We start from the raw sequence: 72,089 nt of genomic DNA on the forward strand, positions 1-72,089 counted from the left end.
CTAATGAAGACAAAAAAAAATAGCAAAGTACTTGATTTTTTTACTCTTATTCAATATTACATTTAAAATATTAAGTTGTAAATGCACTCAAAAGCACCATCATAAGTCCAAGTTTGAATAGAAAATACATTGAAGTATGTTTTAGTTTAGCATAAATGCTTGTCAGTACACTTCAGCTATTTCAAAGATCACAGAATTAAGAAACTGCATATAAAAATGTACTTAAGTCCTAATATAGTGGGTCAAAAAAAAAACCCCCACTAAAGTGCAGCTGATTGCATACTATAATTCATTAATTATAAATAACATGCAATAAATTGTCCAACAACATCAGATTTAGTTCACTCTTAAGTACTACTGTAAATGCATTTAAGTTGATCATACAATAACACGTACCTTATGGAAGTAGATGTACCCTTGTGTCAGTTCATCCGAACCTTCACCTGAGAAAATCACAACGCTGTCGGTCTTCTCACGGATGTACTTTGATATCAGGTGCATTACTGCAGACAAACACAAAAAGACCACATCCTTTTATTTTTTTGTTAAAAACACTGCTGCCATCTATTGGCTATGAGTTCAGACTCTATAGTGACACTGCAGCATGGCTGTTGTTGCTCATTCTCATTTCAGTTCAAATCAAATCAAATAACCCAAATAATCAATTTTTACATTTTGCGCATTATGTGCTACAAATATGAATGATACCACAAATCAAGGTGAAGTTATATAAATGAAAAATATATAAAATTATATAAATGAAGTTGCTTTTTCCCAGCAGTTAAAAGCAGCATTTCTAATAGCAATGAAGGGAAAGGACACCAAGAGAAAGTGAGCAGTGAAAACCGATGGAAGATTGCCTTGTGCTGAACTTTTTGTCCTACTAACTGTCTAAGCCGTGTAATGCTGATGATGCAGTTTTCAAGTTTCAGACCACCATCACCTCTAATCCAGAGAAGTCATGTGGTCACATGAGCAGAGCAGAGCAATGGTGGTGAACTAAACCCTAAAGCCGACCAGCTGAGGTCTATGGGCACAGTGACAAAAGGAAAGTTTCACCATCGACACTTACCACATGTTGAAGAGAAATTAATTCGTTATTAAAAATTCTACCACAGTGGGTCGCCCTTGTTACGCGGACAAGCAAAGGAGAAATAAATTTCACATTTTGTGTTCCAAAGAAGAAATTCATTAAATGAAGGAACTGATCGCCACTTTTTCCCCCCCCCATTTAGTCTGATGACCTTGTGTACTCACCAACAGGGGCACGCACAGTGGTGATGTCAAAACTCTCCAAGTGAGCGATGACTACCTCCAGTGCACGGATCCCCTCCTCAGGTGTGAAGTTCTCTTCATGGTGTTCACTGCCAATGTGTGCCGCCACCTGCCACACAACACACAACACTAGGCATAACACATCTGCTACCGTTCCCATGAACAGGGTACAATACAGGTATGACATTTTTTAAATCTTTCTCTAATGGTCAACCTTTAGATTGGAAAAAATTGTCAATCTCAGAAGGTAACAAATATTATTTGAGCCATTTCAATTTTCTAAGCATTTTATAACGGATAAAGATATATCCTATAAATTAAAGTTACTTGATCTTTTTTTTTTTTTTTAACAACTTTCGTTCGAAGGTTAAGCTTGATTAATCCAGTTTATGTATATAAAAAAAAAAATTACAAAATGAAATGGGATTAAACATCTTCCTTGCATGCTGAAATCATCAAAATAAATAACCATCAAATAAATCTCACATATTTAATGTCACAATTGTGAGGAACGTCGTAATGGAGGTTGCATACAAAACGTGGGACACAATGTTTCTGATAAATAAAATAGTTAATTAAAACATATTTTTACTTAACTGGATTGCAAATTATTTCTAAACATTATGAAACTGTTTTTCATTGTTATTGGTGATACAACATTTAATGAGTTTAAAATGATCTACTTTCATGGTAGGTTAATATTTTAGATAACACTTTAAAGGTGGGGTAAGTGATTTCTGGTAGCCAATGTTGACATTTGAAATCACCAAAACAAACAGTTTTGCCCCTATTTTGATAGCTCTGCCCCACACATACGTACGGCAATGATTAGTTCTGTGAAACAAAGCAAAACCAATGTTACTCACCTATCGAGAAGAAACAAAGCAACCTCGGCGTGCGATCGCAGGCCTTCCTGCTTCTTCATTTCTCTCCAGCGCTGGAAAGCTGATCTGATATTTACACGGGTCCTATTTCTTGCCTGATCGTAACACTGTGTTTACACCGGACACGAGCGACACAACAAATCCCCGACAGTAAACTGCTGCCGCATTGTATTTACGACATATTGACACAAATTTCAAATGATTTTTAAAGGTTGCTTTGTCGCATCCAGTGTAGACAGACCGCGATGGTCTGGCATAGAGACGGTGTAAGCCTTCTTTTGATCCGCAGACATTTTCCGCTTTTGTTTTTTACTCGCCATATCTATCTTGGCTAATGTCCGTTATGTGCACTGATGAGCGCTCTCTCCTCTGCATCATGAGTAGACACGCCCCTTACTGCTGATTGGCTACAAGTTTGTTTTGGTACTCAGCCCCCGACTCGCTTTCTAAAGCGTTTTTGAAAAAATGCATACCCCACTTCAAATCAAACATCTAATCTCACACGAAAATAACTTCGATTGTGTCTCTATTGGTTTAACATTTCCTATACTCACAAAACAAGCTTCCAGTGTTCAGGCTATGGAGCTGTAAAGTGCAATTTAAATGCTACATGTTAAGTGTGACTGACCTTGCGAGCAGCAGCAACATCTGGGCTGTCTTCTGCACCGATGGAAAACGTCTGAATGGGATAAAGGACCTGCTCTTCTTTGGCCAGTTTCACAAGTGTAGCAGCAACCAGACTTGAATCAAGCCCACCTGGAAAAAAAACCCATCACGGTCAGGCTGAATGTGAGAAAATAATCCAGAGTAACTAAACCAGTAAATCACAGCAAATAACTGAATGAGCACAGGCACCTGAGAGCAGGATTCTTCTGTGAGCCATCAAGCGTTTCTTTACTGCATTTTCAAACAGGATCCTAATGTTGCTCTTGACCGTCTCCAGTTCAAAGCCTGATGAAAAGTAAGAAATTAATTTCTCTTTAGTTTAGACTGACAGTACAGTAAATGGTGGTGTAGGCAGATGCATGCTAAAGAGATTGGGAGCTCCCAGAAGCAACTTCCTCATTTATCTACTCCACAGACAAAAAAAAAATAAAACTGAAAAACTTGTGTTTTTTCATGCCTTATCTGTATTTAGTAGATTACGACTGACAATAACAGTTTACATGTTGTTTATATATATATATATATAAACTTATAGAATTTTGCGACGATACAATAAAGAATTAGAGATTTGCTATATAGTATAAACGACCTATTTGAGTATACTGTATGTATGCAGAATCTCAGACATTCTCATATGTGACTTTATTTAAAGAGCTGGGCAAAAATATAGTTACATTTTGCAACAAAATAAAATCAGGCAGTTGAGGTCCGCTATACACACACAAGCATCTGATATATATAATTTTTTTTTAATTATTTTATTCATTTAAATGCTTGTCAATTGATTTGATTGTTGAAATAAGTAGTAGAGTATTGAGTATTTATTCACTTAAAATCATTCCCCAATTATCTGAATGTCATAGCTTTTCTCAAAACAAAATATCAAACAAAAGTTCTTGCAGCAGATATTTAATTTTGATATTTTGTTATCTAATGCAATGACATTGACACGTTTAAGTGTCACAGGAGTGTCTAAATACTTGGGTTGCTGTATCGTTTAACAGCTCTTGTAATTATTGCAGAGTGGCAGGCTGTAATATTGGCACAGATCAACAGACTTATAACCGACAGTCAGGTTTAGATCAGTGAAAGGAGACATTCATGCCTTCGAAGCTTTCATTTTATACCCTCTTTCTCAAGCTGTCAAGATGCTGGAGCTCTTAAGAGGAGCTTTAAGCTTGTCACAAGGATTGCGGTTATTGGACTGAATCTTTCAGACAAACTGTTTGCTGTCTTAAAGCGCTCGAGTCAACAGATGCCAAGGTCAGGCGCAAAGTGTCATTAATGTATAGATTTCATTGTGCATCTGTGCCTGTTAGGCTGGTTTGGTTTAGATTCTTGTGTCATTTGTTTGTCATTTTAGTAGTATTGTCCTTTTGTTAATTATGATTGCTTCTATCGTCCTCATTTGTAAGTCGCTTTGAATAAAGCATCTGCTAAATGACTAAATATAAATGTATGCGTTTAGTAAATAAACACAGCAATTTTACTTTTGGTATACTATACTGGTATACTTAAAGTCTGCTAAATTGGAACAACTAATTTTGTGCTTAATGCACTTTAATGGTGCGGATGTAGTGCAACTAGAGGTACACTTTAAGGGCCAGATTTACTAAACTTAGATTATAGCATTAGAGCGCAAACCATAAAAGCTCCGATGATAGGGGGAAATTCTGCGTGTGATTTACTGACAATGCGCACATTAAAGAACAGACGCAGCCAGATCATTTAGGAGTATATATTGCTTTATGTGAGTGTATTATTCAGATAAAGTAGGATATACTTTAAATCCAGGAGTTAATATATCACTGGCCAATAATTTACATTTTTCAACAATGTAATCATGTATGTAGAAACTGTAGATGGCTGTCTTAGTTATGGTTTTGAACTTGAGTTCAACAGTTTTGAAATTAACATTTAAATGTGTAAATTGGCCTGTAGTTTTGGTGGTTTTTGTGACCAAGTAAGACAATAATTCAAGTCATTTGAAAGATGTAGACATTGAATGTATTTTGGACCAAAGCAATGTTGCATTTCACACACCATATGACGCTTTTAAAATCTGACTCAAGTATATTGAGAAACTGGTCCTAGTAGTGAAACAGCCCATTTCCTTACACATGAAAAATGCATTCGGTGTGACCATGTGGAGTTACTGGAATCATTTCTTTCAACCAATATAATATGAATGAACGCTTAAATGATTTCTTGTATCTTTAGAGATGCATTAATGTTAAGTGGTTAAACTTTTCTGTCAGACTTTCTACAAAGATGTTCAGTTGACCAATGACAACTTTTGATCAGTAATGTAGTCACTTTATGATAGGCTACATTTGGAAATTTATTACAAATAGACAATCATTAGTCACAATTATGTAACAATTGGCATAACGCAACTGGCCATGGACATTTAAATATAAAAGTAAATGGTCCATTACAAACAATGTTTATTGTGGCGATTGTTTGGCTGAGGAGTGCGGCATTGAATGCTACATAATAACCCATAATAAGTCGTTTACACTGGTTATGTGAATTCATTACAGGTTCATTGTCAACATGTGCCAGACACCTTAATAAGATAGATCAGTGATAAATAGCAACAGTGAAAGTAGTGCAAATAGATCTCAAGCACTGGAAGAAAAGACTCAGGGCAAAAAAATTATAAAGCTGTAAAATTATGTACAAGTAGGAGTAAAAATCATAGAAACATTTCAACTAATGTTCTGACATTTTTCAAACATGCTTTCCCATTTATAAGAAAGAGTGTCAGACTTCCTGGAGAGGCACTTCAGGAAAAAAATTAGTTATTTAAAACCAAAGCTTCTGTTTGTTATAAAACTAGCTGCCATTAGACTGCCTACTAAAATAACAGTTGGCTTCGATCAGGATTCATTGAATAAGTTGCAGATAAAGTGACCGAGATATGTTTGTGTTAGCAATCCCAGGTGTTTGCATCGGAAAGCAGGCAGCACTGCTGATGTTGGAGAAGCCTGGTATTGATTGGTACTTCATGAAGTCAATACGTCTCTTTTACTGCTCAGACTGAGGTTTAAAGTATTCTTCTGTCCTAAATACACTGGGAAGCTCTTGATGTTTTTGTGATTGCCTTCTTGGGCTAGCAGGTTTCTGTAGAGAAACAAAAAGAGTAAGTAAACATTTCTTACCATTGTACAATTTTCAAGTATGCCAAATAATATGGCAGGCATGTATGTGTATATATAACGAGCTCACATTTAAAAAACCTGGTACTGCCATTGTGCGGAAGAACTTTTTGAAGGTGCCTGGTAGGGTCCCGACTTCACCTTCGACTTGAGTTACTTGTTCCTCCATTGCACTGACATTGGCTCCAACCATTTTGACAAAGGCCTGAGAATTAGACCGTACTCTTGAAACAACAACAAACATGTCCATTCATCACCATGGTTTAATGATAGCATTTAAGTTATTATTACCTCCAACTTGTCAATTTTTCGGTAAATCTCTCTCATCTCTTCAGATTTTCTTTGTATCTGCGGTAAGTTCTCATTGACCACCTGTGAGGTGTCGTTGCGTATCTATTAAAAAAAACCCTGTTAATGTCTTTGCAGGTTTGTCAGTTCAACACCTTTGGTCACAGTGGTTATTAAAGCAGGGGTTTAATGGGGGGTAGTTATTTATGGCAGTCAAAGTTAACTAACACTGCTGTGGAACAAAGTTTATAGTGGAATCAAATTTGAATTGTGTTTATTTATGTTTGTTTATATATCTGCCATTATTCTACTAATGGATTTGGATACTTCATATAAAAGGCCAGTATTTCCTAGAATCTAGATAGTGTTTTAAGAATTTGCTTAGAATCGTTATTAACTTAAATTAACTCGTTATTAATTTAATGCATTAAATTTTACATCTCATTTTCCTAAACTGGGCTTCGTGAAGCGACTGCAGGGAGTTTGAGAGTTTAGAAGAATTAGGCAGATTCAATAAATAATTAATAATTCCTTGATATGTGAATAATATGTAGTCACGTAAATAAAAAAGTAACTTAAAGCATTTTAAAATGTAATATAATCTAATTAGCCTACAAGTATTACATTTTTGGAATCTGATGTAATGTAATCAGTTGCTACCAAACTCTGAACATAACTTTGCTGCATATGTATTTCATTTTAGTTTTTGTTAATTTTGCAATGTGCTTTTTTTCTAAATAGTTTTTCCTACCTTACTGTAATTTTCTTTAGTTTTAGTAAGCGTGTTGCTTCAGCTTACACCCATTTTATTTCAGTTAGTTGCCAAAGCAACATTTACAGCTGATTTAAGCTTTATTTCAAATGATGAAAAATGATTTTAAAAAGTTTGAGTTAACAAAATTGCTTAGTGGTTACATGCTGAATTTAAACATTTTCATGTCGTAAGTGTGGCTTTGCATTGAGCACGGTCTTCAGTAATTAGTTAAAACAACTTCAAAGAATGGCAGAAACTATCGATCTTACCATATCAAGCATACCAACAAACTCATCGACTCTTGTCAGCATTTCCTCCAGGCTTTTCTCGAAGCACAGGACCTACAGAGCAAATACATGACAAGCGTCAAGACAAATATACTGTAAATATAATGCTATTTAAACATTTAGAAGGACAAACACTTGCTTCACATACTAATTTGTAAAATAACAAGAGCATAAAGAATTCAAAAAGCAGTCGTGTGTCAGGAATTCAACATGATTCAGAAGTCTTTCTTTATCCCATATCACACTTAGCAAATTATGCCGGAAACAGTAACTACACTGTGCTCCAACAAGACGAGCATACAGACTTTTAGTTGGTCATCAAAAAGTTCTCTCATTCTGACGGCACCCATTCACTGCAGAAAATCCACTGGTGAACAAAATAATGTAATGCTAAGTTTCTCCAAATTTTCTGTATTCTCCATCAGTGAAGGAGCATATACCCTCCTCAGCCAGAGTTTCTTTGTGATATGACCTGTTTTTAAGCGAGTTTTGTTAGAAAACCACTCCCATGCAACGTAACAGTGGTTTTAAATGTCTTAATATTGTTCTCCATTCAATTCTTTAAAAAAAAAGAAAAGTTTTGCAATCATTTCCAGCCTAGTTAACAACCTTTTTAGACCGAGTAATGGCCAAACCCAGGCTCATGTTCTTCAACAGAGCAGAAGTGCTAAAATCACATGAACTGAAACAACTGACTTCAATTATCTCTTCATACATTGTTCAGGTTCACATACTTTCTCAAACAACCATGGTTTAAAAAATACAGAGATGTGGTATCATTTAACTTGATTCTCTTTATCTACATGCAGGACTTTGATCAGGATTGTGCTTATACAATTAGCATTATAAACAAAGTGTTTTGTGAGGAATCTGATATTATACTTATAGGAGTAACTATATACTGAAAGCCAACATGTCTAACGCACTTTAAATAAATATGGCTTATCCAAAGCTACTTACATGGCATTCAAGATATATAATTTATCAGTTTATAATTAACATAGACAAGCAGAATGAGACAAATACTGAAACACTACCAACTCACTGTATGTTTACATTTTCAGACATGCTGATGCTTCAAGAAACCTACTGCAAAGCTACAGTACTGTTAAAAGTTTTAGGAACTTGTGTACAAATGCTGTCAAAATTAATGTCATAACTAGATTTTCTTGATCAATTAACTTCTATTAACTAAGATTTGGTGCGAGCATGTTTAAAGCAGCTTGTGCAGAGTTTTCCAGGGAGTTTTCTTGAAGCATCTTGGAGATGTTGTTCTCCACTGATCTTCTGGATTTAGTCTGTCTCAGTTTCTTCATGTCATTCAGACAGACTGGATGATGATCAGATCAGATCTCTGTGTGCAGCACTGGCTGCTGTCAGACAAAAATCTCACTGGATTATTACAATTAATGGCAAAATTAATGTTTGGAAATGAAAACTGATATTTTCTATTGACTCACTTAAGCAAAAGATAGAAATAACTCTATATGTGCTTTGAAAATACTATATATAGTGTATATATATTATTCTTGTTTAAATACCTGTTGGATAGCAATAGCACATTTATGTTGTAGTATGTCCAAAACACAGCTGTGCTAATATTCAGAAGAACAGCATACTATCTCACGTAATAATATATTATATTAACCAAGCTGTATAATATAATATTTCAGTTTTTTCTGTCCTGATTTGATTTGTGTGTGTACAGTATATTGGTGTTTGGGCATTATTATATATTAAGCAGTCACAACATTCTTGTTTCTTTACCTCTTCCTCCGCGTTGGCTCTGATATAGGAGGAGTAAGTGATGGCGGTGTGTCTCAGGAGCTCGTCGTCTCGTGTCTGCTCCGGCTGGGCTTCTCCGGCTGCTGAGCTCGGGCTCTGGGCCACTGCAGCGCCGAAGCTCGGGCTCTGAGACACAGTGCCGCTGCTCAGGGCCTCGCTCAGCATAGACAAGCTGCTGGCGCTCTGGGACACGATGCCGCTGTCTCTGCTCACCTCCGCGCTGGACTCCTCCAGCGGTGACAGCACTGCTGCCGCCCTGTCAAAGCGATGCTCCATGTTTCGCTGTACGCTGCACTGCTCTTGTTTATGTGGAAGTGAACGCAGAGCAGCATGTGCGCATGCGCGGGTTTAACAGCCAATCAGAGAACGGCTCAGCCACATGCTGGTCATGTGACATCAAGGTTCAAACTAAAAAAACACGGTAGATAGATTATGTAAAAGTATTCATTTTATATGATGTAATTTTTAAATTATCATATCTATATATTTATAATTTTATATGCGATTAGCCGACAATGGCGTTTCCTGTCCAATGATGATATTGATAGGCCTATATGTGACCATGCACCACAAAACCAGGGTCACATTTTTGAAATTGAGATCTATACATCATCTGAAAGCCGACCAAATGATCCTTTGTTAATAAAAATTAATGAAATCCTTTGTTAGGATAGGACAATATTTGGATGAGACACAACCTTGGAGAAAATCACCTTTAAAGTTCTTAGCAATACATATTACTAATCAAAAATTAAGTTTTTATATATTTACGGTAGGAAATTTACAAAATAGCTTCATGGAACATGATCTTTACTTAATATTTAATGATTTTTGGCATAAAAGAAAAATTACAGTGTATTGTTGGCTATTGCTACAAATATACCAGTGCTACTTATGACTGTTTTTTGTGTCCCTGGGCCACAAAACCATTGTTTGTGAAATATAGAATAGAATGAGCTTTATTTGCTAAGTGTGCGCAAACACAACAGGGGTGTGTGTGTTTTTAGGAGCTCATATTGACATGGGAATAGATCTCTGATTGTTGGTCATAAAATCAAGCAATGAAAGAACAACAAAATGCATTTTATCCATCTCTGAATTTTATTATGCACTTTTTAAAAAACGACTGACATCAGTAAAAACAATATTCACATGTATTTTTTTGTACTGAAAAGGCTTTAAACTACCATTTTAAATGTGGTTTGACTGCCTGGCTGTGATGATCATTTAGACACTGAGATGTATTGCGTTAAAGCATAAATATGACACTAAAACTGTCCTGACACGACTGACTTAAGACAATGTTGTACCCTTTTTCTTTAGTAATGTGCTTTTTTAGCTCGTCTTGTTTTGGATTTCTTTTAATTTTATTTATTGTTAATGAATACACATAGACGAACCAAGCCATCAACAGTGATACGAATGAAAAAGTATTAATGCAAAACAAATAATGTGATTTTCAGTAAAAGAGACGCAGTTCAGGCAGTGACCAGCAGATGGCGACTCACAACAAATGCATTTCGACTCGCACACGCACGTGTTATACCAGGTCCTTGCTTTTACCAAAATGAAAATATTTCCAGTGGTCAGATCCAAATACTTAGTCTGTTTGAGGGAAGTATGTCTGTAGGAGGGGCAGTAAGGCACAAAAATGGTGAATATGAAGGTAAGTCTTTGTTCAAGAAGATAAAAACGATGCAGTCAACCTAAAGGCAGAAGAAGGTACATCCGCAGTGGTTTTAAATTATATGCAACAATTATTCCACAGACTCTCTCTCTATAAACAAAATTACTGGGTATAAACTGTGTGTTCCCACTGTATAACAGGATGATATAAGACTATCCATTTAATACCTGAAGTTTGACTGGACTTAAAGGGACAGTTCTCCAAAAAAAAAAAAAAAAAATCATCTTTCACTCACCCTCAAACCTGTACAAGTTTCTTCTGTTGGACACAAAAGATGATACTATGAAGAATGTTGGTGACCAAACAGCTGATGGTAGCCAGTGACTGTAAAAACAAACAAAAAAAATCCTATGGAGGTCAATGGCTCTCGTCAACTGTTTGGCTCTTCAAAACATCTTGCAACAGAAGAAATAAACTCATACAGATACAGGAACAACCTGAGGGTGAGTAAATGATAGAATTTTGTTTTATTATTATTTTGGGGTGATCTATCCCTTTGAGTACTGACTACTATGAGACAGCATTCTGTTCTGTTGTGGGGATTTGAGTGGAGGTCAGAGGTGAGGCTTCATTAACAGTGAGGTGACAGAAAATATATGTACGGACTAAACAGAGAGAGACCCAACAGACTCTCATTCCGCTGGACTCCCGAAGTCAAAAGGTCTTCAAGAAGACATGTGTGAAATACTTATATTTGATGACCCATTACACTCAACTGCAGTCAAATGAAACCCTACAAGACCAAAGTCAACATGATAGTTAATGTCTTACAGTGATTTTTTACGATATTTTAACTGAGATGATCTTGTCCAAACAAATTTTCCACAATTAAAAAAAAAAAGAAAAAAAGAAGAAGCCTTTTTTGAATGCTGACAGAAGTGATATTCATATATTTGGAAATCAACATTCTGAGGGTATCTGCCAAATAGTAAATTTAGTGCATATAAAATGTACTAAACGTACATATTTATTACTAAAAATCATGATTAATATTAATACTATTCAGTTATTAACTTGGATTGGGCAAGGCAAACAAAAGTTTGTGTTTTGGATTAAATGTAAATTAATTTTGTCGTCATTTGCCTAATGCAACTGGCTTTTCTATTACACCGGGTGGCAAATGTTGGTTTTCAAATACAAACCGTAAATAGAAGCCAACAGTACGCACAGGTCTAAACCCAATTTCTGGTCCCAAGAGATATTTAGGTAACATGATTAAAATTAACCTCTAAACTGAGAAACACTGATAGACAAAGATAAAAAAAAAAGTGGCTCTGCTTAGAAAAAGAGACACATACCACTAAATCTGAAACATTTTTGACATTACAACACAGGGAAAGCAAACATTTAAAAGAATAAAATTGTAGATATTGTTTCTGTTAAATTATTCATTTTCTGAATCCCTTGAAGTTTGGTGAGGTTCAAAGTCAAGTCTGATGTCCCAGGCTGAAAGGCAGAGTCTCTGGGATGGCTGGATTTTATGTGACTATGTATTATAAAGTGATGACTGTGCCATCCTCCTCCACCCCTCCTCTGGGTAAAACCAGGCTGTGACGGGGGTCTGTCCTCATGCTGCTGAGGATTTTGTGTAGGCTGCCGTTGCTCTCCCGCATGGCAGGGTTGCTGCTGTGGTAGGGGTGGTGTTGGAGGGTAAGGTCCTTGTGCAACTTGTAACTCAAATTATTGTGCACTGTGCCGTTAAAGCTCGGTTGAGAGTGGAAAGAGGCTGTGGACACGGTGGATGGCGGCCTCGTTTGGGGTCGCGTAGGAGGGCTGGGAGGGGTCATGGTGGTCGTTTGCGTCTGGGACCGGGATGCGGTTGAAGCCACCGATGCATTGGAGCGCCGCGATGGCCGCTTCATGTTGCTCTCAATTACGATGTCCGACTCCTCGTCACTCTCCAGATCCTCTGGACTGTAGCCATGAGAGATGGCGGTGGCACCGGTAGGAGCGGTGATGGCGGGGTATCCCACCGAACCACTGCTGTCGGATGACTGACCCGAGCTGCCTGAGATACGACTGCTGCGCACCACATTGTTGCGCTGGTTCACTGGCTTCACGGTCACAATAAGGTTGTGGCTGTTTGCGATCATCATGTCAGTCACCTGGTCCAATGTTTTTCCTGTCACCTCTATGCCATTGACCTCCAAGACCTCATCATTGACGGCCAGCAGGCCCGTGCTCTCGGCCAGGCCTCCAGGTACCATACGGGAAATGAAGATACCTGGGACCTTTTCCAAGCCGTGGGGCGTGACACGGACACTGGTTCCATCACGGATGTAGAATCCCAGGGGCTTGTCCGAGCCATGCCGGTAGAGCCGAACTCTCCGGTGAGATTCAGGAAGGATGTCCACGTCAATAATGGACGACACGGGACGGAAATCCTGAGGCATGCCAATGCGGATGTGGGGCCGTTTGCGGTTCAGGTCGTTGCGAAGAGTGACCACGGCCTTCTTTTTCCGGGTCAGAGTGCTGGTGCCAAAGTTGCTGTAGTCAACCTCTTCTGCAAGAGTAAACAAGAATGACAAATGTTAATACTTTTGCAATCGAAGCTTAAGCTCAAGTATGTACAGAAACATGGTAAAGCAAGAGATTGGATCAGTTTGTTAAACTTCAGCCTTAGTACTGTTGGAAAGTAAAGCTTCATATGAAGTTGATGAGGACAAGCATGCAAATCTAATCAGACCTGCTAGACGGTTTATACCCCTCAGATGCTCCATGGATTATGATGTAACATGCTTTTTCTGGCAATTTAACGCAAAACATGAGGCCACCTTTGAGGCCATCATTACAAAAACATACCCTCAACTAGTGACAGAACACAACGGTCTTTGTTGAAAGTATTCAGCAGCGATAAAGGTATCTGCATGTTCTGATGTACTCTGATATGTGCTGTAAGAACTCTGTTACTGGAGCTTGTAGATTAAGAGATCAAGTGTGATCACAAGTCCTACTGACACATCATCTTAAAACAGAAATGCATTATCGAAATGCCCCCATAGGGACGGGGTGAGGTACTTGTGAGGCTAATGATAGAATATAACTTCAGGAGCACGGAGTGTTTTAATAAGGCTTCTCTTTGAACACTAACAAAACCTGCTTCAAAAACATCCCCCTCTGTGCTGAGTCAGACAGCAACCACACCTGGACTGTTCGTTGTGGATATAAGGTATAGTTTCCAGTGCAAGTTTAACTGACTTCCCAGCATGATTTCTCAGGGAAATACAGGCAAGAAAATGCCCACCTTCTGTTCAATTACTTTCAAATCAATTTTTAAAAATGCTTTTACAAAGCTTCCGAATTTTCCTCAAAGCATCCAGCCACAGTTGTTCTTAGTTTGGTGGCCTGATTATTTTGATTGAGTCCAGACAGGGTTTTATTATGTCCTGGAATTTCAGCCACAACTGCAAGTCTCTTGATAGGAAACACATTGAAGTGTTTCTGCTTCTGGCCTTCATTAGGATGGTACTGTTCTCCAAATGTCCACCCTCAAGTTCAAGTTCAAGTTGACATACAGTGGAACGAAATGTCGTGCCTCGCAGGACCACAGTGCTACATAAATACAGACATACAACAATGACGTAAAAAAATCCTATAAACCTATACACAACTAACCTACTGACAGATTTTAACTATAAGTATACTATATATAAATATTAGTGATCGACCGATATTGATTTTTTTTATAACCGATACCGATACCAATTCTTTGCATGTCTATGTGCCCGATAACCGATATGCAGAACCGATATTTATTTACTGTTATAAAGTAAATAAATGACTGCGTGAAGTAAGTCCATACTTCACTTTGGTTTTTCCTCCTTTCAGTCATCTTAACAAAAAATGTTTTGAGAATTAGCAGTCTTTCATGCAGGGCTCTAGACTCATTCTTCCCACTGATCTCACTTTCGCGCACGAGCACATAATTTGGTTGCAATTTGTTTTTTGTTTTTGCTACAACATTTGATTAATCAATGCATGCTGATGAACTTTTATCATAGTTTATAGTTATATGGTAACGAAAGTGTTCAACATTCAACTCGTTCTTTTTCATCTGTATTATTTGTGATTTAAATTTTGTGAACAGGAATTCCTTTTTTCGTGCGCTTTTTACTTTCAAATTTGCGATCTTGGTGTCACATTTTACAAGAAAAGATCATTGTCTGTTTTGCTTATATCTATACACCTTTCACTTTTTAAGACTAAAACAAAAGACGGATTCATTGTTATTCTTAATTAAAAAGCGCAACAACAATAAAACAGTACGTTGACAATGACAAACTATCTTACATAACATTTATCAACAAAAACGAATAAGACGAGGCATGGCATAGGACACACCACATGCTGTACTATATACCGAGTATATTACAGAATGTTTAGCAAACTCTGAGGAAGCAAATAAATATTAATATATATATATTTTTAAATTAAGGAAAGCCTCCATAGCATAACGTGAGGTAAACAGCAAAGATAACAAGCTTCTAAAAACGAAAACAAAAAGTAAAGTAAAACTAAACTGGCTTTAGCTGACAGGACTTGCATGTTTTTTCTACAAGGATACCACCATGTTCACCTTCTCTGGTTTAAGAAGCGGTCTTTTACGCAGTCTTTTACTTTAGTTTGAAAATAAAACCATCCATTGCGCTCCATCCGCGATGCGCACCTTCACGCTCGTGCTGACGCGGCGAGTATAAACCAGGCTCTACCCACGAAGCGCTCGCGCTGAAAGCACCTCTCTTCACATGATCAGTGAAATCTGACTCCTGCTATAATGTGCTGCGGCTGGCAGCGTGCGCTGTATGAAGCAGACGCTTTGGAGTAGCGCAGACCTGGCACTCGTACAAATGCGACCACGTCAAATTTTAACTCGCAAACAATTACCATTTTGGTCGCAGTCTAGAGCCCTGTCATGTTAAATTTAATCTTCGTATTACAACAATAAAAAACATTTGATTTATAAAAAGCTTTAGCAGCAACACTTAGCAGTAAGCAAAATGAACATAGAAAGTCTAATGTTTTCAAATGGAGAAAATAAATAAAGGACAGGAGTCATATCAACTTCATTTTTAACTACAGTTTTAGTAGGTTTATAAGCTGTTTAATAGGATAAAGAGTGAAGAATAATTCACTGGATAATGTTAATTCACGGAATATATTCTCTGGAATATTGGAATATAACAAGCATTGTATTTTATTGCATTTCTCAACTGGCATGCTCTAAATTATGCTGCTGACAGCGCGGTTTATCTATGCATTTACACAGAACTATAGGCTACTCAAACTGCGATCGATCGCGGAGATAATAAATAATTAATTTCCATAGAGTTGTATTAATTTAGATGTTTATAAACGAAATAATGGTTATATAGTAAGTGTTAATACAATTTAGGGTGCTTCAAAAAAGTGAATCTTGTTAAAAGTTACATGCGGTGGCCGTGCTGACCATTTCTTGAGCATCAACCCGCTGAGTGAACTGCAATATGAAAGCGGCTTCACGAGACTAATGATGAGCATATAGACAACAGAGAGAGCATTAAATTCAATGCTTTTATTTCCAACATGCAATCATTCATGGCTGTATTATTTAATTCATGCAAAGTTACGTCTTTATTGGGAGAGGACTTGACGGATTATCTACGTAACTCCGACTTCACGAGACTAATAGACCACAGAGAGAATTAAATTCAGCGCTTTTATTTCCAACATGTGGTAATTCATGGCTGTGTTATTTCAGGCAAAGTTATATCTTTATAGGGACAGGGCTTGACAGAGTATCTTATTTATCATATTTCTTAGAGCCAAGTTGCATAAACTATATATCAGGCATTTATGTAATACATCTAATTTGTGCATTAATGACTGTAATATTAAATAGTTTACTAACTACAGCAAATCAAGTACCTGCACGCCGTTGCTGTCTCGTCTCCCCTCAGATGCGCTGCAATTGCGATCCTGCGCGCAATTCTGAAAACGTCCACAAGATGGCGGTGCTTATCGGGGAATCCGATATTACAAAACCGATATTCGACTATGGAAAAATGCTTAAATATCAGGAAAAATATCGGTAAATCGATATATCGGTCGATCTCTAATAAATATTTACCCTATTAAAAAAAATTATATTACCCTAAAAAAAAAAAAAAAAAAAAAAAAAAAAAAAAAACTGTACGAATGCTTCACATAAATACTGTACATGTGCAAAGAGAAACATTTTGAGTCAAGCAGCTGGTTGGGGAACAGTGTAGGATGATTTGTAGTGCATGAGCATGTAAGCATACATACGTTGCTGAGTCTTTGTGGGATTGTGTACACGCAGCAGTCTATCAGCGGAAGTTTAAAATCAGCTCGTAAGTGTAGTTACTTGTCTCAGTGTTTAGCGCATTTGTCGTTGCTAGGAAACGCTTATTTTGTTTACTGGGATGAGAGTTGCTGAAATCGCGTTTGGTCTCGTACTGTATCGTGTATCTTGTCAGTGTGTGCACTTGCTTGGCCATTTGTAGTTGATAAACAGGAAAGTGGGTCCAGCTGAATTGAAATGATCATTTGTTGGATTGGTATAATAAAGGTTATTATACCGCGGCAGCGGTCGCGGCAGTCGTTGTGTGAAGCCCTCTTAGTGTGAAGACCAAAGAGTGTAAAGACCATCGACTCTACCGTGCGACTCCACCGGGCAGGGACACCGGCAAGGGATAGTAGTATCGCTTTTTATTGAATGTTTTCATTTATATGTTTATTATTGAAATGTTGTTATATGCATGTGTCAATTTTATATGTGGGTAGATAGTATTTATAGAGTTGTAACTTTTTAGTTTTAGTTACTTTTTCTTATTTGTAAGTCGCTTTGGACAAAAGCGTCTGCTAAATGACAAAAGTAAAAGTAAGTAAGTGTAAAGTGTCTAGTGCACAGAGGAGAGTGTGTTACTACAGGTGGTTTGTACAGGCCCACTCACCTGTGTAGCAGCACACTTCGAATTGCACAAAAAAGTTCCATACAGTTTTTTGGTAAGGTTGGGGGGGGTCCTTTTTTCAGGAGGTAGGGGTTTGCATGGGGTTTCAGAGGGGGGCGGGGTGGTTTGAGTTCAGGGCTCTCACAGCCTGGGGGAAAAAGCTGTTGAGCAGTCTGGCGGAGTGGGCTCTGATGCTGCGGGACAGTCTACCTCCTTTGTCTTCCCCACATTGAGGGACAGATTGTTAGTGCCACACCATTCAGCCAGCTGTGCCACTTCCTCTCTGTAGTGCGTTTCACCGTTGTTGCTGATGAGACCTACCACTGTAGTGTCATCAGCAAACTTGATGATGTGGTTGGAGCTGAACCTGGCAGTGCAGTCGTGGGTCAGCAGTGTGAAGAGCAGCGGGCTGAGCATATAGCCTTGTGGGGCACCTGTGCTCAGTGTGGTAGTGCTCGAGGTGTTGTTGCCGACACGGACTGACTGAGGTCTTCCGGTTAGAAAGTCCAGGATCCAATTACAAAGGGAATTGTTAAGGCCCAGCAGGTTTAGTTTATTTATGAGCTGTTGTGGGATTATTGTGTTGAATGGTGAGCTGAAGTCAATGAACAGTATTCTAACATAGAAGTCTTTATTTTCTAGGTGGGTAAGAGCCAGTTTCCATTCTGTCTCCCGGTGACCAGTACAGGCTGTTATCGGCATAGACCCAATGTGGAATCTTTAACCTCCAATGGGACTGAGAGTAAGGGCAAGCCACTAAGTAACCAAGCCTAAACTCCTCCTGACAGAGTAATCCTCACTGCACTGATGCATGATGGGAAAACAAATTCAGCTCAGTGATCAAAGGACAGCTGGCAGTTTCCAGACATTTCCAGGGGAAAGTGAATGGCCCAGTGCCTACCAGACAGAAAACAAAGTCTACAGGTTCAAGAAAGGGAACAATATTGCCCAAAGAGGTTTCATTAATTGGCAGTTTTCATAAAAGAGAGGGATGTTGAGTCAATAGCTGTTGAACAACATGCCCAAATCATTATTTCATACATTCTTTCATACAAACAAATGTTGCAAACCACAATCCACAAATCTGTTCTTTAAATGTTTAGGCACTAAATGGTGGAAATTTGGGTTATGGACATGTCTACAATACTAACGTGAGGGCAAAACTTTTCTTTTTCTTTTTGAAAAACAATTTTCAAACCATAATTTGTCTTGTGGTTGCAAACCCCTACAAAAAGCTAAGGGCTTGATGGCCTTATACCAATGGCCAGAATTGCCATGATATTTAGCCACTCCTATAAGTAACATATCTTCAAAATCACCTAAAACATGCATTAAAGGGTTCATGAACTGAGAAAACAAATTTTTTTTGACATAAGAGGTCATTGTACTATAAGTTTCAGAACTCAAAACTTTGTTGTTAGTCTAAAAACAGCTTGTATTGAAGGCAGTCTGCCAAAACGACAGCTTTTGGAATGTTACTACAGGGCTCCAAACTAAAGCCGCCTTTCCACTGCACTCGACATTCGGACACGGCTGTCACATTTCTCCCCCTAGCGGCAGTCGCACAGAACTTTCAAACTGGTCGTGCAGCAACGGCATATTCACCATTGTAAAATGAATGATTTTATGAATGCATCATCACAAAACAAATGACCCCCAAAATAAAAACAGTAGGTTTCATGGGGCTAATCAACGTAAATACTGATTTAATACAGTAAATACTGATTTGATACAACGTAAATAATGATTTAATAATTATAAAATAATTATTTCTGCCATAATTATTCTAAAGGACCATTTTACAGAAATAGTGTTTAAAGAATCATGTTAAAGTGAACAAAATATTGGTAATTCTAACCTTACGGTCATTGTTTTTAATAGAATACATCACATCCGGTTGGGCGGTTGCATACGGTCTAGCCGCAGAAGTTCAGATATTTTAATGCATCCAAAGCTCAAATCGGATCCAAAATTTCTGCATATGCATATGATCGTAACTCCACGCAGCTACCGCACTACTCTCCATTGGAAACTAATGACTTCCGGTCTGTCGCTCGTTGTAGATAGTGGGGCTGGTGCCACTGCTCTCAAATATTAAGCCACCTTTCACTAAGTTCTACAGATGGTGGCACCAGGAGCAGATTTGGTAGCACTGGGGGTGGTGTGTGGGGGTATTAAAATATAGATCATTTAATCATAGATTTTCATTTCTTGTTTATTTCATGTGTATACAGATTTGACAGTAAATCACTAAGCTTGAGTTGGGATGCATACAAAATTTTAAAGCAACATGCAAAATCGAATTTTTATATAGAAAATTTATATATTCCACTTTTCTTCCATAGTATTATATAGAACTTACCAACTTCAGTGATTGTGTGATTTTCAAAAAGACTGAAACTAAAAGACGATGCTGTGCTGCCTATTTTGGATCCGACAGTAATGTTGCAACAACAGTGTAACTATTGCTTTGTCTTATCTACAGATTGTTTGATATGTATCGAGTCATTTGTGTGTTTTAAACCTAAATAACAGCAGTGTCCATCCATGAGGAATGAATGTACACCGTTAGCCAATCACAGCAGTGCAGTGGGTGTTTACTTCAGAGACTGCAAAATAATTTCTGATGTTTTTCGATGTAATAATCTTGATAAAATTATAAGTGGACCTCAGAGAACAGTACAAAATTAAAAAACAAAGGCAGTTCATGACCCCTTTATAATAAGACCGCATTGTTGAGATGAAGGCACAGAGATTAGGCAAACAAGGCCTACAAAAAGTTAACTCTGCCCAGAGAAAGCAAAGAAAGAATTTCTTATATGCTGTAATTCAGAAATAGACCGCTCAAATGTTTCAATGCTGTGCCTGGCACTGCAGTCACCTGATTAGGCTCCATGGGAAGGGGCCCAGTCCCAGTGTCAGGGGTCATTGGAGATGTGGTGAGCGAGCCTGGTAGGAATAAACCCTACATTCCACCACACAGTGCCTCAACTAGGAATGCAGAAGTTGTTTCACAACTTAACCGAGATGACCCACAACATGTTTGAAGCATAATTCATCAGTTGACCGTAGCGGTACGATCCCCCTCAGTCACCCACGGGTGGGTGTGGGAAAGAGGAGTGGGCGAGGTCTCAGGCCTTTGTTCATGTCGTCCCACCTCTCGTTAACTTGCACACTGAAAGGGTCCCTTTTCAAGTTCTGTTGGATTTTTTTTTTTTACAAACGCTCATAAAAGCAGGACTCAAAAGAGTTTTACGACCAATCATTATGCCTACCAACACCGTTTATTTTCACATTTTCTCCTGCATTTCCTACTGTGTGTTCTGGAGAAACTGCCAATGCAATCCACTTTCCCATTTCCAAAACACCCTGCCCAAATTCCTGTCTGGGTTCTATTATTTGTGCTTGCTTTCACTGTCGTGCGGGTGAAGAATGCTCTTGGTGGGAGTCATCCACCGAAGTCATGAGTGAATAAAGTGATGTGCATTACCATTGAGTGAACACAATTCTGCATGACAATACCTTGCCTGTGAGACCAACCAGCTTGCGATGAGAAGACCATATAGTACCCTGACAAACAGAATGTCGATTTCCATAACATCACCAAACTACCAGGAGAAAGAAAGGGAAGTCTAACGTGAACTGCATATATTATCCGATTATATACATATAAAGCAGATACAGGTACTCGAGGGTTCACCGCAGTGCAGAATCAGGGGTAATGGCTCTCAAACAGAGCCCCCTGGGAGAGTCCGTCTGTGTTTGCTTTAAAGCATCGCACTCAAATTTCCGTGGATGAATGGAGCGATGGCTTTTGGCTTCTCTCTGTACCCTGAGAGAGATTAAAGGAGGAAGCCCCTCCTTCACGGGTGCACACTCAGCAGAGCTTTCTGTGCAGGCTCCTATACACCCCTACGGGTTTTAACTTGTGTTACCCACAGTGCACTGACATACACATCTGGGAGAAGTTAGCAGGCAGCGGTAAAGAGTGGAGACTGTGACGGGAGATTAAGCTCCCTTGCCATCTTTTTGCGATGTTGCATAAGAACTGCTTTTAACAGGTAGACAAACTACAAAAGTTATTTTAGACATTCCACCAAGTCTACCCTGGTAAAGGAGGAATCCAGCTCAAATGCACAGGTTGTACTTCCACTGTGCAATTCACATGCTTCTCAATGCAGCTCTGCACATAAACCATCTCTACACGAAAACATATGCTCAGTGTTTAAACTTGTTCTCCACTCCCCATATGTTCTGAAAGTGTGGCCAAGTTTAGGACATGACTGCCAAGAGTCCTTTAGGCCCAACACATAACTAAGCATGTCCTATTATTACATGACATAATCACTGCGGCTGCCAGTACGTAACGTCCACCGAAATGTAAATATTTTTTTTTTTTGTGAATTTAGTGAAGTGACATACTGCCAAGTATGGTGACCCATACTCGGAATTCGTGCTCTGCATTTAACCCATCCAACGTGCACATACACACCGTGAACACACACCCGGAGCAGTGGGCAGCCATTTATGCTGCGGCGCCCTGGGAGCAGTTAGGGGTTCGGTGCCTTGCTCAAGGGCACCTCAGTCGTGGTATTGAGGGTGGAGAGAGCGCTGGACATTCACTCCCCCCACCTACAATCCCTGCCGGCCCGAGACTCGAACCCGCAACCTTTGGATTACAAGTCCGACTCTCTAACCATTAGGTCACGACTTCCCCTATAAAGGCTATTACCAGTGATCACACATCAGTGAGCACTGAGGTTGAAAGTAAACGTTTGGTTATGAAGTATGTGCAGGGCTAACAAAAAGATGTGGGAAACTGAGGAAGACAGTCAGGAAGCAGAAAATGGTTCAGGATGCACTAGTTGCCCTCTTCACGCTGTGGTGTGTGTCGGTGGTACATTTATGACCTCATATGCATGAGTAAGAGGAAACTGATCAGTTTCAGCCCTGATGAACAAAGACAAAAGATTGCCCAGGTTGAAACCTCTTCATTTGATTCTGTATGAGAAAGATACTTGCTTTTGCTGGGGTCTCCAGACCTAGTAACAGGATCAAAGCTGATGTGACCCTTAAAGGAACAGTTCACCTAAAAATGAAAATTATCCCATAATTTACTCACCCTCAAGCCATCCGGCGTATGATGTATGACATAGACATAACAGAAGCTGAGGTGAGAACTGACGAATGTGGAGGCACATTTTAAGATGGATACGAACACAAATCTACAGTATAGCCAAACAATTCAAGAGAGGAATTAATAATTCTCACCTTTGCTTCCGCTATACCTACGTCATATGTCGTAACTCGAGAACGCGGTAGTTGTCAGAAGTCAGTGATAATAGTTTATGAAGTTTTAAATATGGATATTTTTCTTCCGAAAAACCTTCACTTCTGAAGGCATTCGTTAACCCACTAGAGTCGTATGGATTACTTTTATGATGGATGGATGTGCTTTTTGGAGCTTCAGAAACTCATGCCATTACAAAGTTGAAAAGAGTCAGGATATTAGTTAATATATGTCTGATTGTATTCAAGAGAATATACACCTAGGATGGCTTGAGCATGGGTCAATTATGGAATAATTTTCATTTTTGAGTGAACTATTCTTTTAAAGACACTAATGGAGAGAAACAGACTTTGGCATTGCTATGCTCGGTTTATGATAATCTTGTGTTCATAGGCACCTGTTGCCATCTGTACAGTGGAAAAGCTCTTCCCAACACAAGCAAGATAACTTGTGATGAGCTGAAATCATCATTCAAGTACAAAAGAAGTTAAGAAATAAAATTGCATTTTGAAAGATTTATACTGACAGTCGTCAGAGATTTGCCCTTTCTTGTAATGCACCATTGATGAATCAATGTAATTACGGATATGCAATTTTAAAATGATTTATTATTAGATGTGTTTGCCAACACAAATGTCACCATTATTGGTATTCATACTTTGGGTTTGCAGTCTGTTTCTAAGTCATTAAACTTACAATTTATGTCTGATGGATGATAAAATAGGCAAACAATTGCCATAGATTTAGACTAAAAGAAGGACCTAAGCCATTTGCAGGGATACTTCGAGGGGGTGGGATGCTTTTGACATTGTGGCACAGCTCTTTATACATAAGATTTTTTTTTGCTTCACTGTGGTAAGATGACACTTTGGTGTATTTTACTAATAATGCAATGCCAGTAAAATGATGCGTTAAAAAACCAACTGAGGCACATTCAGTGCAAATGGATGGGGCAATGATACTAAAACTCCCTTTAATCCACAGATTTGCTATCTGCTACACTGTACTCCTGCAGCACTCCCAGAGGTCATGCGGTGTGCGTTTGACTCACCGGTGATGAGCGGGTGAGTCCTCATCTGGCTCTGAACTCATCCTGCATTTGAGAGGATCCCAACCCCCCAAACAAGCTGCTAAATGAGACGTTCCAGATCTGCTCTCTAATCTCTCACTGTCACGGGTGACACCATACAGAACCGGGTTTAGAGGGGGTGCAGGCATGAGGGAGGATTAAGGTGTTAATGACACCCGCAATCTGTCCCTTTAAAGCGGTTTGTGGAGGAAAGAAAAACTAGGCTAATCAGATAAACCGGGTGAAAGGATTCCTTGCACCCAAGTCGACCTAAGTAACTTCTAGGGAAATGCATTTATGTTGAAGTAGACGCAGACCACTTTTGATTTAAAAAAAGGCACACATACATTGGGTATTCTGGTTAATTCAATTAAATCACTTTTAAACAACATTTTTAACACAATGTGCCTCTACAACTGAAAAAAAGTTCAATGTTTTACCCCAGTTGGTAACACTATTTTAATGGTCCACTTCAGCCATTCTGTTGACTATAGCTTTGCAACTTTGCAGTCAATTTGTTTGACTAACCTTAACAGTCTACTAATGCACTACTAATACTCTAATGAGAGATAGTTGACATGTAGTTACTCATAGTTAGCAGAATGATGTATAAAGTGGATTATGGAAATAAAGCAAGTGTTTACTACTTTACTTAAAATTCTAAATCCATTTACTTTCTTGAATGTTCTTAGTCCCAGATTCTTTAATTCCTGAGCACACTGTTCCACTTGATCTGCCTATGAAATTACTTTCCTTTTTAGTTGGTCACCAATTCGTATTATTTTTTCAAGCCCTATCCTTTATTATTGTCATATAGAGACAACTTTTCAAATCACAAGTGGATAAAAGTCCAGCCGTGTCTTTTTTCTTGTAGCTCCCGTTTGAATCTAAAATATGTCATGTTACAGAACTAAAATGTGTCACATTAACTTTATTATTAACTTTAAAACCCATACAACCATGGTAGCATTTTCAATCATTCGAATATTATACCATCATTCCGTTGGCATTTCACAAAGCTTAAGATTTTGTTTAAGAATAGTCACATGTATATTGCAACTACTCAAGTACTTTTGTAATAAGCCAAATAAATAAATAAAAACAGTGGTAAATGTAGAAGAAAGTGGATGTTGGTTTGGAAACCTTAACTACATTGCTTCACTGTATCAGCTTCCAAAAAGGATGAACTATTCACAATGCAAGGCAAAAACAATGTTGAGAAACCAATGATGAAAATTATTCCAAACCACAGCAAAAAATGCTTTCACTGCAATTTGTTTTTCTGCAGAGTCTAAGCTTTGAATTATGCTGCGGTTTATGAGAGAAAATGATGCTGCAGTCTTTTCATAAATAATGAGAAAATACTGCATTCATGGCAAGTTAGAACTCCTGAAAAAAATAAGTTTATTCATGTGTACTTTTGGTGAGGGTCAAGTCACATTCCCACACAAAAACAGAGACTTGCAGGTAAAGTATTAGGAGTCTTTAAGTAAACGATTCAACAAGATGCCAGGAGTGTCGGCCACATGAGGCAGTCATGCCTCATCAGGACGAGCGTCTTTCTTCCTGTTGTTATTGGGAAAGTGTTCTGAAGGTCTGGGCAGGTTGAGGCTGGTCTTCCACACCTGTACTCAACACACACCCTTTCACAACCCACTTCCTGAATGAGATCTGCTGAAATGTGTGCCAAGATCTCAGATTCCGCCTCGCTCCGCTGCCTCTGTTTGCCATGATGACCCTCACGTGTAGACACGTCTAGCACGTAACACACACTCACCCACACAGATGAGGTCTAACTACAGAAAAAACAGATACTGGGTTTCAGAAAGCCAAAGTAATCTTTCTTTTTTATCAAAGTATTCCTCTCTTTTTATCTAATATTTTGAATGAACTAAGAAATACCAATGAAACTATGTTCCATCATCAAAACATAATGACACCTCATGGTCACACAGTCTTGCTACAGCAAGTTCAGCAAGGGGTCCCATCAAACGCTTCAAGCTGTCAATTCTCTTTACAGGAACAGCATCTGGTTTAACTGGCTTCTCCCACATTCACAGCTGAACTCCTCAACCGCACGGCAGCACACATTTGCAGGTGGCCCACAGATTTCTGCTGAGAGATGGATCTGTTTTGACCTCAAAGCCGGTCAACTGAAATCCCTGGTAGCCCTTCGGGCAGGTACTCTTCAGGTTTTGGTAGCCTGAAAATGTAATTAGCCCAAATAAAAAAAATACTTTTTTTTTTTAAATATAGAAAATCAGATAAGTCTAAATGTCAATCAAAAACATTTTCAATACACAAATAATGAAATAATTTTATTTCCCCATTTACAGGGTATCTGCAGAATTTTTTTAAATCATGAACCTTTTTAAGAGCTGTTTTTAAGGCAATTTATTAACCTTTTTAAGAGCTGCACAAGTAAAATGAACACTATGAGTGGGGTTGGACAATGTCTATAGTAACATTTTAAGCCATAAAATGACATGATTTACAGTTTAGATACAAGTTTTCACACAAAGAAATCTTAAAAAAAAAAAAAAAAAAAAATGTAATTTCAGCTTCTCAAGGGAGAAGTCAAACATATTATATTAAATTTAAAACATAAATATTACTGTCTGTTTTCAAATGGAGCGGCATTTCATACACAGAGCCGTAGATCACTGACAAGCTACGCAATTCGCACTCAGAATCGCAGATGAATCACCTGTGATATTGAACGTGATATTGCGTAGCTTGTTGGTGAACTACGGCTCTGTGTATGAAATGCCGCTCCATCACTCTCTTTAGGAGCAAATATAGCAGCTTCTCTGTTAACGGCTGTACACATAGCAGCACTGCGCTCATATATGCTGATTTATCAGGCATTTTATAAGCATGAAGAAATGAAAATGCCGAGATGCCTTTCTGAGGACAGACGGTTCCCTTCAGACACACGTTCACATAAAAGACATCGGCGCTGCGTTTTGGAGCCCTGTATTTAAGTTATCCCGTCGGGCAGGGCAGCGATACATTTTGTTAGCCCGACTGGAAAATGCAATAGCCCCGGGACGTCAGGCTAGCGATTTTGCGAGCCCTGGAATCTGTTATCTAACAAAGAGTTACAGACTAAATCAAAATCATTAGGTAGACAACACTAATGAACCACCATATTTTGATGTAAATATGCTGTTCAAGATGCAGGTTCTCTCACAAGAAACAAGAGAATTACTACCATCATCACAGTTGTGCTTGGTCGTTATTGTGCCCTTACACAAACCACTTAACCTAAGGCTACTTAGTTGAGACCGCCCCACTAATCAGTGGACTGTAAAGCAATTGGAGATAAAAGTCTTTGCTAATTGGCAAGCGACAACTTAACACATTCGGCTGAGTATTTCAGACACAGCAGCCAAACAGAAAAGGATTCAATGCATTGATCCTGTTTGAAAAGGCAACGCAGGTTTGAGGATTTTTTATATTTTTTTGGCTTAAGTCAGATAAAAACAGAATGCGAGAATTATGTCCCAAATCAAACTATGTTGAAATTGAGATGCCACATGTGCCCTAATGCAGTGCTGTTTATAGGGGGATTACGAAGTGAACATCAGTGCTGTTTGCATCTACTACTGCCAACAATCCCTTGCACAACAAATTTGTAACTATTCTCTTCTGGCTCTTTAACATTTAAAAGCTACAGCAGCGGTTACATGAAAAATGAATTGTAAGGTATGCATTTAGCTAAACAATACTTTTACTAAGTATTTGGTCACACTTTATTTTAAGGTCCTATTCTTGCTATTAACAAACCATTAACTATGACTTTTTCCTCAATAAACTTCTAATTTGCTCCTTATTAATAGTTAGTAAGGTAGTTTTTAAGTTTAGGTATTGGGTAGGATTAGAGATGTAGAATATGGTCATGCAGAATATGTGCTTTATAAGTACTAATTAACAGCCATTATATTAATAATAGGCATGCTAATAAGCAACCAGTGAATAGTGAGAATGGGTCCCTATACTAAAGTGTTACCAAGTATTTTTTATTATGCATTCATTTGCATATGGGATATTTCAGTATGTGAAGAATATTTGTAAATATGCATGAATAAATAAAACTCTTGGTGTGTTACATTCAAAATGCATGACATGTAACCAGGCCTTTAATAACTGTAAAAAAAAAACTTTTAGATGGAACTGAAATATTCCAAAATGTAGCGATCTAGAATCAGGATCTCAAGGAAATCAGAATCAGGAAATGAGTATCAATAGTCATGTCCCTATAGTCACATACTATTGTGTCATACAAAAAATTATAGAGCTTTTCCATCAAAAGTTTGAGAAATTAATGCTTTTATTCAGCAAGGATACATTGAATTGTTCTAAAGTGACAGTAAAGATTTTTGAAATGTTGCAAAATATTTCTATTTCAATAAATGCTTTTGAACTTTTTACTCATCAAGTTGTTTTGAATGGAAATAATATTTCATAATTTTACTATCTTTGATCAAATAAATACAGTCTTTGGGGGCAAAAAAGTCTTCAGATGCCAAACTTTTGTACATAATTTATTGCATGGTACATGTAATTGGACACAGGCCAGTATTATTTCCCTCCTTCGTCACTTTTTGACTGTCAGCAGCTGAGAGTGGAACTGGGACCGTGCCAATCAGATCAACGTAAATGACAGCTCACCAGTCTCCCGGTAACCAATGAGATAAGGCCTCCGCTCCAGTGCCATTATTTGTCAGGTGCCCTCACAGTGAGGGGGAGCTTATTGTTTTAAAGGTCTCTGACCTATATACGTGGCTTCCATTGGTGTCCCGCCATTCACAGAGTCTAATTGTTTCTTTAAATGAACATCCACAATACGTCCTCCCCCGCACCCCTCTTTCAGCAAGCTAAAGCCAAATTGGCTTACAGGAATAAACCGCTAATAAGGCCAGTATGATTTCAGAATTACATCTTGTGGGACGGCTTAAACAATAGAGTGCAATGAAAGAGGCAGGAACGGTATGAGGAATGTGGTCTGTCCAACCACTACAGATGAAAGGATTTAAGGAGGATTTCCAAAAAGCCATTCCCCATCCCCCCTACACACAAATAGACAAACCAAACACAAAACTAAGAGTTCAGATTCATTTCCCTTGTTTGCTCACATGAGGGCTACTGTCTGTGAAGCATGACACATGCACACAAAGCTAGTTTAAAATGCTTTCTTTAAGCGGTCATATGTTTGTATGCATACATACATGTGAGAGATGACAGATTAAGTCGTCTCCTGAGACAGATTTGGCTCTTGTGTGACAGCTAAAGACTGCAGTCAATCTATCAGTGGTCAAGTATGTTTACTTTTTGATACGCTTAATGTTAACAACATAATGAGAGCAAATTACAAGTGAAAACTTAGAGGGGGCAGTCTACATTCATGTAACATTATCATGTTAAAGACTGTTCACACCAACACGAATATTTTCATGGCATGATTTTCACATTCTATGTCTGTTTAGTACAAAAAAAAAAGGCAAACGCTCTGAATGAAAATACAATTTCCCTCTCTGACAGTAGGTGGCGCTTACAGAAAAGAAGAAACACTGCAGTATTCAGGAATACCACCCACTTGTCACAGAGAATAAAGAACATTATTTACTAGAGACGTGCGAGACTAGTCAACTAGTCGATTAAACAGAACTGCTGCTGCTAGTCGAAATTGGAAATACTAGTCAACTCTGCTAAAGCCCCGTTCACACCAAGAATGATAACTATACAGATAATGATATTAGCTTCCACACCAGCGGACGATATCGTCAGTTTATTCTAAGCACACACACATCTGCCGCTTTAAATTCTCAAGCTCGTGATAGTGTCAATAATTTTATTGTTCAGCGGAAGCTCCGGTGAGAATCCTTTCTTTACAGCAAAGGAAATCCAGTCTCCTTATGGCTTATATTGAAATCCTTCGATATTTTCTTTACAAGTCTTCGTTTGTACTTCTAATTCCTGACAGGTGTTTAGTTTTGCTCTCTCTCCTCTGCACTTCCTCATTCGTCACTTCTCACCAGAGATAAGCTATGCCTACCTCCTTCCACAAACGCATCGATTCGCTTCAGAAGGCCTTTATTAACCCCCAGAGCAGTGTCGAGCACTTCTTATGATGGATTTGTGCACTTTTTGGGCTTCAAAATCTCGACCACCATTCACTGCCATTATAAAGCTATAAAGCATTATAAAGCAGTTAACATCATTTGTGTGAACGGAACTATAGTCAAGGTTTCTTACTGCATTTTACCCTCTCTTTGCCCTTTAAAATTATATACATATTTTTTAGTGTACCTTTAAGCCCTCTAAGAATATGTAAATTACCTCTGTTATGTTATGACTGGCTAAACTATGTGTGGGATCACTGCGGGCCGAGTTTCTGGCTATTGCAATGATCTTCACATGAGCACAAAATGGATGAAAATACGGAGGTGATTCTTCTACCAGATTTCATTGCTGCATTAATGATTATAAATACAAATAACAGTCTATTCAATTAATCCAGCTCACAAAACCGGTCTGAATGATAAGTTCACACTTAAGTGAAATGATCCAGATCTCTACCTCACTGATTTGATCTGTTTGATTGATTAACCTCCTTCTGGAGGGGAAAACCATCAGTGTTTTATAACTTAATTTTAATCTACTCATCACATAAATAATATCATGGTTACACTTTATTTTGATAGTCCACTTTATACATTCTACTAACTATAAGTAACTTTGTAACTACATGTCAACTAATTCTCATTAATTTGGACCTACATGTCTACTAACTCTCAGACTAGACTGTTAGGGTAGGTTTAGGGTTAGTAGAAAAAGTTGACATATACTTGCAAAATTTCTGATAATCAGTATGTTGTAGACCCATCAAAATAAAGTGTTAGAAGATATTAAGCAGACAGTCTACTAATACTCTAATGACTGCTAGTTGACATTTAGTTGCAAAGTTACTTACTTGTTAGTAGAATGTCTAAAGTGGACTATCGAAATAAAGTTTTACCAATATTTTAAAAGGATTTGGAATATAGTGCACCCATTTCACCCTATTCTCATTTTGTGTTTCGGGTTTTGGAGCCACATTAGGGCGACAGATAATCACATAAATGACGACAGAACTTCTTTAGGTAATCTTTTAAAAGCAGAAGAAAACATTTGCAAACATGGATGATGGTACAGTCCATGTGAACTTCTGTGAACTCACTCAGACTCATGACAGAAGATGGGGAGTATTCCAGCCATCTCATCTCGTGCATGCAGGAATTATGGAGTGAAGGCAAGGGTAACGGAGGGACGGGGGATCTGAGGCAACTGCAATGGGTGGGATGCGTATCCAGACGGTGCAGTCAGCAATTAATATACATTTGGCACTCAGCCTCCCAAAATCATATGAGGCAGGAGCACAAACGGTCTGGGAACGATCCATAAACAGCCAGGGTGTGTCTGTGTAACTGTGGGGGTGTAGAGTCTTCTTTGTAATCAAGTTCACCTAAATGAGCTGGGTGGCAGGGTCACTACTGCAGTTCTCACGATCTCGAGTGTACTGCTGGCTCTGAGATTCAGCTCATTTATTACACAGAAATGGAGATAAGGAATGGATGCAGGGGTAAAAAGGTGGTGGTAGCAGGTCCAACAACAGCATTTTGGTGGAAAATGGGCATCATTGTTTGACCATTGTTTGACTGACTACTGGCTGCCCCTCATCCACTGGAAAAAGACAATTACAGATTTGGCCGTGATTTGCCCCCCATCTTTGTTTTTCCATAAGGACCCCCAGTAGTTTCTGGACTGGGCTGAACTGTTCTCTAGTCACAGGTTGTTTACTGTGACCGTCTGATTTGACTTAGTAAGTAGTCATTTAACAGACACTAAATTGTTACCGGGACAATCATCTACCTGAGTTTAAGAACTTGTAAGGATGTAGTGGTAATGACTCGTGGATTGTCCTGGTGGGGTAAAAACCTAGAACTTTTTAGTTCAGATCTACTGTGCCACACCAACCCCTGATATTCAATTTAAAGTGACATGATGTGTAGCCAAGTATGGTAACCCATACTCTCAATTTGTGCTCTGCATTTATCCCATCCAAGTGCACACACACAGCAGTGAATAGTGAGCGCACACACACACCTGGAGCAGTGGGCAGCCATTTGCTGCGGCACCCGGGGAGCAGTAGGGGGTTCGGTGCCTTGCTCAAGGGCACCTCAGTCGTGGTATTGAAGGTAGAAGAGAGCGCTGGACATTCACTCCCCCCACCTACAATCCCTGTCGGTACTGGGAGTCGAACCCACAACCTTCAGGTTACAAGTCAGACTCTCTAACCATGAAGTCACAGCTGCAATAATCATCTCAATTTCTCTCTAATGAATGAGAAAAAAACTCAGCCAGCAATACGCTTAGGTCTTGAGAGCTGTAGATCCCCCTCCACCTCCTTACCACTGAGCTAATTTAGGACTTAATTACAAAGAAGACTCTTCACCACTGTCAGTGGGGGAATAAAGTATGAGAAGCAAAGGAAATCAGCCAGACAGTTACTAATATAAATGAAGACTAAAATAGTAATGCGCATTTTAATTTCGTCCACAATAACAGATGAAAATAAGCATCATGCTGTTGACAAAAATAATGATGTTGCTGTTGATAAAAAAAAAACACTGCAAGATATGAACGATGCACTAAAAAAAATTTTTAACTGAAATCTCAAAAAAAGTGTTTTTAAATCCAGTTATAGTCAAAAATACTGGGGAATGGCCCAATTGAGCTGCAGCTGAACAGTAAATAAACCACGGTAAAAAATAAGTTACACTAGCAAGTAATAAAATAGACAAAACGATAAGTTATTGTAAATAGGTTGTTTCTGTAACAACAGACTAAAAACTGGACAATGAATAACCAAACTTGAAGAGTTCACAATATTGAATTATAATAGTGTGCTACGAGTTGTTTTTTTCCAAAGATAGTTTTCACAGAAACGGGTCTAAGAAAACAAGATAGGGGCAAAGACGACTGTGACAGAAGAGACTGAGAAAGACAAAAGACGACTGTGTCTTGTTACCACAAATAGTCTGAAATGGCCCAGACAGCCTGTCTGCAAATGAGAATGTTAAAAATTCTCAGCAGGTTGGAGAAGTTTGTGAATGCGGGGAGGAAAATCTCGAATGATTCACGTGTTATTAGGAGTTGTTCACTTGATAAGAATCAAAAAAATGGCACAACGGCGTCTTTGTGGCTGTAATTAAATAACATTTTAGTCATGCGTCTTAACGGTCGCTTTATACAGACAGCTGTTAGACGGCTCCGATTACGGTGTCGTTTTAAGAGAAATGTCAGGTATATTTTTCCGTCCGCATGATTTAAAACTGACCCATTTGCTTTTCAAATGGCGTAGTCGTAATCCCAGATAAACAAGCACACACATGTCTTTAAAACTCTGAATCAAAGTGAGTAGATCCCTTGAAGAGCGGCGCTGTGGTAGGATAAACAGCTCATGTGCTCCACATGTCTGGTCTCGTCCCAGAGAGCAGCCCTAATTAGCGAGGAACAGGAATAAGCTTTGCAAAAACCAGCTACTCTTGCTCAGCCAGGCGCCTCGAGTTAGATTTCAGAAGAGTGGCTAAACCACCGTCACCCAGAATGCACCTCTCCGGGTGCACACACCCTGAACAGGGCTGCGGCCTCAAATCTCAGTCCAACCGCACGGCACTGGGCCGAATCCAGAGGCCACAAACTTCTGCTCCAGGCTATAAACAACTATAGCCTCCAGAATCCTGGTGAACGCCACTTCCTTCCTCTTTGCAACAACAGGCTAAAAAGCGAGACATTGGACAACACACAAGAATCACTCTTCCAGAGTAACTTTCTGATTTGGGGAGTGGGCACAAGAGAGGTGTATTGTATAACCCAGTTTGTCTCCAATAGGGTGGTGTTGAGTGAGGCCAAATCGAAGTGAATTCAAACAATGTGTGCAGTAAGGTCACTCTGAAGCCAGTGCAAGTTATCAGCAGGCCAAACTTACTGTGAACAGTAACAGGCAAGCCTGGTGATTCAAAAGCATTACTTCCTAAAGCAATGAATCCTGAGGAACCAAGAACTGGCTAAACACAAATCTTTTTAAAGTTGCAATGATGGACTCCATCTAATTTGTATAGATGCATGTTTTATTTAAATTATTTATTTTTGTCAATGATTCATCCACGACGTATAAATTTTTTTGACCTGATAATGTTGAAACAAAATGTCATTAACCTGCAAAGCCCACATTTTACAATCCTACGGAATTATACTGAAATTATAATTTCAGTGGTTTTGCATTCTCTTGCAAAAGTACTGCATTCCCCAGAGAAACTGTTGGAAAGGAAAATTATATTTCAGTGCTTTTGCGAACGAACACAAAGTATATCGGGGGAACGCAATACTTTTACGAGAGAATGCAAACATCTTGTGAGCAAACCCAAAGTTTGTCAGGGGAACGCAATACTTTTACGAAAGAATGCAAACGTTTTGCGAGTGAAGGCAAAGTTTCTCGGAGAACCCAATTATTTTGTGAGAACACAAGTATTTAAATTATAATTTTTCTTCTCATCTAATTTTTTCTACCATGTCCCCTTAAGGGCTCTGTAAAATATAAATCAGCTGATAAATTAATGCATGTCCTAGTCAGTGTTAATTTTGTCAACGAAGACGACGTAAAATATTCGTTAAACCTTTTTTCTGTGACTAAGACGAGGTGTTGACGAGCTAAAACTAATATCTGATGATAAAAACTATGACGAAATTTATGCCGCGTCTTCGTTAACAAGACGAGACGGGACTAGAAAGTTATTTGAGGACTACCTGGCATTCAAAATACATCCTATAGGCTAATAGTCTTGTCTTTCAAAATGTGTGTCCCTGTCATTGGATTACAATCGGGTGAGGGGTGTTCGCATATCTAATCTCAGTATGGCAGCTGCAGTGGACGAATAGACTACCAAAACTAGAGTTTCTCAACTTTTTGTTGTATAAACTTAAAACAAGAGGTTGAGAAAACTCAAAAATCTGATGAAGCTGATTGCCTTTAACTTTTAAGTTTGCCCAACTTTTTTTTTTTTTTTACAGTGTAGCCTACAGAAATTCCAAATGTCTATTGTGGTAATCTCATGTAAATACAGTCGGTTATTGACCATAAACAGGTGGGTGAAAACTCAATGTGTGTCAGTATTACATGCATGCCTTTCATCTTAAGGGACAGCATTCCTAATTAAATACCTATCTGTGTCATCTGTGTCAAGTTAACCAACAAAAGATGTTAAATAAATGTAGGCTATACTTGTTATGTAAACCTACTGTATCTGAAAAATTAGTTTAATTTATATCTACCAAAAAAAAATGAAAATTTAGTTTTTCCAAATTCAATCCTAGATTCAAATTTCTCTTAGTTGATAATTAAGCTTAATTGATTTGGTCTAAAGAGAGAAGAATTAATGACTATTTTTGTTTGAAGACTATATATAAAATAGCTACCAAAATAAATGCTGGTAACTGCAGTTTAACTAAAAGTAATGACTAAAATTTGACAAAAAATGCAATGACTTTTCGTCGACAAACTATGAAAGACTCAAATGACTAAAATGTGACTATTAAGCATTTTCATCTCAAGATAAAGACTAAGACTAAATCAAAAATGCCTGCCAAAATGAACACTGGTCCTAGTCATACATTTTTTTCTTCTTTTTCTATAATCCGTTACACCGAAAACTAAACAAAGCCAAAAAAAGATATTTAATGTTTCATTGCAAGTGTAAAAAGGAATTTTCAATTGACAGCACTTGTAACAAAACATTGATTACCACAGAAAGCAATTTAGCATCTTTTTTTCCAGTTCACTACCAATTTGTGAATGTTAAAAAATACCCACTGTATTTACCATTTCAGTGGTTATATCCTACAACGTAATGCCCAATACCATAAAATTGGCATCGAGCAACTTTGCAGATAAAGTAATACACAAGCTTTAATTTCACAGAAAAATCAATAAACTTTATAAACTTAAAATAAGCATTATAAACTTAATTAAATCCTCGAAAAAATTTGCCCCATTTACTTCCACTGTGTGCCTCAGCCGAACCCAGATTTTTGTTCTTTTTTTACGAAAATGAGGAACGACTCAGTTATTTTTGGTGGCAGTCAACATTATGCAAAAAAATGCTGTCGACTGAGCTTAAACTGTACTAAACCTGGTAAATTCCATTAATGCTGGAAAGGTTTCCTATGTAATAAGAGCATTGAGGTTTGTGGGTAAGACAGAAAGACATTACAGGCCACAATTTTTAATGCTATTTTGATTTTGAATGATTTACAGAACACCATCAAAAACAAAGGGCCTTTATAACACAAATCAAAAGAAACAAAACATTCTTTAGAATGGAAATTGAAAAAACAAACGACAAAAAGCACCAAAGGTGAATCTGAAATGTCAGCAGTATTAGTGCCTGTTCAGAAATTCCAGCAGGAAAACCTGTGTCCGAGTTTGTTAAAATCCACCTGTGTGACGCAAAGAGCCCACACGGCGTCCGCTCCACCCTCTGCCCTCTCGCCTTCTTTTACAGCATCCTTTAAACGTACCACACACGCTGGACCACACAACATCAACTACATTTTACAGCAGTCATCCAGTGGCTCCAGTGTAGGCTACGCTTGGCAGAACAACACAGAGCAGGGTAACCAGCACAAAATGAGACCAGGATACATAAATAATACATAAATCAAACAAATATATTTTTTTAAATAACAAAATTAATAAAAAGGCATTTCTCTTCACACATGAGAAATTTTTTATTGTGGTAAATTTCCACAATAGCTAGGCCTATTATTTTGCAAATTTTTTCAGGACCCAAACAAATTTACTTTATGCTCAGCATGAACAGAATTGGGGGATCAGACCCTAATGTTAAAATGACTGCTACGCCCCAGAATTTTGGAGAGGTCAGCACTTTTACTGGAATGACAGACAGAGACACCGCTGTATCACAGAGTGGCCTGACAGCTGCTGTCTCCCTTAAAAAAATAAATAAAGGCAATCTCTGAATAACGTTTATTGTATGATGTTTCCGAGAATCGTTGCTGTTAATGGCACCGCCTCAGGCTCCTCTCCGCTGTGCAGACAAAAGCAGCGCGTTATGCAGAGTAACAGCAGCATACAAAAGACGTGGAGCCACGCTACTGTGACCAACGCTTTAAACCCAGCCAGCATACGAAGAACTCAACCTCTAGTGGCGTTTTAATATTTATTTTCCCCGTATGAAATAGGCAGCACACAGTCCTGCTTGCGCTCCACGAAGGCCAAAAATAATCTCAGCAGGACCGGCCCTCTGTCCCGGGACTCAAGCAAATGCGACTTCGCTCGACAGCAGCACGTGAATTGCATAATCCACTGCTGTCCTTATGTAAGAGTCACAGCACAGACAGGAACACAGATTTCTGGCACAAAAACAGCATATCAAAACAATCATAATTGTCATATAATCTCACAGTGAGGGGAGATTAATCTCTGCTCCTGAGATGCGAGTTCGGTGATTTTCAGGCCTGCTCGTGGTGGCGGCGGCACACTGTGAGAACAAACAGCTGTGGGTGAGCTGTGTGTGCTCGGACGGCCAGGCATTCTCTCATTACAGAGTTCCCCTGGGCTCCACTGCCTCGACCAGCCAGATGTGCAAACGGTTCCCTGCGGTTGGCTGCCGCTGTAGACAGTTGGAGAAACCGGAGAAACTGAAAACACGGCAGAACCTTCTAAAAGGATTTAATATCCCTTATGCTGTAGAAAGCACAGCTATTTAAGTGATCCGCTTATGAAACATCAGGAGAACTAACTCATTTATGGACACATGCATTATATACAGACATGAAAACGAACACGTCGGGGAGATTTGAGACCTGCGTGCGAAACAATGACCATCTAAATACTACTAAATTTAGTTTATAGCGGGTCACCTGCCACTCTCCTCAAAAAATAACAATAACACACTTATTGGGGATAGAGGAGGAAGAGTTTAGACTGTATGAACATCAACATCATGGAGGATTTGCACACGGAGCTTAAAAATGAAATTCTGAACAGCTACAGAGATAGTTTCTTTTGTTACAGATATATGAAACTTGAAATCAAATTTCTGCGATTATTAATCAGATGGACAAGACCATAAAAAGAATGCAATTTAATACAACCATAGTGCATAATATATAGCAAAATGCTCCTTTCTAAAGTTATTGTTTCTAGCAGAATATCCAGTTTATGGACAATTAGACACTGAATGGTTTTCCTGAGGTAAATGTAACATTACGTGACATTGTAAGCTGTTTATTGACACTGAGCGCATACATGAAACATGATCGATTTTGACAAGTTGCACGATCTCTTTCAGCATAACTTCTGATGTTCATACATGTTTATTTCATGTTAAAGCTAGTAGTGAAGAGGATGAGATGATCGGTTCATGTGCTGCTTGAACAGAGGTGCCTACAGTGATCGGTCACGACACATTAAAGAAAGACAAAAACACGTTGTTTGAATTTTGGGATAAAATTGGATGGGAGGCACTACGAAAAAATATCAAGTGAAGTTCACGCATTAGCAGAAAACAACAGACTAAACCAATATTGTTAATCTAGCACAGCTGTATCTTTTCCACATTGTGTGCAGGAAACGTGCCATCAGAGAAGCGCTAATTAAATTTCACCGTTTCGATTAATGATTTCACACCTCCTTTTTGGGTTTTGCCCAAAATGGAAAATTACATAATCGTCCAAGCTGCTCTTTTCCATACAATGCCAGCAAAGAGTGACCAAATGCTTTAAAACTATTATCATAAACATATTCCATGACTCATATTCCAAATGAAACTCACTCTCAAACACGGCTCCATAATTCCTTGACACCTCTGTACTATTCACTGTCTAAGTTAGGGCTGCAGCTATCGATTCTTTTTGTAATCGATTAATCCAGCACTTAATCGATCGATTAATCGAGTAATCGGATAAAAACGTTTTTTGTGTTTTTAAACAACCAAAACAAATAATGCATAACGAAAATGATGTGGCTGTAAAATGATCAAGCATTTGGCTTTTATTTCTCAAAAAAAAAAATATTTATTCAAACTTCAACATTTGAACAGTGCATGACTGAGCTGGGCGAACAAAGCTGTCCATACTCCGTTGTGAAGTGCTCCGTTGTGAAGTGCTGAGAGGGAGAAAAAGAGGAAAAGCAATTTAGCTTATTAAAATGCACAACAGGTTTCCCCATACACAAAAGAAATATGTTTTCACAATATATCTGAAATATATTTGCATTGTTGTTCACTTATATTTATAATTTTAAAATATATTCTGAAATATAACTAAAATATATTTATTGGGCCAATTTCGAATATTTGCATATATTCCAAAAAATATATTTCAGATATATTGTGAAAACATATTTCAAATATATTTATTTTGTGTATGGGTCATGCTGTAATCTAGCCCTGAAAGTATATAGTATGTTTCATCGTAAAAGCCATTCACAACTTTTTTGACAGTAAATTATTTCCATTGGTTAGTTACCCCACAGCTGTTAAATAATGTACGTTTATTATGTAACGTTAAGGGATAAACCATGACGGCCAGTGCAATTCTATGAAAATATACCACACCTCCACAGCATGTCGTGACCGCATCACACATCACAACGTCGTGCGGTATATTTTCATTAAATTGCACTGTGGATTGCATTGTGGTTTATCCCTTACATAATTAACGTACATTATTTAACAGCCTTCCTCTCGACTAGCAATCACATTGATTTAACGCTACATTGAATTTATTACCTTGTCTCGGGTGACGGTCCTCTGGTCTTTGAGTAGAGTGGATGCTTTCTGTTTAGATGCTGTAGCATGGACGACGTGCTGTTGTGGTATGCTAGCTCGATCTTGCCATATACACACACCACGGCGTTCTCTTTACTTTTCAATTTGAAATGATCCCAAACCTTGGACATTTTCTGTCGTTTTCTCTTGTTTGAGTCTTCTCTTTGCTCATTGTTACCGCTCGCATCTTCCATTTTGCTGCCCGCGCTCTCAAATCAAAACACCGCTAACGACTTGCGTCTCCTTCCGCTTTTTGGGTGACGTAAGCGCGTTGTGTCATACAAAAAATAATAATTGCGAAAGAACGTGATGTGAGCTTTAAAATTATTTAAAAGAGGCTTCGAGGCAGATGAATTTGCCTCGATAATTTTTTGTAATCGAGTTACTCGAGTTACTCGAGGAATCGTTGCAGCCCTAGTCTAAGTCCTCCCTCATGGACTGTTTTTAGCTTTTCCCCCCTTCTCGGTTCTCTGTGGAAGAAACTTAAGAGTGCTACTCTTCTAAAATTAGTGCCAGTAAAAGTGCACAAAACTAGCAAAGCCAGAGAATGCCTTGAAAAGCAATTTCCTGCAGTTTTAGGGGGCAGACTTTGAAGATCATGCCATTATAGATTAAAAGGCACATTTACAAGTGCATGCAAAGAAAGACGCGTTTACCCCCTTTAACAAGCACACTGCCATGCTGTCAAAATGCCATTCATTTTTGGGCATGAAAGAATACCACAATAGCTCATTGTTTGAGATTTTTAGGAGTCAGAAAGTGACTTTATGCTATTGGAAATGTCAAACTATATATAAAATAAAGTAGCAAAATGTTGAAACTATATGTAGAAACTATGTGGTTTCTCCATTCACACGAGTCAGTTTTTTCAGGTGATCTTGTGGGACACAAACCCCTGTTTAAAAGAGCTTGACCCAGATTTCTTACACTATTATCTACATTTACCTCAATCTTAACTTTCTGTTTGTCTGAGAGGCTCAATTTAGTTTAGCCTGTGTGTCTCCAAAAACAGCAGGAACAAGCCAGAGATAGGAAACGTTCTTGTTTGTTGATGTTCTGTGTGTCTTGTATGTAGTCTCTGCCCTGATGTCACTGTGAACTTGAATAAATGTCATAAGGCTATATGACTTCTGTGATGCAGATGGAATCACAGAATTGCAGTCTTAAAAATGGAATTCAATTTTTTTTCTTTTTAAAAGGAAAGTCTAGGAATTTGGAAAAATTTAAAGTAGGGATGTGCAATGAATCAAATAACAATATGGACTTGTGTCTGTGAATATTATAGCACAAAAAGACTGCTATTGAAATATGAAGTTTGCATGTTCTGTGTGTCTATGTGAATAAGCGCCACAGTTTCATCTGCATACTCAATATTCTCATTATTATCTTCTTACTAATTCTATTAATTAATAAACATTAACTCATTATATTGATTATTAATAGCACCAATAATTATACTACAGTTTAAAACATTTGCATGATTCCCATTAAAGCAACTGTATTTTTTTCAGTCAAGAGTAGAGAGTTTTGTTGTTTTAACATTAAAGAATAAAAATTCTGTCCTGTTCCTGTCATAGTGTTTTATACCATCATTTACTCACTAAAATTATTTTTAAACCTGAATGAGTTTCTTTCTTCTGCTGAACATAAATGCTATTTTGAAGAATGTGGAAAACCAAGCAGTTGCTGGTCCTCAGTGACTTCCATAGTATTTTATTTTCCTGCTATCAAATTCAATGTGGACCAGCAACTGTTTGGTTACCCATGTTCTTCAAAATATGTGTTCAGCACTAGAAAGAAATGAATACAGGTTTGGGACAACGTGAGTGAGTAAATAAGGACAGAAATTACATTAGAATGGGCGCTGTAGCGCGATACTACGATATTTCTTCACAAGCAGATCGTGGAGACATTTTTATCGTCCACGATCAAAAATAGTCATATCGCACACCCCTACCCTCTGCTATTTTCAATACACATGTTGCCCCTTGGTAATATTATTAGAAAATACAGGATTAGTTTCCATTGTTATGCGGATGATACTCAACTATATATCTCAACAAGACCAGATGAAACTTCTAAATTATCTAAGCTAACAGAGTGTGTTAAAAATGTAAAAGAATGCATGACCAATCATGTTCTCCTATTAAATTCAGATAAGACCGAGATATTACTTATTGGACCAAAAAACAACAACAGTACACAGAATCTCGTAGATTACTATTTGCATCTAGACAGATGTACTGTTACTTCCTCTACAGTCAGAAAATTGGGTGTTATATTAGACAGCAACTTGTCTTTTGAAAATCATATTTCTCATGTTACAAAAACAGCATTCTTCCATCTTAGAAACATTGCCAAGTTACGGAACATGCTACTCGTTTCTGATGCAGAAAAGCTAGTTCATGCAATCATGACCTCTAGACTGGACTATTGTAATGCACTGCTAGGAGGTTGTCCTGCATCTTCGATAAACAAGCTACAGATAGTCCAAAATGCAGCTGCTAGAGTCTTTACCAGGTCAAGAAAATATGATCATATTACCCCAATTTTACATTCTCTGCACTGGCTACCTATTAAGTTCCGTATCAGTTACAAAATATTACTACTTACTTTTAAGGCCCTAAATAGTTTACGAGATGCGTATGACAATCGCATGCGATTAATTGCACAGCCCTAGTTCTCCCCTTTTGGCTCCCAAACTCTGGAATAGCCGTCCTGATAATGTTCGTGGTTCAGACACACTCCCTCTGTTTAAAGACTCATCTCTTTAGCCAAACATTCACATAATGTATCTCATAACCTTGTACTTCAGTTAGATCTGATCAAATGCACATTTTCATTCTTTTACTTGGGTTGAACATCATTTTTTTGCTTAGTTGGAACAGCAGCTATGCTAATTTCTCTCTGTTGCTTTCTCTGTTTCTGTAACTAGGAATTACAAAAGCTTCAGTCTGGATCCAGCCCTTACAAAGACCTGAGATGACAGAACACCTGAGAAGAGAAGATGCCAACCCCCCCAGAGGATCTCAGATGATGCCAACCCTCAGACAACATACAAAACTACCAAATTTTGCATTACATGACATTAACTAACTGCTGATAAGCTATTACTAAATATAATGTAGAAACTTTAATTTTCTGTAAAGCTGCTTTGCAACGTTTTGCATCGTGAAAAGCGCTATAAAAATAAACTTGAACTGAATTTAAATAACAAACTGACTAGTAGTATCAAATCACGAGGGCTTTAATACAATGTTGTATGAGTGATGCCAAGACATGGAGTGACATTTGAGCATTAATATGATCAGCAATTTTAAATCAAAGAAGAACTCAATGAGACAAGAAACAGCAATATACACAAGGTTTAGCCATAAGACATAAATATCACATGTAAGCAAATTTACATCAAATCTGGCAACGCCTGTCATGACTTGCAAACCCTGTAACTTTCACATAACCTGCACAAACATACCAGAAACAAAGAAAGAAGCTGTTTACACAGAGAAATATCCACCCACAGGAATAACGTCTGTGATCCACAACCAGAAGTTCATCCACCCAGCACAGATTTAGACAGCTTCAACAAAACATTTTGTTTGTTTTTACAAACTCAGGGACTGAAGTTAAAATTACAGTCTGTGGTCGTCAACAGCATGCCATTGAGCTCAACCTTTAACTTTCTAAGATGTTAGCATGATTGGTCAATTATGGTTATAACTGATCAGCAGAAATAAAGACCACAAAAATAACTCCCAAGGAAACAATAACAGAGTGAGCTGCATTCATAGCCTTCATATGATTAGTCTATGTAAAATAAGATCATTTATAATTGATTATAAAGTCGCAGATGCTCCTCTAGCATGCTATGAAGACTTCCGACAGGACGTGTTCCCAATCAACTTCCTTTCTAATTTGGGCTTGAATAAACAAAGACAATGTGTCTGTGTTTTTATCCTCTAAACTTTCACTGTAACGGAAAAAAAAATAATTCTGTAGGCGACAGATGCTGCGTGACAAAGATCAACCGACTGAAGTCAAAAGCTTTAAAACATGACAGCAGAGTTTAGCTCCAGCTTATTATTGTCACAAATACAGACATGATGGAGTGAATTACATAATGAAAGAAAACTTCTGGGTCATGTTCCCACACTCATGCATCTTACTCATTTCCGTTCCGTAAAATTATTATTATAAACTGAAAACAATCTTTCAATCAGAGAAAGAGAGAAAAGTGTGTCTCCTTTTAAAAGAAATTGCTGATGTACTTGAAGTAATTTACAAAAATATGCTAATTACATGAAAGCTGCAATATTTATTTATTTTTAAACATATTAAATTGAGTAAGAAAATTAATAAATTGCATTCAGAGGTCTGGGATCAGTATGACTTTATTTTTGAAAGAATCTCTTGTGTTTACCAAGGCTGCATTTATTTATTAAAAAACTGTAATAGTGTGAAATATTTTAACAGTTTACAATAACGGTTTTCTATTTGAATATATTTTAAAATGTAATTTATTTCTGTGATGCAAAGCTGTATTTTCAGCATCATTACTCCGATCTTCAACGTCACATGATCCTTCAGAAATCATTATAGTATGCTGATTTGCTGCTTAAGAAACATTTATTACAATTATCAATGTTGAAAACAGTTGTGCTGCTTCATATTTTTGTGGAAACTGATTTTTTTTCAGGATTCTTTAATAAAATTCAAAAGAACAGCATTTTGTTTTGTTTTTTTAAATAGAAAACTTTTGTAAAATTATAAAATGTTAAATATTCTTTAGTAGTAGCATAAAATTACGCTACAAAATGTTGCAAGGATTTTGTGCAGGGACTCAGCTCATTAAAACAAACATTTAGGGCCTACATGAATGGCTTTAATGATTTGCCAAAGTGAATTGGATTTTCCAGCAACACTTAAGAAACATTTTAATAACAGGAATTTTATAAACTCTCAAATGAGCGGCTGTGTATGCAATACAAAGCGACAATACAAAAAATTACAAATTAATTAAATGTAGCGCACTGTGTTGTTACTTGTAGGCAAAAAAATTAAAATAAAAAATAAAAACTGTCATTTGAAATCTAAGCCATATTAAAAACAGCAAAGCTATGGTCATGCTACTGAAAAATTATAATTTTTAATTAGTTTCCTCAACATTGAGTATGTGCAAGGATCCGTCACATTCATTTCCTCTGACCCCACATTAGTCATTACCCAGAGATCTGGGGGGGCGTTACTGGGCCTCTGGCCAACCACAGTACAGGACAGGTGCACATCAGGTGGGTCTTTCCCACAGTGCTCTGGAGTGGAAGTCCCCAGTGTCTGTCTCAGCAGGGGTGAGATCTGCTCCTGGGTCTTAACTGAGCATTAGAGCGCGCTGAGTCAGTGTCTGCTACATCACATCAAGTCCATGTCTGGCTGAACTCAAGAAAGGAAATTAAGACTGCCTGGGCTGCTCTTCTCTCATCTTTATAGTGCATTTAAATAAAGGAAGTCTCCACTGGTGACCTCTCTGAGTGAAAGAGAGTGGAAAAAGAAAAGAAAAGAGAAATATAAAGTTTGCGAGTTCTCAGAGCGCCAGGGGGGAATTTAAAGAAACCGTTTTGTCCATGTATGTTAAGAACATTGCTGTTCTTAACATACATGGCCCATCAGCCTTTATTCTGTAGCCTAGTGAAGTTAAAGAGAGAGAAAAGAGTTGGGAACGGTTCCATTTTTTAATGATTTACTGCAACATGCCTTGCACAACCAGTGAAGACTGATTCCAGAAACAAATGACTCGGTTCTTTTAGTGATTAAAGGACTTAAAGCACAACTCATGTAGTCCAAATGATTCCTGAATGAATGACTCTTAGCAACTGGTGCTTTTTTAGTGAAATCAAACAGATAGTTGGTTATACATCTTGTACACAACTAACTGTATTATGTTCTTCTGAAGGCTTGTAAGACTTACTCCATGATTTACTCACCCTCAAGCCATCCTAGGTGTACTGTATATAGCGTTCATCTTTCAGACAAAAACAATCAGAGTTACATTAATAAATGTCCTGGCTCTTTCAAGTTTTATAACTATGGTACGCTATGCCTACATCTTTAATACTAGAGATTGTGGTTTATAAAGTTTTAAATATGGATACTTTTCTTACACAAACGCATCGATTTACTTCAGAAGGCCTTTAATAACCCATGGAGCTGTGTGGAGCGCATTTTATGATGGATTTATGCACTTTTTTTGAGCTTCAAAATCTCGATCCCTATTCACTGCCATTATAAAGCTGGGAAGAACATTTTTTAATATAACTCTTGCGAAAGAAGAAAGTCATATACACCTAGGATGGCTTGAGGGTGAGTAAATCATGGGGTAACTTTCATTTTTTGGTGAACTATCCCTTTAAAGCTGCCTTATCCCTTAAAATCAATTACCAGATGTCACTTCTAACACTGAGAAAGAAAAAAAAAAGAAATGTTTTAAATTTATTTATCATTATCTGGCAACGGCATGGTCTTTTTTTTTTTTTTTCAGTATTCCTTCCACAAAAGTACTAAAAGAACCATTAAAGGAACCATTAAATAACTTGAACTGTCAAAAGAAACTGGAAACAGAATCAATAAAGGGTCAGTTCACCCAAAGCTGAAAATTCTGGCATTATTTTCTCATGTTGTTCCAAACCCATAAGATTAGTCTTCAAAACACAAATGAAGATATGAAACCTGAGATATTTCTGTCCGTCCACTGAAATCCATTCCAGAAAAACTTTGATGCTCCCAAAAGTTCATAAAGATATCACAAAAGTAATCCATATGAATCAAGTGTCAAATCCAAGTAAAATCATTACAAATATCTTCATCTGTGTTTCCAAAATGAACAGTTGGGTGAGTAAACAAATGGTAGAATTTACATTTTTGGGTGAGCTATGGACCCTTTTCACAAGACGTGTTTCAACGGTCATCAGCATCGTACATTTTTTATACTTTGTTTTTTTTTAATGTATGCACATTTATAACATTATATTTTGTATTATATTATGAAAAACTAATTAACGCTAATGCGAGGGTGTTTCTAAAACAGCGTCTATAGGAGTGACTGTAAATTTGATATCGTTCTCTCTTCTGAAAGTCATGAAAACACTATCATGGACTTTTTCTTTTGTTATTTGAGCAAATGGGAATACAAAAATATATTTGTGGTGGTTTCCCATTCACCGCTATAGAAGTTTACCCAGCTATGGTGACTTCCGCTGCTCAGAAACATGGAAATGTGAAAAAGGTCTATACCTTTAAAATCAACCTCCATCTAATTATGTATATTTATTACAATTAGTCCCCAACTACTGCATGAGAAGTAGTCTTTTTTTTGTTTGGATGGGAAGCTCAGATGTATGTTATATTTGTGGGCTCAAGCACTGCTGTGGACACATCAAGAATAAACCAGACTTTAAATGTCCTTGATTTTTTTGAAAAGCACTTACATCCATAAAACGAAGTCCTATGCGTCTGCGGTTTAAATGTGGCTTTCTTGGCTCCTAAAGTTGAGTATCCCTGCTTTGGAATAATCTCTCATTCACACTGACTCACCGTCTATCTGTGTGACCATGTCTATGTCAGCAACCCCACGAGTGACGGGAATGCTGGGACTCTCCGGTACCGCCCAGCGAGCGTTGCTGGTTACGGGCTTACTCACGCTCAGGTTAGAGAAAGCACCTCATTGTTCGACATTCACAATGGTCACTATGAGCGCTGAATGGCACTCACAGCTACAAGTAAAGAAACTAATTAGCATAATAATACAAATCCTGCTGACCACTTAAAAGCTTGTGCTGTCGCAAGAAAACACGACTTACGTAATCCACGACTGGAAGCCAAGCCGTCAAGAGGAGTAAAACTTTACATGCATGAATGGTTTGACCACATTCCAGGCTTTTTACCTAAGCAAGAACGGCTAAATGTTAAAATCCTTCTACATAAACTACCAAACACTGTTTATGTAGTGACCAAAGGTGTCAAAATCTGTATTCTACTTTGTAAATCTGATCACTAAAAGGCATAATAATAAGTGTGAGCAACCTTAATACCTGCAAAAGCTGTCAAAGAACGAAAACAGCTTGAAGGCAGCTCTTGGAGTTTTAACTATGCATTGCGTCTTCATTGCAGGCATTACTGGACTACGGTTGTGCAACTGCAGAGCAGGGTTCATAACTTTAAAGCCTGGTAAGAGAAGCATCCTATCTGTGGATGTGGAAAGATGAGCACGGTCATGCCTGCTGAGGTGCCTCTCTCTGTGTTTTGTCTCTTTTCACGTGGCTCTTTTGTCTGTATGACATGCCCTCCATACCAGCAGACTGTGACCTGCTTTCTATAGGCAGCAGCCCCTCTGAAAACAGACTGATCTGAACACTCAAGTGAACACTGAAGCCCAGCTTACAAAAAAAAAAAAGTTATATTTAGTATGAGGATGAGTCAATTTTGGCAAAATTCAAGTTCGAAACAATAGATATTTCAGAAAATTTGAAATGATGGGAAAATGTTTGTAACGTAAAATGGCATCAGAGCGCAACTGATTCGCCATGAGCCAAGGAATCAGGGTAAAATAGAATGATTCTACCCTTCTGCAATGTTATTAGCATAAACATGAGCATCATTTTGAGCTGTTGGTGGCGCTAGAGGGTTTAAGTTAGAGACTCCAGATTGTCTTTACTTAATGTTGAGATATTACTCTATCTGTGCACCAAATTTCATAACTTTCCCACATGTGGTTCTATGGGCTACCACAGACTGAATAGCAGAAGTTGATGAAGCAGAAGAAGAAATTTAAAAAGAGATGATCAAACTCCAAAGGGTCAATCAAAAAAAAAAAAGGGCCTGTCCTACATTTTAAACTGTTGAATACATGGTTTACCTTAGAAATGGGTCAAATTATGGGGGGCAATTAATGTTGACTTTACAGAAACCATGAAATATCGACAAGATTTTTCAATGGCACAATGGCAAAAATAATACTAATTCTGTTATTAAATCAAGGAGACACAAATATCCAAAGCAACCTCAAAATCAAGACTAAATATATCAGCCTATCACTAGTACCGACCATTTTAGAGAGCAGTTTCTGCAACTGAACACACATTCTCAGATAGTGAAAGGAAAAAGTATCTAACACGCATTCAACAGTTCAGCAACAGGATGCTGATTTGTCTTTAAGGGTGCACTGGGATTTACAGGAAGAGTCTGAGTCTTTCCACAGGAAAAACTATCACTCTCTTCCCTACCATCAAAACCAGCAGCCTTTCCTGTACAAAGTTATCTTCAGACCGCAACGGCTCTATCACACACACGTCAACGTGTACTGGCCCACGCTAGGGAAACACTGACAACATAATAGCTGCACACGGGGCCACGTTTGAGACTGTGTGTTTGTATCCGTATGCTTCAGAACATAGCATACAATCACGCATCACATGATCCTGTTTACCCTGTATTTTCGCCTGACCACAGAAATTGTGGGCTGAATCTCCCTGCATCGCTCTGCAAGTATGTGCTAAATTCATACTCTACATTCTGCTGGATTTTAACCCCTAATGGACCGATTCTCATTGGGGTCAGGGGAATTTGAAACCCATATTACTATGCAAGGCATCCCTGAGACCGATTACTCAACTAGATCTTTCGGCAATCCTAGACGAGTCACCAGACAATGTGAAGCAGGAACATCCACCTCAAAAAAACAAACAGTGCAAGGAAAAACTGGGACACAGAGAATAAAGGGATGTGGGACGGAAGTGGGTGGGAAGTGAGCTCGTACCTTGTCTCTGGATAAAGATTCGCAGCAGGGGGTGTGCAGTCGACACGGCCTTGCTGAAGTTCTCGTCGTTATTGATGGGGAGGAGGTCTCCGTGAACGTCAGCGTATCCAATCATCACCTCCATGTTTGCAATCCGGTGGATGGTCATGATGAGTTTGTAGAATTCCTCAAATTTGCCAGGTTTTAGTTGATCCACTGAAAACCTACGGAACTCTGCTCCATACTGCAAAAGAAACGCAGAAGTCAGCATGCTGCTACAAAACAGTACAACACTGATATTTATAAAGCTTCCAAACTGAATGATCTTTCTAGTAATTTGTTACTATGTAAGGACTATTGCCCAACAAATATACATCAACAAAGCTGATATATTCATCTATCTATATAATATATCTATCTATATATTATTTTCATCGGCCGATAAGATGTTCTGTTTCAACCAATAGGCTAGATGTCTTTTATTTTGACAGAGACAATGTAAACTGTAAAATATGTATTCAAAAAAATAAAAAAATCCGCATTCAGCAAATAAGCAGTTAATAAATATTTAATTCCACAACCTTTGCAACCTTTAGCAAATTAGCTCCTCAAAATTTGAGAAATTAACATGATTAAGAACAGGAGAATAAAAAGTTTATATCCGTCGACCCAACACAATCTGGCAATTTGTAACTATTTTAAGTTTTGGAGACAAAAAATTACTTTTGACGAAAGCATCACTAGAAAAATTGGATGTTCACAATAGAAATGTCCCTGAGTTTTCCAGTCTTGGAAAACTTCTCCCAAGACCATGGGAATCACAGCTGTAAATCTCAAGGTTAAACCACACCATCTTCATCCTATCCAGTTTCAACTTGCAACTCGAAGTAGACGATACATCTCACCACCTAACCAAAACTGCAGACTTATTTCTCTTATTTTTACTTGCTAGTCTCCGATTAATCTACTTAGCCTTCTGACATGTCAGGAATCACAAAACACTGACATTGAGAGATAAAAAGTGTTTTCACCAGGCCTCTAACAGTCTATTCGGCTGTCTTGGCAGCTCTGCTGTTTGTAATGAGGAAATGGAGGCAAACAGGGACCTGAAACACAATAGAGAGACGCACAATGCAGGTTGATGAGTAAGCAGAGCAAACCTCCACAACAACACGCACGAACGGATGTCACTCCGTCACTGCAGCTAAGCCACAAAGATGGACAAACCCAACATATCTAGGGACTTAAGAAATATATATTTTTATTTTTTCCCAATTTTTTCAGTTTTACATTTTCAGAATTCCATTTTTTTTTTTTTTCAGACTTGGTTTTGATGGTTAAATTAAATTATTAATCCAAAAGCATGTCTAATTAATTGAATTCATTAAACTTTCACAATTTAATCAGAATCAGCTTAATTTGGCTAATTCCATGACATTCCACGTTATACAGTAAATTCCATTTTTATAAGTGGATTCCACAATTCTCAGAACACACACTAAGGTTCGTTTACACAAGACACCATACTTTACCTCTGCACTGCTTTATTAGTATTTTTCTATGCCATTAACAAACTATTAACATATTATTTGGAATGTACTAATAATAGACAGTATGCAAACTCAATGTTGTTGTAATCTATAAGCATATTTCTCCAGTCCAACCAAAACAAATCCTTTAAGAGACACACTCTGCCCTCAAATTCAGAACGAGGCAATTGTCCGTTGGAGGCATATCACCATCACTAACAGGGTCAAGCTGAGGTTATGTCTCTGATCACGTGACTAAAATGCAGATGTGAATCTTGACTCAATGCGTGGGTCGTCTCATCCAGCCTGAAAAACACAGGCCTTGCTTTGTCTTTCACAACAGCAGTTGAGGCTGCAGCATCCCAGCATTCACTCGTGGACTGTGCTGCTCTATGTAATTATGCCTTTAGGATGAGAATCCCACATTAGCCAATGGCAGCCTGTCATTAGCACATGAAATATAAATGTGAAGCAGCAGAAATACACTCGGAGGGTCTCTGTGGTGGCAGGTGTGTGATCAAGTTGACTGCATGTGAAAATGTACTCAATGGTAGACACATATGCAAACATCCATCCCACCACCCATTCATCATCTCCAGATGAGACATCAGAGACGCTGCTGCGCTGACAGAAAAAAATAATGCTCCATTCCAGTTCGGTTTTGTTTTTTAACCTAATTTAATGTATTCTAATGTGATATGTTATTTTAAAATGACATATTAAAAGAGTGATATACTTCTGTTGTTGTTCTTTCCCTGACGCCAACTGATAACGTTAGTCTGTAATTCAGCTTTACTAAATATGCTGCTTAAATTGTTCAAGTCAGACTGAAAATATCAGGTTATTTAAACTTAAATAAGCCTTTTGTTTACCACTCAGAGCCTAACATTTTATTTTGCTACAGTTTGGCCACTTCTTAGACTTAGTAGTCATACGGCAGTGTTGTAAACACAAGATAACATTATTTATTGTGTTTCTGACTGTTTACTTTAATAATTACATGAAAAAAAAAGAATTTTTTAACTTCATTATATTTTATTTTTAATTATTATTTTAAATCGATTTAATATAGGAGTGCAAAATCAATAAAATATTATGTTTTATCTCTGAAATTTCATTGGTACTAGTATTAAACAACTTTTGGGTACTTTATTGGGTTTCATGAAAACTTCAATGTACTAATTACATTTTTCCCCTTAAATATGTGTGTGTGTGTGTCTAATATATATATATATATATATATATATATATATATATATATATATATATATATATATATATACACACACGTTTCTCGGGATCTCATGTACTTAAGTAAAATCTTAAACTTATTTTAATTTGGTATCATTCTGCTTGACTTTAAAGGGATAGTTCACCAATTTACTTATTTACTCATCTTCAAGTTGTTCTAAACCTGTATGAGTTTCTTTCATCTGCTGAACACAAAATAAGAAATTTTGAAGAATCTGGGATACCAAACAGTTGATGGCAGCCATTGACTTCCATAGGATTTTTCTTCATACTACGGAAGTCAACGGTTACAGTCAGCTGTTTGGTTAACAACATTCTTCAAAATATCTTGTGTCCAACAGCCAAAAGAAATTAATACAAGTTTGGAACAACTTCAGGGTGAGTAAATGAAGACAGAACTATCCCTTTAATAGCCATAATGACAGTAATAACTGATAATTTACCTCAGATCACGAAAACTTAAGGGAAACAATAACAAGCATTTTCCCATGACAAATAGTGTATCAGTCAATGAGTGTGTATATTTGATCATGTTAAAATGGTTTAATATTTAGTTATACAGTTATCCATTTTGTTTCAAGTGCAAGTGCTTGTCTGAGGGGGATTTGTGGTCTTATTACGTCTGATGTCCACAGACAAACTGTGATCTTATCATGTCTGGTTAGGACACAGTGTAAATCTGAATCAATGCTTAACATCTCATGGTTGTCATCCATGTGCAAACTCAAGCCCAAAAACAACAACATGACCTCAAATCTTTGAGAATACAAGCCTAAACAGAGCCCAACCTGCCCAATTTCTAACATCAAATCCTGAGTAATATGAGAACAGTGAAAAAACTTTATCAGTCCTCAAACCCTGACAGGTTCAGGCAAGTCAAAACACAGCACTACAGCCAGAAGTACCCAAAACCCTATCTTATCAAATGTCAGTATAGCGTTCCAAAAAGTACATTTCCAACTGAGATCTAGCTAGGTCAGTGAAAAACAGCAGTGAAAGAGCAGTCGGGGGAGTGTTTCTGGAATATGTCTTAAACCCGATTCGGCCGGTAATTGCTTCTCATATGGACGTCTGTAAAAATTTATTTACAGATCACCTCAGTGATAAAACTCATGGATTCTGACGGTGATTTATTCACAGAGGAGGAGTGAGTTCTGTGATCCTACGAACCAGAGAACGCGCTGCTCACGTGGCCAGTCACATGAGTGTGTGCTGTAAATAAAATGAATTTTATTTACAAATTTACTCTTATTATGGAGTAAAATGTATTCTTATAATTCCAAGCATATTTTATAATGTATAATCCTATTTATTATTCGATTATTTAAATCGCCTGTTTAAAAATAGGAAAATACATGCTAGTTGTATATAATTATACGCAATCCGTTTATAATACACATTTTAAATTTGTATTGCATACCTGCTGCTGCCATAATAAAGACCCACTTCGAATGTTTACGTGCTTTTCTTGCCTTTCTGCTTTCACTTGCTGTGGTTGAGCAGTTATGAAGTATTCATAATTCCTTTATACTTTCCAGCATTTCAGAAATAAATATGTATGCAAATTACAGTTAACGTACGGTGTTCAGGAGTGTTCAAAAAGGGTTTAAATGCTGAATTTTGAATCCATTTCTTCTTGTAAACTCATAGATGTGGATTCGGACGGCAATTAAATTACCACACGACCTTGGTGTTTGTCAAAAAAACAGTAGGTAATTCGGCTGGGGATTTTTATAGGGGTGGTGAGAGAAAAACTCTGACGTCCTGGATTCGGATGGCAATTAAATCACCAACTACCCCCTGTAAATGGTGAAAATCAATTACGTCCCCCTGAGAAACAATTACCGTCCGAATCAGGCTTTAGACACATCAGTGGGTTTTCTTTAGATATACAGCATTGGCAGACAAAACCAGCTCCTCACAAAAGAACAGAAACTCCTTCACGCACTCTTATCACCAGCAGAGCTCCTCTCCAAACAAGTCTTCCCTGATTGTGATGGACAGGAATGGGGTGATGATATCATAACGAACACTACGTGTGATACTGAGAGATCCATGACATCACTACGGTGATTCAGTACACGACTGGTGAGTAATGCACACTTTGTAATGTTGACACAGATTTGTTTGATACACAGTGTTCCAAACATCATAGTAGGAAGATCTTAGATAGCAGCTTCATCAGCATTCTTGCCTCGCAGGTTGTGGTTTCACACATCCATCCATTGATGCTTTTGTTTGGGGGGGCGAGTATTGGTTCTTTCAGGTTTCAGTGGGAAAGCGGGTTGATCCACACTCCTCCAACATTCATATGGACGTATCTGGCTATTCCAAGAGAGGAGAAACCTAATGGGGCGCTCTGGTCTTTACAGACCCCAAACAGTGGATCCTTTCATTGACAACAGTAGCAGAGCTTTTCAGCCCCTGTTATGAATTAGAGCACGGCTGAATAATAGAGGCGAATAATCAGACAATGGCAATGGAGTCTGGATCTGGGCACGTCGCCCACACATTCCAGCAATTAGGACCATCACATCCATAACCACATTATAAAAGTTTGTCTAGCCAAAGCCTAGTCCAAAAGACTACTGAGTTGTTGTTTTTTTCATCCACTCTTGAATATAGAGTGAATAAAGTGACAGACGACTCAAATAGGAAAGCAGAGGCATGTAATGAATCATCCAAATCCAATGGGGCTCGGTGACAGCGCTTTGACAGATACTGTCTCCATCAGCTTGGCTGCAACAGATGTATAGTCCACAGCACCATTAGCACGAGCGGTGACAGATATAGAGTTATTTCTATTTGTGAAGGGTTGGTTAAAGCTTTGTCAGGCATTTCCCCAGGCAAACTGAACAATTACTGTATATGAAAGGTCTGTATGACTACACTTTGAGTGATGATAAATCTATCATCAAACTCATGCTATTCTTCAAGATAATTATCACAATAGAATATCAGACACGAACACGGATGGATGGATGACAGATAGACAGACAGACAGACAGACAGATAGATACAGACAGACAGATAGATACAGGTAGACAGACAGATAGACAGATAGATAGACAGACAGACAGACAGACAGACAAACAGATGCAGATAGATACAGACAGACAGACATATAGATACAGACAGACAGACAGACATATAGATACAGACAGACAGATAAATACAGACAGACAGATAGATACAGACAGACAGACAGACACACACACGAGTATTGGTTCTTTCAGGTTTCAGTGGGAAAGCGGGTTGATCCACACTCCTCCAACATTCATATGGACGTATCTGGCTATTCCAAGAGAGGAGAAATTATTCCAAGGGGAAGTCGTGGCCTAATGGTTAGAGAGTCTGACTCGTAATCCAAAGGTTGCAGGTTCGAGTCTCGGGCCGGCAGGGATTGTAGGTGGGGGGAGTGAATGTCCAGCGCTCTCTCCACCCTCAATACCATGACTGAGGTGCCCTTGAGCAAGGCACCGAACCCCCAACTGCTCCCCGGGCGCCGCAGCATAAATGGCTGCCCACTGCTCCGGGTGTGTGTTCACGGTGTGTGTGTGTGTTCACTGCTGTGTGTGTGCACGTTGGATGGGTTAAATACACGAATTCCGAGTATGTGTCACCATACTTGGCAGTATGTCACTTCACTTCACTTCACATACAGACAGATAGATACAGATAGACAGACAGATACAGATAGACAGACAGACAGATTGATACAGACAGACAGATAGACAGGCAGATAGATATACAGATAGATAGATAGACAGACAGACACACACACACAGACAGACACACACACACACACACAGACAGACAGATAGACCGATAGATATACAGATAGATAGACCGACAGACAGACACACACACACACAGACAGATAGATAGATACAGATCGACAGATACAGACAGACAGACAGACAGACAGACAGACAGATAGATAGATAGATAGATAGATAGATAGATAGATAGATAGATAGATAGATAGATAGATAGATAGATATTCTAATCCCTATTAGATTAATAAAGTATCCATGTTAACTGCTGGTGTAAGCATGTACTTTGGGTGAGTAATACAAGAAACAAAAGTTTCACTTTGTCCAACTGACACAAATAATAGAGCCCATCCCAATGAATCAGCTCTCATGTTTGCTCTTGTCAAATGTGTAAATATGTCCGTGTGTTGTTTGGATACTATTTTCGGACAGCTGGAAATTAGGCCAGTATTTAACCTGACCTGATGTGAAGATTACAAACACAGAGCAGAGATCTCCCATCTGAGAGCCACATGCTGCAACACACCAGACACAGAAACACAGGACTGAGAGAGCACTTGTGCGTGATAATAGACAGCTTTTTATTGTTTTGGAGATCTAAAGTCATGACAATTATAAACACTATCCATAAATGTGACAGTTCAAGCGCCAAAACGGTTGTGCTGCAACTCATTTTACTGGAGACGACTAAAAGTTCAGCAAAAAGCGCTGATGAAACCAAAAGCAATTCTCAAAAGCAAAATAAAAGTTATTTTAAAATTCTCGAAATTGAGCCAACTATACAAAGATCAGACTAGTTCTTATATGGCATAATATGATTTGACATGGGCTAACCAAAGTTAGCCATTCCTACTTTTCTCATCTAAAAATATACAGCATCGTGTAACTATGCAGCGAAACTATTCTCCTAAAATATTTCCAAGCATGCATTTCACACAACTCACCTTGCTCTTCACTTCCACCGCGTTCATGTTCAAGCTACGCAAAGATTGCGATTTGTTATTAAAGCTCCGGTTCATTTCGCTCGCTTGAAGCTTTTCAGCCCGTCCAGGATGATGGGCTCGATTTATAAGCCTGTCCCGTTACTGAACGTCCAAAATTCACTCTCAATATGCGGAAAAGTTAGTCCTCGGAGGCTGAGTGACAGATTTTCTTAACTTGCGGTCGCGCTGTGTCTCGGTCACCTCACAAAACTTCTGCAGAAAATTATGTGAAAGACAAATCAGCGCCTCTCACAAGGGGGAGTGGGCTAAGTTTTCACAAATTACATCATTGCGCCCTCTCCGACGGTCCTACTATGGCGAAGGCGTGGGTTATGAATATTAAATACGTAACGTGACGCTATCACGCTAGAGCTAGCTGATTGGCTGAATAGCGAACGTTAGGAAGTAGGCGGAGCGAAGTGGGCGAACGATCGAAAAACTTGCATGCTTTTTTTTTTTTTAAATAGAAAATAAAATTTTAAAATTAAAACGCTCGTCATCCCCACCCATCTGTAGAAATGTAGTAGTCAGTAGTCCCTTTTCAATTACCTCTCCGAAGGCTTGGCTTATGAATATTAATTACACACGTCACTGGACGCTACAGGAAGGTTACCAAGCAACACGACTTTATAAATATGCATAAGCTATTTCTTAGCCATAGTAGGATTTGTAAATATCTCCTGACTAGTTATCGCATATGAACGTGGAATACGCTATTACATACTGTAAAGGGACTATAAGTGCAGCTGATGTTATTATATTAAATTCACAGTAATAGATTAGTAGATTTTCTGATTTGCACGTTTAAGCAAACGAAACAGCTATAGCCTCTCTTAGGCAAGAATCCAGGACATGCGGGATCTCTAACAGGAATTGGCTGAAATATGAGCGATCATTCTCTCGTTGACCGCTAGATGTCCCTGCTGCACAACAAAAGAAACCGCCTGGAGTTAAACCGAGCAGTTCACTGAATTAAAGAGGTACAGACTCTCTAATTACACACATTAGCGTTGCTATTTATACTCCAGCCCTACTGTGCTTTTGCGGGTCATTTCTCTTTCACTCAGAGAAATCACTGATAATGCAGATTTGACATAGATCGGGTGTAGCTGCTGCTCTCTCAAACAAGTTCTCATTCCTTGTTTAAAATAGGCTAAAAGTTGCACATCTATAAAAAAGACAAATAAGTAAGCTAGTAACTTTCACTTGAGATGAAGTCTCCAGACACACTCTCAGAATAAATAAATAAATAAACAAAAAAATGTCCCTTTCTTAAGGTACTTATATGTGCCATTTACATACTAATATGATCACTTTAGTAATATGTATCTTTCAGGTAGTAATATGCATCTATACAAAGGTGAAATCTTTGAAAAGATATGGCAATAGCTTTTTCTTTTTCTAAGATCGGTCATCTACTGTTATGCTTCTTTTAAATTATTATGTCTTGTCTTTTGATTTTTTTTTTTAAATGACTAAACTACTATTTTATGACGTAATTTAAAGAAACATTATTCTTATTTATCTATTTGATTTTTCATTCATTATTATAATGTTTGTATATGTTTTGTGAATTTTTAAACTAAAAAAATTTATTAAAATTTTTTTTAGAAAGTGGATTTTTTCTTTTGCTATTGGGGCAACACATCATATTTGTTCTAGTTTATAAAACAGAACATTTCCCAACTATGACCACTTCCGCTTTTGAGAACCAGGAAAGTGGATATGTATTTTATGTATGCATGTATGCATTTATTTATTTGTTTGTTTGTTTGTTGGTTAATGTTCAAAAACAATGTACAAACAGTAACAGATAAACAAATATAAATGTACAAAAAATGATATAAAAAATGATTGCCACAACACTACAGTACTTTCAGATCAGTAAAATATCAACAATACCCAGAACTCGTTTCTCAGCACAAAGGGAGTTTTGTGTTGTTTTACCAGGGTAATAACTGTGTAATACTCTGAATACTGTATTTATTTAATGCTCAAATTATTTTAAGAAAGAAAACATCCTTCCAGAAAAATGCACATTCAGGAATTTCTTTCCTAAAGAATTTTAAAGAATACATACATCACTAGAGAAACAGATTCATAGATACATTGTTTACAATACGATCTATAAAATAGATAGGGCAAATTTATATTTCTTGCTGACTTTATTGTTATACAAACTAGTTCTTTAGCCATCAGTCTGGTGTGAACAAGCCTTATAACAAAGGCTACACAAAATGCACCACAATAGTAAGCTACTATAGTCTATGCACACTATATTCCAAGTCATATGCAGTGATATGAGGGTGAGGAAACGTTGACAGAATTAGCATTTTTGCACTAACAATTTCTTTAGTAGCACCTACATTTAAAAGAAACCCTATAGCTCCCTTGAGACTGAGGTTTGTTACTGCCACAGTTAGGCAAAAACTATTTATCAGGACCAATGCGAACAAGGCTTTGGTCGAACATTGGCATCTGTGCCTGCATACTCGTGTAGCACATTTTTCTGTCCTCTGTTTTACTGCTGCAGGGCCCCAGAGGGCTGTGTTAAAACCCAGGCCAAACTAGAGGCCCGCATGCACTTTTATGTGTAACCCAAGATGCAAGCCAGAGATCAGAGTGAAATGCTCTGATTGCCTTCACTGATGTGGAGTCCTCTGAACTGTCCCAGGATCAGTCACGCTTGTCAGTGAGTAATGATTATGAGAGCAGGGCTGATCTGGGATCTGCAGGCCATTTGTGTTGTGATTGGTCTCAGTGAGTGATTAAACAAGGTTAAAGGGCTTCAGGCCCTGCGGTCATGCCTGTCTGCGGCCATTAATAGGCATTTGCCGGACTCTGTAAACAGCGACGGGAAGCCTGTCATTAGGGATATCAGCGTTCAGGAGTTTGTTTTGAAGGCTGGGTCTCCAATATAGATTTTAGCACCTACAAATCCATGTAAATGTGTCGTTGCATTACTGGACTGGCAGTAGATAATGTTTGAGGGTTGAGTTTACAGCTTGTGGACAGCATATACAGAGGAACTAATGTTTTTCTTCACCTAGATGAACCATGAAACTGAAGCACCGTTTTAATGTGTTTAATATGAAATATTCCTGTTCTTACTCTATCTATAGGATTTATTCACGTTCTTTTTGGCCCCACTAGGGGGAGACAGATCCCATAAGATAAAGCACATCTCAGACAAAGAGCACCATGAGCTGTGGCTTTCTCACATTTTTAGAGGACTTTGAAAACACAATATTCAGAGTATTACACAGTTATTACCCTGTTAAAGCAACACAAAATTCCCTTTGTGCTGGGAAACGAGTTCTGGATATCGCTTGTTCTTTTACCAAACTGTTGTGGCATCGTGGACACCCATGACATCATATGGCTAGTTTGCTTTAGTCACCGGTAAATATAGGCCTATGTACGTATAGGTTTGAAATTATTAAGACTTTTTAATGTTTTTGAAAGCCTCTTGTGCTCATCAAGAATCCATGCATCATTCGTTCTTTTCCAAGGCTGTATTTAAAACAGTAATATTGTGAAATATTATTACAATTTAAATAAAAGTTTTCTATTTAAATTTAAGTTTTCTAATTAAATTAGTGATGCAAAGCTGTATTTTCAGCATCATTAGTCTTCAGTGTCACTTGATCCTTCAGAAATCAGTCTAATATGCAAAATTTGCTGCTCAATTGTTAATAATTTGCTATCATATTAATATTATTATATATGAATTATGTTATTATTATATTAATATATTATATATAAATATTAATATATTTAAAATATGTATATATTAATATTAAAGTAATTTATAACCAATTCTGAAAAGTTTTTTAGGCGTAATATTTTTGTGGATTTGTTTTTGTGTGTGTGTGATAGATTTTTATTATATATTTTTTCTTTCAGAATTCTTAAATAAATACATTTTAAAAGAACAGTATTTATTTGAAATAGTAACATGTTAACATATTATCTTTGTAACATATATATTTTTAAAAATCCTACTTACCCCAAACTTTTCTACAAAAATGTTTTCATCGTTGATGATAAGAAATGTTTCCTGAGCACCAAATCAAGTGATTTTAAATTGTAATAATAGTTCACAGTATTACTGTTTTTACTTGATCAAATAAATGCAGCCTTGGTGAGCATAAGAGCCTTTTCAAAAACATTAAAACCCGAATTATTCCAAACTTTAGACCGATAGTATAGGCCTGTATATGTTTCTCATAGACAGCAGTGAAATAAATGGAAAGCAAATGGTGAGTTGGAAAGTCCCCTTTTTTATTATGAGAAAGCAAAACAAAACAAACAAGCAAAAAAAAAAAAAGAAGAAGGATCCCAACATCACAAAATATGTGATTTGTGAAGTTTGCAAGGAAAAAAAGTCATATTTCAGTAAATAGAACTTGTAATAGAAATGTCTCATCAAAGCCTCCCAAGCTGTGCTATTAAAATTCATTTTTATAGCTTCATAGACCCACTCTCACTGTGTCACAACTCATTTGTGTCTTCTACTAGGAAATTTCTAACATTTAAAACTAAGCTTAAATGTCAAATAAACTCCATGATGTCTTCTGATCTATGAAGGAGCATCACAGAGCAATAACATTATCCTCTGACACTAATACAGACCAAAACAATCCTTGACAGGAACGGGACATGCGCCATGAGCGATGTTTAATATTCACTTTCCTCCAAAACAATTAGATTGCTCTTCAATATTCAGTTACTCCTCACAAGCCGGTGGCATCTAGGGCAAAAACCGCCCAGATTACAGCATGCAGCCCTCAATTTGCATGTAATAAATCATATTTCGGTAACTGGTCACGTCAGTAGACTTCAGTTTGAATTTGCTGAAGTGTCACAGTGAGTTGTGTTTTATTGTTTATGGTGATGTTCTCTGCTTTAAACAAACTTGTGGCTAGGTGCCCTGAGCTGCATAGCCAGAGGAGAAGAATGAGAGCTCCTCTGTGAGAAATTCCTGTGAGAGGGTTCCTGGAGAGCAGACGCAGTTCTTCTCCGTTTTTCAAAAGTAAACAACCCCTCAAACACACACACACACACACACACACACACGCACACAGAGACATTCCTGAACGTGCATGGAAAAAGCAAAAAAAAAAAGGGGGTTAGTGGGAGAGAATGATTACAATCGAAAGAGAGGAAGGGAAAAATTACAACTTGAAAAAGGCCCAAAATCAAGTTTTGTTCCCCCTTTAAAAGCCTGATTAAAACCCTGAGAGTGTGTTTAAAGCATACGGATGATCTCAGCGTCTTCAGAAAGCACAGCTCTGCTCTCACACAGGCCGCTGTGATTAGGAGCACATTTCTGCTGATGCTCCACTGACTTCAGCGCTCACGGCCCGTCCCGATGGAGGATGAAACAGAAGCGGTGAAGGCTCTTGAATGGGACCTCCTTGATTTTGGCACAAACGCTACCCCCTCCCTCGTGAAGAGCTCTTTCTGTCTCAGCATGCAGAAGAACAGGTTGTGTTTGTTTAAGCCAGCTTTATATCTCTGAATGGCTATGTTATGAGTAAATTCCTGCTTGTTGACATTCATATCCTTAATAAAACATGTCGTGACTGTGATAATAGTAAGAAATAATAAGAAGTGTTTTTTGAGCAGCAAATCTGAAGGATCGTGTGTCACTGAATCCTGGGGGGGGGGGGGCATGCAAAAGAAGAAGGTGAAGAAGAAACAACAAACATGAGTGAATGAATAAAATTAATACTTTTATTCAGCAAAGATGCATTAAAATAATGAGAAGTGACAAAGACATTCACAATTTTACAAAAGGTTTGTGCTTCAAATGCAGTTTTTGAACTTTCTATTTATAAAAGAATCCTGAAAAAAATCAGAAAGGTTTATTGAGGATCAAATCAGCATATTAGAATGATTTCTGAAAGATCATGTGATGTTGAAGACTGGAGTAATGATGCTGAAAATTCAGCTTTGCATCACAGGAATAAATTACATTTTAAAATGCGTTCAAATAGAAAACAGCTATTTTAAATTGTAACATTTTTTTTACATTATTACTGCTTTTACTGTATTTCTGATCCATTAAATGCACCTTTGGTCAGTATAAGAGACAAGCATTTGAACGGTAGTATAAATTTATATTATTATTTTTTTTTATTTTATGATTTTATTTTATTTATTTGTTTATTTATTTATTTTTATTATAATTTTTTTAATTATAATTACCAAGAAGTGTACACTTACATATATTCAAAGTGTAATGAAAATAATTTTTACCTGATGGTTATACCACACAACATTTTTAGAGTACAAAATCCCCCAATATAAATTGTAAGCTTGATGGCTCTAGAAGAGTAAAGGTCATTGCACACTGCCTCCGAAACTTTCGTCCGTCAGAAAAAAATTCGGATCAGGTTCGATTTTCTGCATTTTCGCATTCATAACAAGCATTTTGATTGGAAAGGATGACGAATACAAAAAAAAAAAAAGAAGAAAAAATGCAGAAAAAAATTTCGGACTCTTAACAGTACACCTCTTCTTAACACGTCAAATGATTTGAAGTATCATGATCACACAAAAACCACAGGATGAGTTTTGTGTTGAAGTTTAATACTTAGGGTTAGGGGTTTGTTTGCGCGAAAATAATAATTACGTTTGCTTTAGCAAGCACCAACAATAATATTTTATTTATATAGTACCTTTCCAAAGCTCAAGGTCATTATTTATGAATATTTCCCCATTGTACATGATGCATGCTGCCTACAAACAAACAAATGCAGATGTTTTCCTAATGAACAGTTACGATACGAACACACTCAGACGAGAGACGCGCACAATATGTCTAGAAACCGCGTCTAGCTTGCCGTTGTCAGGGTTTGTTCCCGTGCCTGAAGCCTGATGGTGCCAAAACACTCTCCACTTTTTGCCGAAGAATGAAAACACAAGCCATCTGGAGCAGGGGTCAAAGGGTAATTTCAGGCATGGTAATGAGGATGCTTGTTGCTGAAGGATGTGTGGAACACGCAGCAGTGGGCCTGTGTGCCACCGGACTGACTGAACATTAAACATTAACAGCACTTTACAATCTCAAATATGCTCTCTTTCTCTCGCTGTATCCTGCACACTGCTCTCTGTTCTCGTCTTCCTCTTAAAGGGATAGTTCACCCCAAAATGGAAGTTGTTTCAAACATGAGTTTCTTTCTTTGTTGAACACAAGAGAAGATACTTTGAAGAATTCTGGTAACCAAACATTTATAGAAAATCAATTGCGACCAGCAACTAAATATCAAAACAAAAATATATTATTTTGTGTTCCACACAGGTTTTAAACAACTTGAGGGTGAGTAAATGATGACAGGATGTTTATTTTTGGGTGAACTATCCCTTTAAGGCATGATAGGTGCAAAGAGAGATGCTCATAAAGGTAGGCATCACATATAAGCTTTAAAGAGAAAGTAATCTAACAATACAGTGTGACAGATCCTCCAAGAGTTGAGAGAAATATCCTGCAATTTACAATGAACTTCAAATTGTTAAAATTTATTATGTTTTAAGTATCAAGAACTAATAATGAACAACATTTTTCTTGCACAGCATTTATTAATAGGTAAATGTTAATTTATAATTATAATTAATGTAATATTAACAAAGATGGGTAGATTATCTGTTACTGATTTCAAATTACCGTAATCTGTTAAATTACACATTAATATAATCAGACTACTTTTAGATTACTTATCTCGTTTTTCACATAGGATAATCTTGTATTATACTGGTATAAAAATACAAAGAGTAAGAAAATATATTCCATTTGTTATTATCAACAGCATTAAACATTATATTACATCAAGATTTCTCAAATGGGGTTGAGAAGGAACTGCGGGGGGGTTATGAGTTAAGGAAAAGCTAATAATTAAATCATAAAAATGTCAAATTAAGACAAATAATTTTAAAATGAATCAAAATAATACACTTACTGAAAAAATGAAATATTTATTCATTTGTTTACCTGCATGTCATGTGACCATAACCAATGTCTGAGAATTGTGAACACGCAAATGTGATTCTTCATTTTTAAAATATTTATTTTAAAATCTCGGGGTACTTCAAATAAAAATGTATTAGGTGAAAGAGGATCAGATAACAAAAAAAGTTGGTGAATTTGTGTACTTTAATGTGTTTGAAAGACAAACGCCTTCTAAAGTAATTATAAGGCAAAATAACCGACTGAGTGATAATTCAAATAAAAATGGATGTGTTTATCAGTAGTTGATGCGATGTTTTTTTGTAAATCCAGTGGTCAAATGCTGTGAAGCCACCTGACTAATAACTGATCTCTGTGTGAAAAAGAGGAATTAGGGAGAATCAGTAAATTATGAATAAATTATTGCTGTTGTGTACATAATATGTATTCACGTAATCAATAAAAAAATAACTGTAGTCTGATTAGGAGTATTTTAAAATGTCATTTAATCTAATTACAAGTACATAATTTTTGGAATCTGATTTATTACGTAATCAGTCACTACCCGGTAATATATATATATTTAAAAAGTAATACTTTTATTCAGCAAGGATGTTTTCAATTCATCAGAAGTGACAATAATGGCATTTGTTACAAAAGATTTCAAGTTCAAATAAATGCAATTTTTTTTTCTTTCTGTTGATCGTGAAAAAAATAAAAATACTCCTAAATACACATCATTTGGACAAAAATATTAAGCAGCACAACTTTTTTTCAACACTGATAATAATAAGAAATGTTTCTGGAACAGCAAATCAGCATATTCAAACTATTTTTGAAGGATCATGTGACACTGAAGACATTTGAACGGTAGTGTAAATGTATTCATGTAAAAATGAAACATTAATAAATCCTACAAAAGTACAATGGTGCCAGTATTAACTAAAGCTAGCAAATTGAGTCGAAATTCAGCCGATCTCCGGGTCTGGCAGTAGCACTTTTAGTTTAGCATAAATCATTGAATCGGATTAGACCATTAGCATCTTGCTCAAAAATGACCAAAGAGTTTCCATAATTTTCCTATTTAAAGCTTGACTTTTCTGTAGTTACATCGTGTACTAAGACCGATGGAAAATTAAAAGTTGTGATTTTCTAGGTCGATATGGCTAGGAAATATACTTTCACTCATAGGGTTCGGGTTTGGCTTAGGGTTACTTGCATGCGTAATTAATTGTTATTATATTAGTAAGTACTTGTAACATTTGCCTTGTTGTTAATGTCACATGACCTACCAGCATCACTGCCATTCATAAATCCTCTCCCGTGGTCTCATGGGATAGTAAAGTGTCCATCGTATGCCCAATGCAGAATCACATACAGTGTCTTTAAGTTATAGGCTAAATAATTAAATAATATTAATATCAGTGGGAAAAGTTCAACATAATTAAAACTTTTTAACCAAATATTTGTGTGCTGTGTATTTTTCTGCTTATGTTGTTAGCTTAGCTACATGCTAACATCAACCTCTATCAGAAGTATGTGTGATTATTCCAAATCAGTCACTTATGAGTTTCTATTTGAGTTAGACATTCGGTTTCCAACCTGCATTGCTAGCATGTTATCAACAGCTCAATGTATCTGGTGCACTTGCAATAACCACCATCTCCAACACTGTGTTCAAAGATAAAGCCCATTGATACTTTCAGTCAGTCAGTGACATGAACCATAAAACCTCACTAATTTACATTTTAACAAGCAACAACCACACGAACCGGATGTGTTATCAACCTGAAATCAAATACACACTGGTTCACAGTGACTCTTCCCTGTCAGCTTTAAATAGTGACTCATTTCTGAAACGTACGGGACCATTTCCTCTGGTTTGGTACTCTGGGGGCCTGTGACATGGTTAGGAAGCAGGGTTAACTGGCTCTCTCTTTGCCCTCCTGTAAATTACAAACAGACTGGAGAGATTTCATACCTCACTTTTCCTTTTTTTGCTCGTTCTCTACCTCTCTGACTTTCTCTCCCACTCTCTTTTCTCTCTGAGGAGCTCCGTCTGGCTCATCTAGATTATCTTCTGTTCAGTGCGGCCCGCTTTCATTATCATCACGACAGCCTCGTCAGTCTCCAGACGCCCTCATGCAGGCCGAGCTGGGGCTGTTCAGAGAGAGGGAACATCAAAGCTCACGCAGGAAATGTGTGCTGTACTACCAGCCCGTCTGGGTCAATATGGCAGATGAGAGGCGGCAAGCATCTCAAGGGGTGAATGGTACAAACAAGCAGCCATGCACACTAAGCCTGGAAGTCCTTTTCAGATGGGAGAAGAGTAATGTTTCCTGAATGTTACTAACAGCGTAAATAGGTTGATTTTACAACTGCTGAATTTGAGAAAGCAGTTTCAAACAGCAGCTGGTGTCAAAGGAAAACTTCAACCCTAATGTCAAAAACTCAAATGTTGTTTTCCTCTCCTCTTAAAGACCAACCTGGGGAGACAGTTTCGAGTCTGGCCAGTGTCGTATCTCAATTCTACTACCCTTCTGTCTCTGCTGTATAAAAAAAAAGAAGAGGCCAAAAATAACAAACACTGTGATTTTACTGTATTTCTGTAAACCAGTAAAAAAATTGGTCAGCTGATATAAATTTAATAGTTTAATTATAATGTTAGCTACATGATAAATGAAAATGAAAAGATGACAAAAGCAGATAAAGTATTCAACTTTAAAAAATATATATACATTAATTTAAATAATAATAATAAAAAAACATTTAAATGGCTGTAAAGCAGTAAATTTGTCAGCCATTATACACTATTGAATAATTTAATTAAATTGTAATCTACATGACAAATTCAAATGGATATAAAAAAAAAATAAGATGAAAAAGTATTAAAAAAAATATTTAAAGTTTTAAAATAATTTATTTAATTTAAATGTTTTATTATATATATATATATATATATATATATTACAGAAGGGGACTCAACACAAGAGAGATTGTAAAAAGGTAAGATTTATTAAAGCTGATGAGCGGTGATTGATGACTGAGGTGAGTTCAGATAGCAGATACTTTGAGATGACTGGATCCTTGAATGACTGATCTCGGTGTCTTGACAGGAGCTCGTGGATATCGATGGTGCCACACACCTCACTTCTGGCTGGACAGAGACTCGGGAGAAGAATCTGGATCCTGGACACGGATGACAAACACTTGGAGGAAACACAAGAGGTAAGCACACACACACACGCACACACACACGCACGCACGAGCGCACACACACACACACACACACACACGTTGGTAACAGGCCTATAGCTGAGCTTTCAGATTCAGTGCAGGTGTGCTCATTAGTACTCTGATGAGGGTGCTCGCTGTGATTGGGTGGACTGAGAGCCTGGTCGATCTGTGACAATAATATATAAAAATAAATAAATATATATATTACTCCAGTATTAATTTGTCAGCCTTTATAAATTATTAAATATTTTCATTATAATGTAGGCTACATAATAAATTAAAAATAAAATAAAATAACATTTAGTTAAAAAGTATTATTATTATTATTATTATATTAATAAAATGTATTTATACTTTTTTAACTTTTAAAATTTGTGTGATCAAATGTCGTAACAAACTTGTAAGTAAGACTTTTTTTGGGTGCCACTGTGATTTAGACATTAAATGTTTATACATATGATATAGGCATATTGTGAAATTTGCACCACTGCTGTTTTTCCCTCCATTAATCCTGCTGTCACACCAGCTGCTGTCAATACTACTGATCTTGTGGTTCTGCCCCTTTCCCATCAATACCCAATTATCCATTATAACCAGCATAAATCCCCAACGCCCTTCTGCAATCAATAATCAATACCCAATATCCCTGATTCCCAATGAAGTACTGCAGTACAAACCCTAATGCACCTAATACAGCAACAAAGAGCTCATGCCAGAGCTACAGCACAGGAGACGCTGCACTGCTATGATATAAGATTCCTTGCTGTCCTTCATGCTGCTGTCTCACACACACACACACCTCCAGTAATCAGTGCCTTAAAGCAGCCCAGATTCCAGCGGTAGATTTATAGGACTAATAAAGATGTGAGGGAAGGAGCTCTCCGTGGGACAGACCTGCTGTCAGACAGGTAAAGCAGCAGAGACTCATGGCGGGACAAGGGCGCGGGCCGGCTGGCACACGTGCTATTACTCACCTCATGGATCCAGCAGGGTTGATGGTGAAAGTCAATCGAAGGACAGGAAGTGACCACCCCTTTTTTGAAGGGGAGCTGCATGGATGGAGTCCCGCTTGGGCTAGAGTTATTTTCTGCTCTGCTGTGTCTGAGAGTTATTGACTGTTGTGTGGAGTACACTGAGGTCTCGCCAACTACAAATAGTTTAGTCACTGGTTGCATTTAACATTTCTTGGCTCAATTATGTTCAGTAAATTTGATTTCATAATAGCAATGACAGTGCCATTATGTGGACTTAAATTAGAAACATATTCTGTATTTCTGAAAATCTTTGTATTTCTGCATCTTTAAACAGTTGTGGGTTGAACAGCAGCCTGATGTATCATCTACATTAATGCATTTGACAGATGCTTGCATCCAAAGCAACTTAGGGGCTTTTACACAACACTGGTTTCAAATAAATAAATACAATTTTTTTTTTTTTTTGCATTTTGGCTGTTGATGTACACGACAATGGTATTTTGGGGGCCTGAAAACTTTTGAAAATGTATTTCAAAGTGCAAGTTGTGAAAATAATACAGTCAACGTGAATCTGTGGAAACTGTGACATCCTGTACACACTTATTAAGTGTTCAGCCTATAGGTTTGTGCACATACATGTAGTGTCACTTTAAAAAGTAATAAGGAATGCATTATACAGCGTTCTTAGTCATTTTTCATGGATCCGTGTGAACAGGGATTGTTTTGATAACGTTATTGTCTCTGAATGAAAATGCAAAGGAAAAACTTTTTTGTACATTGTTGTGACGACCCTTACATTATCCAATAAAAATCCAGGACAGACTATTATTATTATTATTATTAATCTGTTATCTGACACACTTAAGCAATTAAGAGGAATGTTTCCTTGGAAACTAGCTGAAATAAAACAAGGTTAGTGTTTTATTATTTAATTTTTTTAATTGATTAATTTTTTTATTTTTATTTTATACACTGTATATATACAGATAATCAGCTAATTAACTGATATATAGCAATTAATTAATCAACAGATTAAAAAGTACAACAATATAAATTAATAATATTTTCTAATAAATAGTCATGCAATAACAATAGTACAATTATTCTAATTGAAAGTTATTTTTGTCCTTCTATTGGAAATCTTGTATGTTGAAGATTAAAATTAAATGCGTTTTGGGCTTATAGTTAATGTGCATTGGCAAAAAGTTAAAAATAAACAAATTATGCCAACAATATGCTAGTTTAGTTTTTTTTTCAACTGTTTACACAAAAAAAACTTAATTTGTCACATAATTTCTGAAAGGTGACACTCAAACACCAAAACCACACACCAAATCTGCAAAATCATACACTAATTCTCGACCTTTGAAGCACTTTTTGCAAAACACAACACACAATTCTCTATGTAACACACAAAAATCTAACAGGAATTAATATTATGCCAAAGGTGTTTGCAAATGTTTGCTTTTGAGATGTGTTTGTGATATTTTGAATGCAGTGCTTCATTTTGCAAGAGATGTGAGGCATTTTGCATTTTGTGAGTGCAATTCTTGGATTTGTGTGTAAAGTTTGGGAAAAAAAGAGGCAGAGTTTTGAAAATGTGTGTAAGCAGTTCCTCTCGCACATCTCTTCAGGTTCTTCATGTCCAAAGCTGAATTTTGTGCTGATTTTTAGAGTTTGACTCAGCACAACCATTATAATGAGCTAAATGTAACCTTTTTGGTTTCAAAAAATTACATGATTTTGAAGTGGCAAATATTACATAGTGATTAATTAAGTTTTCATATGTCATAGTGTGCCAGCATTTCTTCATTTTTCTCACAGTGTGCGTGTGTGTGTAGGTCTGAGTCATGTTGCACAGAGCAGTATTTATCTAAGCAGTCTGTCTGTGTATGTGTGTGTGTGTGTGTGTGTGTGTGAGAGTGTATGTGTGTGTGTGAGAGTGTGAGTGTGAGTGCGAGTGCGAGTGTGTGTGTGTGTGTCTGTGTGTGTGTGTGTTTATCTGAGCAGGCTGGAGCGCGTCCCACACCGCCGGCCTGATTGCAACAAAACAACATCAATCTCCAGAAGCTTAGTGCCTTAAATAAGTGCCCTGCTATTTAGGGAAGGAGCGAGAGAGAGACAGAGCGACTCCCGGAGAGTCTTTAACTCCTCATTCTCTCAGCCTCAAGAGTCGTAGTCACTTCACAAACCCTTTAATACAGCCACTGTATCACACACAGGCCGCCACTAAACACTGTGTAGCTCTGATCACTTCCATGCTGTCTCTAAACACTTCTTGCTTGGCGTCTTTAAAGTAGCCTTTTGCATGTGTTCTCCATTACGCCTGGACACACTTGTGGCTATTTCCAAGTGGTCATTCAAAACAGCCATTTTCATGAGTCCACTCCCATCTGTTCACAAGAATCCGGTCACAATTCCTCTTTCCATGCCACGTCTGTTCATCTTTCTCCAACTGTACATCTCAATATGCGCAAATGCCTGAGATCTTATGCTCACTCATGGGATCTTAACATCTCTATTGTTTCTTCTAGATAGAAATGAGATTACGAATCGGCTTTACAGTTTCCTGCTTCTTTTTTTTGTCATCTGAGAAGAAGACTTCCATGTGA

General features: G+C 37.6%; 2 protein-coding genes and 1 pseudogene across 3 annotated transcripts in view; all 3 read right to left on the reverse strand.

Annotated features, from left to right (window-relative positions):
* The window catches only part of LOC306885323 (asparagine synthetase [glutamine-hydrolyzing]-like), a 6,908-nt pseudogene extending 3,455 nt beyond the window's left edge, over positions 1–3,453 (reverse strand). The window contains exons 1-6 of the transcript in view: positions 3,429–3,453; positions 3,015–3,110; positions 2,788–2,915; positions 1,258–1,384; positions 397–503; positions 172–176 (exon numbers count right to left, since the gene is read on the reverse strand). The product of the transcript in view is annotated as an asparagine synthetase [glutamine-hydrolyzing]-like (transcript). The remainder of the gene's footprint in view (positions 1–171; positions 177–396; positions 504–1,257; positions 1,385–2,787; positions 2,916–3,014; positions 3,111–3,428) is intronic.
* Positions 3,454–4,555: 1,102 nt separating this feature from the next.
* On the reverse strand, positions 4,556–9,498 carry LOC306885064 (biogenesis of lysosome-related organelles complex 1 subunit 4-like). The gene is made up of 5 exons (XM_079441394.1): positions 9,083–9,498; positions 7,298–7,369; positions 6,278–6,379; positions 6,057–6,191; positions 4,556–5,951 (listed from the first exon to the last, which is right to left on the reverse strand). The coding sequence occupies exons 1-5, from the start codon at positions 9,374–9,376 to the stop codon at positions 5,856–5,858; spliced, it is 699 nt and encodes a 232-aa protein (XP_079297520.1). The 5' UTR covers positions 9,377–9,498; the 3' UTR covers positions 4,556–5,855.
* Positions 9,499–10,185: 687 nt separating this feature from the next.
* On the reverse strand, positions 10,186–57,640 carry LOC306885063 (partitioning defective 6 homolog gamma-like). The gene is made up of 3 exons (XM_079441393.1): positions 57,277–57,640; positions 49,798–50,020; positions 10,186–13,290 (listed from the first exon to the last, which is right to left on the reverse strand). The coding sequence occupies exons 1-3, from the start codon at positions 57,349–57,351 to the stop codon at positions 12,281–12,283; spliced, it is 1,308 nt and encodes a 435-aa protein (XP_079297519.1). The 5' UTR covers positions 57,352–57,640; the 3' UTR covers positions 10,186–12,280.
* Between the last annotated feature and the right edge of the window lie 14,449 nt (positions 57,641–72,089).

The sequence above is a fragment of the Barbus barbus genome (assembly GCF_936440315.1).
Source record: "Barbus barbus genome assembly, chromosome: 19".
Lineage (NCBI taxonomy): Eukaryota > Metazoa > Chordata > Actinopteri > Cypriniformes > Cyprinidae > Barbus > Barbus barbus.

Bases quoted from the DNA above. Each gene is read 5' to 3' on its own strand.
- LOC306885063 (XM_079441393.1), bottom strand. From the start codon at position 57,351: ATGAACCGGAGCTTTAATAACAAATCGCAATCTTTGCGTAGCTTGAAC. The intron at 50,021-57,276 runs GTGAGTTGTGTG...TTTCTTTTGCAG, and splicing joins CGGTGGAAGTGAAGAGCAAG to TATGGAGCAGAGTTCCGTAG. The intron at 13,291-49,797 runs GTACGAGCTCAC...TTACTCTTGCAG, and splicing joins AATCTTTATCCAGAGACAAG to AAGAGGTTGACTACAGCAAC.
- LOC306885064 (XM_079441394.1), bottom strand. From the start codon at position 9,376: ATGGAGCATCGCTTTGACAGGGCGGCAGCAGTGCTGTCACCGCTGGAG. The intron at 6,192-6,277 runs GTAATAATAACT...TCTAATTCTCAG, and splicing joins GAAAAATTGACAAGTTGGAG to GCCTTTGTCAAAATGGTTGG. The intron at 5,952-6,056 runs GTGAGCTCGTTA...GTTTCTCTACAG, and splicing joins CAGTACCAGGTTTTTTAAAT to AAACCTGCTAGCCCAAGAAG.